At 43.2% G+C, this 72,089-nt stretch overlaps 1 protein-coding gene and 1 non-coding gene across 2 annotated transcripts; both read right to left on the bottom strand.

The window, feature by feature from the left end:
* Window positions 1–670: 670 nt before the first annotated feature.
* Window positions 671–743, bottom strand: trnak-uuu (transfer RNA lysine (anticodon UUU)). The gene has a single exon. It is a non-coding gene; the product is annotated as a tRNA-Lys (tRNA).
* Window positions 744–15,166: 14,423 nt separating this feature from the next.
* On the bottom strand, window positions 15,167–43,677 carry mchr2a (melanin concentrating hormone receptor 2a). Its single transcript, XM_078400203.1, has 6 exons — window positions 43,283–43,677; window positions 37,956–38,169; window positions 34,832–35,041; window positions 26,084–26,278; window positions 21,424–21,543; window positions 15,167–17,003 (listed from the first exon to the last, which is right to left on the bottom strand). Exons 2-6 carry the CDS (start codon window positions 38,141–38,143, stop codon window positions 16,673–16,675), a joined length of 1,044 nt encoding a protein of 347 aa, XP_078256329.1. The 5' UTR covers window positions 38,144–38,169; window positions 43,283–43,677; the 3' UTR covers window positions 15,167–16,672.
* Between the last annotated feature and the right edge of the window lie 28,412 nt (window positions 43,678–72,089).

Here is a 72,089-nt window from a genome sequence, read left to right as displayed (position 1 = left end):
TTTCAAGTACCACAGAATGTTTTCTTTGTATTCTTTATTCAAAGATAAATATCCACAAGCCTGTCCAAAGACCTCTTGCAAGCCATTGTCGTGTCTTCCTCCACCACTACCCCTGACAGCACTTTCCAGGCATCCACCACTGTCTATGTAAAAGACATGTCCCACACATCTCCTTTAAACTTTGCCCTTTTTATCTTAACGTTGTGCCGTCTAATCTTTAATATTTCCATCCTGGGAGAAAGGTTCGGACTGTCTACCCTATCATATATTTATATACTTCTACCAAATCTCCCCTCAGCCCCCAACATTCCAGAGAAAAAAAAATCCAATCCAAGTTTGTCCGACCTCTCCTTTTTGCTAATACTATCTAATCCAGGCAGCTTTCTTGTAAACATCTGCCGCACCCATACCAAAGACTCTACATCCTTTCTGTCATGGTACACCCAGATCTGCAAACAATAATCCAAATGTAGCCTAACCAAAGGCATATAAAGCTGCAACACGACTGCCTGACTCTTGCACTCAGTACCCTGACTGATGAAGGCAAACATACCATAGGCCTTTTTTATCAATCTATCTACTTGTGTAGCCACTTTCGCAGAGCTATGGACTCAGATCCCAAGATCCCTCTGTACATCAATGATGTGTGTTTGATGTAGCAAAAGGTCAACGCCCGAACAGGGACTTGAACCCTGGACCCTCAGATTAAAAGTCTGATGCTCTACCGACTGAGCTATCCGGGCCCTTGTAGTATCCAGTTTTAATATCCTCCTCAAAGTTCATTTTGCAGGACATGCTCATCATATCTGTGTGTGATATTCAGTTAAAGGCCTTCTCTTACTCAAGGGGACTAGGTTTCTCCCTCGCTATTCCACAGCCCATCAAATCCCTTAGACCCAACTGCAACTTGGAGTAGTGTGTGCATTTCTGGTCTCCCCATTACAGGAAGAATGTGGAGGCAGTGGAAAGGGTGCAAAGGAAGTTTGCCAGAATTATGCCTAGATTAGAGGGTATTAGCTGGTCAGACTTGGATTGTTTTCTCTGAAATGCCAGAGGTTGTGGGGAAATCTGATAGAAGTATGTACAATTATGAGCGGCAGATATATGTTAGACATTCAAAACTTTTTTTCCCCAGGATGGAAAAATCAAATACTAGAAGGCATAATTTTAAGGTGAGAGGGGCAAAGTTTAAAGGAGAAATGTGAAGCAAGTAATTTAAACAGACGATGGTGCGTGCCAGGAGCATGCTGCCAGGGCTTGTTGTTGAAGCAGCTACGATTGTGGCATTAAAGAGACTTGAGGATAGGCATAGGGAATGGAGGGACATGGATTGTGTGCAAGTGTATAAGAATTGGTCTTGGCATCAAGGTTAAGGGGAGAAATGGTATTGAGAGGGAAAGATAGATCAGTCATGATTGAATGGCAGAGTAGACACCATAGGCTGAATAGCCTCCTATGACTTATGAATATCATAATCATTAGCATAATTATAATCATAATCATAATCATACTTTATTAGCCAAGTATGTTTTGCAACATATGAGGAATTTCATTTGCCATACAGTCGAAACAATAAAAAGCAACAGAACACACAAAATACATTTTAACATGAACATCCACCACAGTGACCCTCCACATTCCCCACTGTGATGGAAGACGAAAAAAAGTTCAATCTCTCCCTTTTTTGTCCTCCAGCGGTTGGGGGCCTCTCACCTTCCATTGACAGGATGATCTTACTCCCGTAGCCGGCGGCAGGCATTCCTCATCGGGGTGATCAAGCTCCTGCATCAGGGGGGGATTCTCAGCTCCCCCGCACTGAGCGATCGGACCCGGGTCGGGACTTGTCGAACATCGTGTGGTTTTTGGAGCCTCCCGACGTCGGTCTCAACCCGAGACTGCGAGCTCCTTGGTGTTAAAGTTCCCGCTTTAATCAGTACCCTGTTCCTGCCTTCTCCCCATATCCCCTGACTCCGTTATCATTAAGAGCTCTATCTAACTCTCTCTTGAAAGCATCCAGAAAATTGGCCTCCACTGCCTTCTGAGGCAGAGAATTCCACAGCTTCACAACTCTCTGAGTGAAACAGTTCTTCCTCATCTCCGTTCCAAATGGCCTTCCCCTTTATTCTTAAACTGTGGCCCCTGGTTCAGGACTCCCCCAACATCGGGAACATGTTTCCTGCCTCTAGCGTGTCTAATCCCTTAATAATCTTACATGTTTCAATTAGATCCCCTCTTATCCTAAATTCCAGAGTATACAAGCCCAGTCGCTCCAGTCTTTCAACATGCGACAGTCCCGCCATTCCGGGAATTAACCTCGTGAACCCACGCTGCACTCCTTCAATAGCAAGAATGTCCTTCCTCAAGTTCGGAGACTAAAACTGCACACAGTACTCCAGGTGCGGTCTCAATAGGGCATGTACAACTGCAGAAGGACCTCTTTGCTCCTATACTCAACTCCCCTTGTTGTGAAGGCCAACATTCCATTGGCTTTTTCACTGCCTGCTGTACCTGCATGCTTCCTTTCAGTGACTGATGCACTAGGACACCCAGATCTCATTGTACTTCCCCTTTTCCTAACTTGACACCATTCGGATAATAATCTGCCTTCCTGTTCTTACCACCAAAGTGGATAACCTCACATTTATCCACATTAAACTGCATCTGCCATGCATCCGCCCACTCACACAACCTGTCCAAGTCACCCTGCAACCTCATAGCATCTTCCTCACAGTTCACACTACCACCTAGCTTTGTGTCATCTGCAAATTTGCTAATGTTACTTTTAATCCCTTCATCCAATGTATATTGTAAATAGCTGTGTCCCAGCACCGAGCCTTGCGGTACCCCACTAGTCACTGCCTGCAAGAAGTGATCTGAAACCAAATGATGACAATAAACACAGTCCAGGAATACATGCTGAGTGACACTCTAAGCTTGATGCATCCATTACAAAGGCTTTGTGGAGAAGAACAAGTGTAATGGGTGCTGTCTCCACTGGACACTGAGCAACTCTGGGCTGTGTGTAATCTTATCACTAACAAATGGGGACTGCAAAAATGATGACATTTTCCATATTATAAGCATCATAGGAAAATATATGTTTGGTTAGAGTATACGAAGAATTGTGTGCAGTTCTGGTCACCATGCTATTGGAGGGATAGAAACATAGAAACATAGAAAATAGGTGCAGGAGTAGGCCATTCAGCCCTTCGAGCCTGCACCGCCATTCAATATGATCATGGCTGATCATCCAGCTCAGTAACCTGTACCTGCCTTCTCTCCATACCCCCTGATCCCTTTAGCCACAAGGGCCACATCTAACTCCCTCTTAAATATAGCCAATGAACTGGCCTCAAGTACCTTCTGTGGCAGAGAATTCCACAGACTCACCATTCTCTGTGTGAAGAAATGTTTTCTCATCTCGGTCCTAAAAGACTTCCCCCTCATCCTTAAGCTGTGATCCCTAGTTCTGGACTTCCCCAACATCGGGAACAATCTTCCCGCATCTAGTCTCTCCAACCCCTTAAGAATGTTATATGTTTCTATAAGATCCCCCCTCAGTCTTCTAAAGTGATTAAGCTAGAAAGGGTGCAGAAAAGATTAACGTATCTGATCTAACTGGCAGACTTGAGTTATAAGGGAAGATTGGACATATTGGGACTGATTTCCCTGGAGCAAAGGGGACTGAGGGGTAACCTTACAGAGGTTTATAAAACTATGATAGGCATCATTACTGCAGATAGTCACAGTCATTTTCCCAGGGTAGGGGAGTGTAAAACTAGAGGGCATAGGATTAAGGTGAGAAGGGAACATTTTAAAGATCAGGCGATGCGAGCATTTCACACAAAGGGTGTAGCTACATGAAACAAGCTGCTAAAGGAAGCGTTAGAGGCAGGTACTATTGAAAAGTTTTAAAAATATTTAAATGCGGGTGAAGGTGACTATCACAGTTCGGCAACTTGGCCTGTATGGGCGAGTTGGGCTGGAGGCCTATTTCTGTGCTAGGTACCATGAATGAAGGCAATGCCATATCCCATTTGTATATTCTATATTTTATGAAGTAAGTATATATTTAGAGAAAGCACATTTTTTGATCATCTGCTTGGCTGGCATAAAGTAGTGTAAGAAAATAACTGCAGATGCTGGTACAAATCGAAGGTATTTATTTCACAAAATGCTGGAGTAACTCAGCAGGTCAGGCAGCATCTCAGGAGAGAAGGAATGTGTGATGTTTCGGGTCGAGACCCTTCTTCAGACTGATGTCAGGGGGGCGGGACAAAGGAAGGATATATGTGGAGACAGGAAGATAGAGGGAGAACTGGGAAGGGGGAGAGGAAGAGAGGGACAGAGGAACTATCTAAAGTTGGAGAAGTCAATGTTCATACCGCTGGGCTGCAAGCTGCCCAAGCGAAATATGAGGTGCTGTTCCTCCAATTTCCGGTGGGCCTCACTGTGGCTGGCATAAGTCATCACCCCAAACTTTTCCAATACCATTGCTTTCTGTCACTTGCTTGAGATGTATTCCTCTATATTGCAAGGAGAATCCATACAAATGTAGGTTGGAGAACACATGGGTAATACATAGGGAATACATGGGGAATACATGGCTCCAGTAAGTCTGACAGTTAGACATAGAATCAACTATTTGGTGCATCTTAGTGTTTTGAACAGGGGATTTCCCTTTAATTCAGACAAATGAATCTCTGTTTAAGGCACCCCTGTAGCGACCATAGAGAATGGTCCAGGTCGTCGAACCCTCAGATTGGCCAGCGAGGTCACGTGTGAACGCAACCATGGGGATTGGTCCAGGGAGCGACATCGCTGATTGGCCAGCGTGGTCATGTGCGCTTTTGGCGCCCGAAATGTTCAGTTCGGCGAAGTCTTCGAAGAAGACAGTAAGTTTTTGATGGTTGTCCTTTACCTTGTTGTTTAACTCTGTATTCGAATATTGCGGCTGCAATAAACTTCTTCTACAACCAACACGTTTTCGGACTCACCATATTGGTGACCCCGACGTGATCTGGACGATCACCGACTATGCAGGGACACGACGCCTCGTTGTTGATTGCCGCGCCTGGCACACCGGAGTTAAGCGCGGTGAGCGTTCACCTTCCGTTGTTTTGGACACATTCACCGCAATCTTGGTTTATCCACACCGAAGCTCAATTTCATATAAAGAAGATATCGGACGACTCCACGATGTATTACTACCTCGTCAGCGCTCTATCACCGGAGACGACCACACGCGTGATGCGGTTCATCGTTAATCCGCCTGCGGAAAACAAGTACGAGGCCATGAAGAAAGTGTTACTGCGAACCTTCGGGTTTAATAGGCATGATTGCGCTGCAAGACTTCTGCACCTACCGGATCTCGGAGATCGACGGCCTTCCGTTCTCATGTCCGAAATGATGATGCTAGTCGGTGAGCATACAGATTGCCTTATGTTCGAACAGGCATTCCGAGAGAAGCTTCCTGAGGATGTCTGACTGCTGCTCACGGATTGTTCTTTTAAGGACCCCGAAGCATATGCAGCGAAAGCGGACGCGCTCATAGCGGCTAAAAACAAGGCAAGCGGTTCGATCAACAAGGTCTCGACATCAGTGACCACGCCACAGCGACATCAAGATGGCGCCGCGTCTCCCGCCAATTCTCCGAAAGCCCGCCAAAAAGATCCGCACAAGCGCGGCTGGTGCTATTATCACCTACGATGGGGTAGCGAATCCCGCAACTGCCGCTCACCTTGTACCTTCGCGGGAAATGCCTCGGCCGATCGTACATAGGGGCAGTTACGATTGGCCAGAACCGACGCCTCTACGTCCATGATCGATTCACGGACACAGAATTTTTGGTGGACACGGGAGCCATCGTCAGTATAGTGCCGCCGACCGACCTCGAAACCAGAACGGGTAAGACAGGTCCCACCCTCATCGCGGTTAATGGCAGCCCCATTCGCACTTTCGGTATACGGAAGATGTCCCTTGTGTTAGGCCTCCGCACGTACGAATGGCCATTCATCATAGCCGACGTCAGACAAGCGATCCTGGGCGCAGATTTTTTCTGGGCTTTTTCACTGGTCCCTGATGTCCGCGGTAATGACCTCCGACCCTCCGCCGGAGAGGAGCCCGTCGCTCCGACAATCGCCTCCCCGCCCAGCCCTACTGTCCAGGCCGTCGTCGCGGCCCCTGACTCGTATGCTGAGATCCTGGCGGAGTTTCCAGAGCTGCTCATCCAACGTTTTGACACGCCTTCAGCCAAGCACGGCGTGGTCCATCACATCCGCACTGAAGGCCCTCCCGTTTTCGCTCGGGCCAGGAGACTACCGCCAGACAAACTGGTGGTGGCACGGGCGGAATTTAGGAAGATGGAGGAAATGGGAATTGTCCGTCAGTCTGACAGCCCGTGGGCCTCGCCGTTGCATATGGTCTCCAAGGCATCTGGGGGATGGAGACCATGTGGCGATTATCGGCGTCTCAATGCTGTCACCACGGCTGATCGCTACCCCATACCGCACCTACAGGACTTTTCGTCTGGGCTGGAAGGAGCGGTGGTGTTCTCCAAAATCGATTTGGTGCGAGGATACCACCAGATTCCGGTGCGACCGGAGGACATACAGAAAACTGCAACGATTACTCCGTTCGGGTTGTTTGAATGGCTGCGTATGCCTTTCGGTTTAAAGAACGCGGCATAGGCTTTCCAACGACTGATGGACCGTGTGGGCCGGGGTTTACCCTTTTTGTTTATTTATTTAGATGACATCCTGGTCGCCAGCCCCTCAGTGCAGGAACACCAGGTCCACTTGTGGACTGTGTTCCAGCGGCTCCAAGACCACGGGCTCATTATCCAACCCTCCAAGTGTCAATTCGGCCTCCCTTCTCTTGATTTTCTAGGGCACAGAATCACCCCTGCCGGCGCCTCCCCTTTGCCCGAGAAGGTGGAGGCTATCCGGGCATTTCCCAGGCCCACCACAGTAAAAGGACTACAGGAGTTCGTAGGCATGGTTAATTTCTACCATAGGTTCGTTCCGGCAGCTGCGCGGGTCATGCGCCCGCTTTTCCAGTGCCTTGCGGGAAAACCGGTAGAGTTGATATGGTCCCCGACCGCAGAGTCGGCTTTTACAGCAGCTAAGGCAGCTTTGGCAGACGCCACCATGTTGGTCCACCCGAGCCCCTCTGCCCCCACGGCCCTGACGGTTGACGCCTCTGACGTGGCGGTGGGCGGGGTCTTGGAGCAGCAGGTCGGTGGCCGTTGGCAGCCTTTGGCGTTTTTCAGCCGGCAACTAAATTCGGCTGAGCTGAAGTATAGCGCATTTGACCGAGAGCTTCTGGCCCTCTATTTAGCTGTTCGTCATTTCAGGTACTTCCTTGAGGGCCGCCCATTTGTGGCCTTTACGGACCACAAACCATTAACATTTGCATTTTTCAAATTGTCTGACCCATGGTCGGCCCGCCAGCAGCGGCACCTGACTGCTATCTCCGAATTTACCACCGATGTCCGTCATGTCGCGGGTAAGCTTAATGCCGTTGCTGACGCCCTGTCTAGACCTGCTTTTTCCCCTATTTCGGCGGTGGACTGCGAGGTGGATCCCCAGGAGCTTGCGGAGGCACAGCTTCTAGCGGATACCGCTTCGGCATACCAGTCCACCACTTCGGGATTGAAGTTGGCTCAGGTAGCCTGCGGGTCGGAAGGCACAAAAGTCTGGTGCGATGTTTCTCTTCCCCGTCCCAGGCCGGTAGTACCGCCCTCCCTTCAGCGCTGGGTTTTCGATGCCATTCATGGGCTGGCGCACCCGTCCATCCGCTCCACCTCTGCTTTGGTAGCAGCTCGGTTTGTCTGGCATGGCCTACGGAAACAGGTAGCGGGTTGGGCGCGTTCCTGCGTTCCCTGTCAGACCGCTAAAGTCCAGCGCCATGTCCAGCCCCCCGTGCAGGATTTCGAGGTCCCAGCAGTTCGTTTTTTCCACATCCACGTGGATTTAGTCGGGCCTTTGCCTTCCTCCCGGGGCTACACCCACCTCCTCACGGTGGTGGATCGGTTCACCCGGTGGCCAGAGGCTTTCCCATTGTCTGATATTTCGTCAGCGTCTTGTGCCAGGACTTTGGCCCTCCATTGGGTAGCTCGTTTCGGGGTCCCGGCAGTTATTACCACTGACAGAGGGCCGCAGTTCACTTCGTCCCTCTGGGCCGCGCTCGCAGAACTGTACGGTTCCAAGTTACAACCCACTACTGCATATCACCCCCAGGCAAATGGACTTGTAGAAAGGTTCCACCGTCAACTTAAGGCGTCCCTCAGTGCAAGGCTTGAAGGCCCGGACTGGGTAGACCAGCTCCCCTGGGTTCTTTTGGGCATCCGGACTGCTCCTAAGCTAGATCTCGGTGCGTCGTCCGCGGAGCTAGTATATGGCTCGACACTTCGAGTACCCAGAGATTTGTTTCCGGACCCTTCAGACCAGCTGCCTACAGTCCCATCAGTGTTAGCATCTCTCCGGGAACGAGTGGGCTCCCTGGCTCCAGTTCCGACTTCACGTCATGGGTGTCCCATGGTACATGAACCGCCTTCCCTGAAGGACTGCGAGTTTGTTTTTCTGCGAAAAGATTCCCATCGCGCCCCGTTGCAGAGGGTCTATCAAGGGCCGTTCCGGGTTTTGCGTAAGGGAACGGCTACCTTCACCTTAGACATGTGCGGCAAGAGTGAGCTCGTCTCGGTGTCCCGGCTCAAACCTGCACACTTGGATCCGGATCAACCGGTCCTGGTCGGTCAAACCCCTAGGAGAGGCCGACCTCCGTTAGTTCCGCTCAGTCCAGGACCCCCCGTTCCGGCAGTTCCTCCAGGACCCCCCGTTCCGGCAGTTCCTCCAGGACCCCCCGTTCCGGCAGTTCCTCCAAGTCCGGAACCCCCAGCTCCTGTGGTTCAGGCTGTCCCTCTCCGTACTCGTTATGGTCGCGAAATCCGGCTCCCTGCTAGGTTCCGTACCTCGGGTTCTGGGGGGGGTCCTGTAGCGACCATAGAGAATGGTCCAGGTCGTCGAACCCTCAGATTGGCCAGCGAGGTCACGTGTGAACGCGACCATGGGGATTGGTCCAGGGAGCGACATCGCTGATTGGCCAGCGTGGTCATGTGCGCTTTTGGCGCCCGAAATGTTCAGTTCGGCGAAGTCTTCGAAGAAGACAGTAAGTTTTTGATGGTTGTCCTTTACCTTGTTGTTTAACTCTGTATTCGAATATTGCGGCTGCAATAAACTTCTTCTACAACCAACAAGTTTTCGGACTCGCCATGCCCAAATATATATGTCATTAAATGTAGTCTTCCTTCAATTCTGCTGTTCATTTTTGAAGTATTTTTGATATTAATACAAAGATTTAACTGCACATCGTACAAAATAAATTATCTTGCTTCTGCTTTCAAAGTCAAGTCAAAGTCAAAGTCAACCTTATTGTCAATTTTTAGTTAGTTTACACAGACAGAAAATCGAAATACCGTTTCCCACAATCCCGAGGAATAAAGTGCATTAAATTAAGTTAAAATTAAAAAGGCACAGCAAACAACAATCAATATATACAGTTTAATAAAATATAGTCACTTCAATGAAAATAAATTGTGCTTTCATTGTGCTTTAACTGAAATGAAATATGTCGCCACTAGAGGATACTACACATCATTGCCTCAGTGTTATTTTTAGTTTTCAGCAGTGTTCGTGAGCAACATAGAGTTTCGATTAACTTCCACTGTTTGCTGGTCTCTGAGACATGGCACACTTTCCTTTCATTGGCCCTGTGATTAAGTACTGGAGTTAGGCCGGGACTCTTTTCCAGGGAACAAATTCGGCTAAGTTGTAACTTTATGGAAGTTTATAAAATTATGATAGGCATGGATAGGATAAATAGTCACAGTTATTTTCCCAGTCTAAGACTGGAGGGCATAGATTTAAAGTGTGGGTATATGAAGAGCTGCCAGAGGAGGTGATAACAAGCCAGAGCAGCTCAGCAGGTCAGGCAGCATCTCAGGAGAATATGGTTAGACAACGTTTCGGGTGGGGGCCCTTCATCAGCTTGGATCTGAAGAAGGGTCCCGACTTGAAACATCACCCGGTGCTGTGCAGCAGCTGTGGCTCACCTGCAGTCCGTTTGTCTTTTTTTTTTTTTTTGGTCTTAATTGTAAGTGTTGGATGTGATGTAGTCTTTTTTGTGGTTGTGTACTATGTGTGTGGGGGGGAGGGAAACTATAAAAAGTGTCTCTTCCGAACGGAGACCCGACCTTTTTTCTGGGTCGTGTCTCCGTTCACGCTGCGGCCTTCCATCGGCCAAACACCTGGAGCTGGCGGCCTCCAGCTGGGACCACCTGGGGCTCTGGTTCGCAGAGCCCGCGGACTGTACTCACCACCTGCGGAGCTGGCTGCCTTCGGAGGCTGTGGTGGCGCTGCGAGTGCAGCTGCGACTCGCCTTCGGAGGCTTCGGCCGTGGGCCCGGTGAACATCTGAAGCTCGCAGGTACCTGGGTGGGGGCCGACTTTGGGAGCTCTGGCAGCGGCAGCGGCAGCTTGTTCGTCCGCCCCGAATTGCGAGGCTTGGGTCGGCCCGCTGCAGACCTTTCACCGTCCGGCGTGACCTGGGATAGGCCGCGGGATTTTCCACCGCCTGGCGGGGGCTTCAATGTCGGGAGCCCCGACCGCCCCAACGTGACAATTTCGACTGCCTGACGGCAGGGAAGAGAGAAGACATTCTGGCCTTCCATCACAGTGAGGAGGTGACTGGAGGAGACTCACTGTGATGGATGTTTTTTTGATTTATGTTGGTTTTTGTGATTGTGTGTTTTATTGCTTTCTTTTTTATTGCCTCTCATTGTTGACTGTGGGTGACGTAATGTCATGTAAAAACATGTTTTTGGATGACAATAAAGGTACTTTATACTTATACTTATATATTCATGTTCTCATGAGATGCTTCCTGACATGCTGAGCTATTCCAGCACACCGTGTCTTCTTTTGTAATCTGCAATCTGCAATTCCTTGTTTCTACATTTCACTGCCAGAGGAGATGGTGGAGGCAGATGCAAAGTTTAAAAGAAACATTCGCACAGGTACATGATAGAAAATATTTGGAGGGATATGGGCCAAATAAGATTAGCTTAGATAAACATGTTGGTTGATATGGACAATGAAGGCCCATTTCGGTGCTGTATAACTACAAATCTATTGATCTATCCTGCTGCACCACAATCCCACTCCACCAATATCTTCTAATTCATGTATCCAAAAAATGTGTAATGTTGAAAGTCATGGAGTCACTGACAGGGTAGTGGTTTTATTCCAAATGATAAGATTGTGAATAGCTTTTTACATGCATTTTTGCTTGGGTTCTCACTTTTAAAAGCACGTTTTCTGGAAATGGAAGTCTCGAGATGAATTTTACTTTGCAGTTATATCCTCCATAAATATTTAGATTTAGCATTGATTAACCCGATTTTGCATTTATATACTCAACCAGATAGAGAAACCTCATTAGAAACTAAGAGTGTAGTTCAAATTTTCTTTCCCCTGTGGCTGATCCATCCACTATGCAATTGACAAGGGGACTGGAAAGGTTGACTGAGCCAGGGATTTGGTTCCCCTTCAGTCCATGCTACAGTCAATCCACAGATTTACTGTTGTCTTTGAGGGAGAGTGCTATAAATGAGGGGCAGAAATGTCCTTGAGTGCACAGACCAGAAGCACGAGGGTGGTGGGGAAGCCACAATACAGAGGACATTGTAATACCATTGTGACTCTAACCCCCCACTTTTAAGAGCAGGTAGATGTCAACAGCATGGCAGGCGTCTGAGGCTGGTGAAGCAGTGGTGGCAGATGGATGGTGCAGAGAAAGGACCACAGCAGGGCAGAATCTGAACATGATAAAATCCATCGGTTTATTGTTGATCAAAATGAAACCATGGCACCAAGATGGAGAAGTATTGGCAGAAGCAGGTGGTTTGGTGGACAACTGCAGCAGCATGCATTTGACCTTAATGACCTTAATTTGACCAAAAACATTGCCCGTCTCCGTCCATCCCTCTCCTCCACAGCTGCAGAAACCCTCATCCACGCCTTCATCACCTCCCGTCTGGACTACTGCAACAGCCTCCTCTATGGCGCACCCTCAAAAATCATCAATAAACTTCAATACATTCAAAACTCCGCTGCCCGTCTACTCACACACACCTCGATCCGTGACCATATCACCCCCGTCCTTTATAAACTCCACTGGCTCCCCATCCCCCAGAGAATCCAGTACAAAATCCTCCTCATAACCTACAAAACCCTCCATAACCTGGCCCCATCCTACCTGACCGACCTCCTCCACAGGCACACTCCCACCTGCACCCTCCGCTCTGCCGCTGCCAATCTCCTATCCCCCCACATCCGGACTAAACTCAGATCCTGGGGGGACAGGGCTTTCTCCATCGCTGCTCCCACCCTATGGAACTCACTACCCCAAACCGTTAGAGACTCCCCCACACTCACCACATTCAAAACATCGCTGAAGTCTCACCTGTTCAGTACTGCCTTCAACCACTGAAGGTCACCTCACCTTCTGTCTCCTTTCTCTGTTCATTTATTTATTTACTTATTTATCTATTTATTCATTTACCTATGTTCTCAAAATCTCTGTAAAGCGTCTTTGAGTATATGAAAAGCGCTATATAAATAAAATGCATTATTATTATTATTATTAATGAAATGGTTTGTGCCTCCAGTGAGCTTGAAATTGCAAATATCTTCAATTACTTAAACTCTCCGCTCCCCAAGGTGAGGTAGATGTGCCGGCCAAGCATTTGCTGACCACTCTTACAGACAACACAGAAACAGAGTCAGCACCACGGGCCAAAGCCATCACTGTAAGTGGGACCCCTGCCTCCCCAGCAACTGTTCCAGCTGCTACGGTCAGGCAAGCGCCTCCGCTGTCACGCTGTGAAAACGGAGAGGATGAGACGGAATTTCTTCCCACAGGCCATCAGGACTGTTAACTTTTATAACTCCAGGGACTAAATTTTGTCTTCTCTGTATTAACTTTATTTATATGCTGTAACTGTAATTCTTTTTTGTGCACAATCCGCAGGCATTGCCACTTTCATTTCACTGCACATCGTGTATGTGCATGTGACAAATAAACGACTTGACTTGATGTAGAGGATGAAATGCCAGGAGTATTTAGGAAGATATTTGTGCAGGAGTGTGACTGCCTCCCACTCTATTCAGCCCCATTTATTAATGATTGTTTACATTTTCAAGACAATCAGTTTGTTATAACTTTTCTAAAAAAATAGCTAAGCAACAGTTCAAGGATTTGATGTATGAGACATTAAACATTTCCTTAGTTAGTAAAAATTCTGATTTTCATTGTGAGGAAAAACATATTCATTTTATCTTCTGGCAGCCGCAAGTTAAACTTCTGCAACTATTGTGCTTGTGTACCCTGTACTTGTGGCTCATTAGCAGCCAAAGGCATCTCCTACTAATTACTTCCTTGCCGCCCTGTTCATTGCTACTTCCTTGTTATCCAGTGTCGTGTGGCAACTCAGCAGCTTATCCTCACCAAAGTCGTCTGCATTCACCATATTCATCCTGACCATAGCTGGTGTCAAAGCCTACTTCAGGTGCAAAGCGGCACAATCCATAGCATTCAACCACGGTCATTGAAACCCTTGCGGGTGAGTATTGGGAACATTTCACTGACCACTGACAACTGGAATTGTTACTTCAACAAATATATTGTCCTCACTACCATTTGCAGTATTCATACATCTGCACTATTCCATCTCTACGAGATGAACTATTGATTCTGTGGCAGAATGCCATCGGCTGATAGCTTTCCTCGAGGAATTAGCTCAAATGTTGCAGATAATGCTGTAAAACCACAATACATGACATGACCAAAAACGTTGATGAGGGCAGAGGTGCAGATGTTGTATATATGGACTCAGCAAAGCATTTGACAAGGTTCCGCATGGCAGGCTGCTCTGGAAGGTTAGATTGCATGGGATCCAAGGAGAGATAGCTGAATGGATAGAAAATTGGCTTCATGGAAGGAAGCAGAGGGTGATGGTGGAAGGTTGCTTCTCGGACTATAGGCCTGCGACTAGTGGTGTGCCTCGGTGCTGGGCCTGTTACAATTTGTCATCTATATCAATGATTTGGATGAGAACATACAAGGCAAGATTAGCAAGTTTGCAGATGATACAAAGGTGGATGGTTTTGCAGATAGTGAAGATGGGTGTGAAAAATTGCAGCAGGATCTTGATCGATTGCCCAGGTGGGCTGAGGAATGGTTGATGAATTTAATGCAGAAAAATGTGAGGTGTTGCATTTTGGGAAGTCTAACATGGACAGGACCTATGCAGTGAATGGTAGGGCTCTGGGTAGTTGTAGAGCAGAGGGATCTAGGCCGCATTTAGAGTATTGTGTCCAGTTTCATTAGCAGAGAGGGCAAAAATCCAAGGGCACAGATTTAAACTGATTAGTGAAAGATGAAAGGATAACAAACAGAAATATATTTTCATGAGGAAATAGTTGTAACCTAAGGGCACTGCTTGAATGTATCGTGAATGCAGATTCAACTGTAACTTTAAGAAGTGAATTAAGAGATATAACAGCAATATGGGGAAAGGTTTGACAACAGTACTGATTGATTGTTCTGCAAGAACCAGCACAACCTGAATAGCCAGATGGCCTCTTTGTGCACTACAGTGATTCCATGGTTGTCTGAAATAGATGTTGTACCATGATGGTACAATATTAATCAGAAGCATATACTGTATGCCTTGTGAATAAGACAATCTTTCTTCTGTGGCCTTGGAAGAAATTGACATAATCAGTGCCCAATGCAATGCCTTTCACCATATGTCCCGATGCATGCCTGAGTTTAAAGCCCCTCAAAATAAGGACTCAGTTTGAAAGAAGTCATGGCGGTTATGAAGTCTGCCATATGAAAGGAATGAAAATCATATGGGAGGAAATGATAAGTGACTAAAAACAGGGATTATCAGTGAAAACACCTCGGAGCTAGAAAAACACCACCGTAATTGTAGAATAAGCAGTCTGAGAATCATGTGATTAGAGAATGACGGGTAGAAATAATAGGCCAAACAGAATGACAAAACATAAACACAATTTAATTAGAATGAGGAAGAGTGGCATAAGCAATACATTCATGAGGCAGGTTAAAAAAACACACATCCGAAATTTTTATTTTTGTTTTGCTCACATACAAATGTTATAGGACTTCAATTAACAGGATAAAATAACGTTAAATGATTAACATAATGTTACACTTTGAACTAAAGGCAGGAATGACAAACAGCGTTTTTATCATGTACATGAACTTTTCTTTACACATACAACTATTACGTGCAATTTCGACATCTTTTTGTAACATTTTCGAACACCAGATAATAAACAAGTTATTAGAATAATTCACATCAAATTTTTGCCAAACTATTGCTCCCTAATTATATCATCTACTTCCATTAAATTATTTATCTAATACTTCAATTCAATTAGTTGCAAAAACGGTAAAAGAGAAAAGTGAAGTACTTGTTAAGGAAGCATATTGTACAAAGACTAGAAATGGTGTCATTTTTTTCCAAACCAATGATAAATTTGATACTGTTGTGCTGCTGAAAGTAGGAATTTCATTGCTCTATATTGGGACATATGAAAATAAAGCACTCTTGACTCTTGAAACTATACATTTAAACAATATGTCTTTAACTGCACTTAATATCAACTATTTGAAGCTGTTTATTACAGGGACAGAAATACTTGCAGAGGAATTTGTTGCAATTTACATTTGAAAGGGCTAAAATGAATGGATAGGTATATGGTGAAATATGAAACAGCAACAGTTTAGAGTTATATCTATTTTGAAACTACAAGAACAACTTCTGTCATTTTAACTGAATGCTATTTTTATAGAATCCAAGGATGACAAGGATGATGATGATCAAAAACATTTTCCAACTGATGGTGTGGAAGAGTTGCACTTCAGGGCTCTGACTGTTATTGTTCAGGCAATGGATATTGCCCTGCACCACAGAAGTCTCAATTGTAGGGATACAATCTTTATTGGTTATGGGGACAAGATCCGATTTATAATTTTAGACTCAAATTTCCTTGAAATAGTAGTTCTTGCTATATTTTGAGAGAGAGAGAGATGATTCTCTCTTAGTTGACTTGAGACTTTTATGCTACAGAGATGACAATAAACTACTAGTCAGTTCAATTCCATTGATTCAAAACACACTTTACACCTGACTGATTTTGCCCTGCTTATCGGAAGTAGGCGGAATGGTCAACGTTAAAATTCAATGCAGAACTCTTAAATATTTATAATCAGAAAATAACTTGATGGTGATTTAAAGATTGAGTTCTGTGTTACTATTTTTACCTCATTGGTAATACTCCATAGCAGTCTTTTTTTTTTGCTTACATAGAGAAAATATGTCCCAGTGAGACTGTAAGAAACGGGAGCAGGAATTGAGCTTTTGCACCAGCAGCCTGCACCATTCAAAGAATCCAATTTGATCGGAACCTGGCTTTGACTTTTTTTCTTCCTGTCTGATCCCCATAATCCTCAATTCATTTACAAGCCAAACATGATTAACGTCAGCCTTGAGTATATTTAATGACTCAAGTTGAGAATATTTACACCGAATCACTTGACTTTACTGTGCTTTTCATGTTAATAATTTCTCGTTCAGTTACTTTCATTTGAATCTTTGTGCAGTGAGTCAGCCTCTTCCGGAAGTTGCCACTGAGTAACATGTAGAGAAATGGGTTAATGCTGCTGCTGGCATAGCTGAGGCAGATGGAGATATAATAGACGATGAAATATGTTGTGGTCGGCTGAGTGACTTTGAGATTCACCAGTTGAATCACCTGGTATGGCGTCGAACTAACCACAAAAACACCCACCAAAACCAGGACCATTTTGGTTAGTCGTTTGAGCCGTGCGCTGGGGATGGTTACATCATATCTAAATGGTAAAGAGATAAAATAAATGTATTTAAGTGCACCCATTTTACTTCCTTTACCTGTGTCAGGGCAAGGTTATTCAGGTTTTTTCTAATGGTGAGATTAGTCATATCTTGCTGTCTCAGTCACCCCAGCTGGACTTGAAGAACTTCAATCAATTCCAGAGCCAGCACCATGACTGAATAATTCAATATTATGTGATCATGATCGAACAAGGCTGTGTGACACTGTGGCTTGGTTACACTATGTTACACTGTCGGCAAATTCAGGATTAGGTTACAATTCGATGGAAAATCACTCCTATATCAGTAGGGTTAATCAGTCTGTTGAATTTATTTTCTACTTCAGTAGTATTGTGGTTTCCTGTAAATGTTTAATATGGATGCATTTTCCCTTGTGTTTTCTTTCAATTTCATGACTGCCTATCATAATCTATTCTTGATATGTTCATTTCCCTGTACAAAATTCATTAAATTATTGTTATTTAACTAGAAATGTTTGGGGTACGAGGAGGGGAAAGAAGAAAGGAAGGGAAGAAGTCTTGCAAGATTAATAATTCTTGGCCATCAAATGTAATTCTCTACTGTCTGACCCACACTCCCCTCATCTCCCAGTGCCAATCGCAGCATAATAAGGCATCTGGCCTTTTCCAATCATTACTCAATAACAAGGTAAACAATCATCAGACAGAGAGCACTCTAATGTATGATACGTCTTGTCAACTATGTTTTTCTTTAAAGCTGTTGTGGCGGGCCGAGCCACTTTGGTTTCGAACCTTCGTTTGTCGGGCTCAAACTCTCGCGTGGACTGGGCGTGATCTGGGCCGACCGATCACAGAGTCTGGGGGGCGGGCCATCATGTGTGGGCGGAGAATAAAACCATTGCTGTCAGAATTTGAACTCAGGCATGTGCGCGTGAGCGACGGGGCTGTTTCGGTTAATGATTAACCGGAGTGTTTACACAACACGTGGACCTCTACAGTGGTGACCCCGACGATCCAAAATGGCCTATTTTGGATTGTATCATGTCTGCAGCCGACAACCCAGACCAGCAGAACACAGGTTAGATCAAACTGCCCGCTTCTGGACATCACAGCCCCAAGTGTGGTTCGAATAGGCTGAAGCCCAGTTCCACATCCGCCAGATCATCACCGATTCCACCAAATCCTACTACGTGGTCAGTGCACTGGACCAGGACACCACCGGTGCCTAATCAATTACCTTCGCCAGCCACCAGCCGACGGCAAGTATGTGGGCCTCAAAACGCTCCTCATACGCACTTTCGGTCTCAGCCGCCGCGACATGGCAGCCAGACTCCGGCACATTGATGGCCTAGGCGACCGCAAGCCACCCATGCTTATGGATGAAATGCTCGCCTTGATGGATGGATACAAGTCCTGCCTCCTGTTCGAACAGGTTTTCCTCGAGCAGACGCCCGAGGACATTCGCCTGCTCCTCGCCGATGACGATTTCACCGACCCCCGACGGCTGGCAGCCCATGTGACATGCTATGGCAGGTGAAACAGCAGGGTGGCGCCACCATCAGCCGGGTGGCGGCTGTGCCTCGGCAAGTCAAGTGGCCGGTCCCAGCCTCCACCACAGGTGCGACAGTGAAGCCGGCTACGAGCGACGCCGGCAAGGGTGAGCGGTGCTACTACCACCAAAGGTGGGGTTCTGCAGCCCGCTGATGCTGACCACCCTGCACGCATCTGGGAAAACACTTCGCCCAGTCTCCAGTAGTGGCTCTTGTGGCTGGCCAGATGCATTGCCTCCTCTACACTTGGGATCGTCATTCGGGGCGGCGTTTTCTTGTGGACGTGGGAGCAGAGGCCAGTGTTTTGCCGCCATCGGGTGCCGACTCATTCCGGAAAGAGGGGGCCTTCTCTGGCCGCTGCCAATGGCAGCAACATCAAGATGTACGGGGTCCGCATGATCCCGCTCAACTTCAACTCCTGTCACTTCACGTGGCCCTTTACTATCGCCGACATCTCCCAACCGCTGCTGGGCACTCATTTCCTCTGGGTGCACTCCCTGCTGGTCTATGTGAAGGGACAACGCCTCGTCAATTCTGAGACGTTCGAATCGATTGTCTTGCGCCACGCCGAATTGACTGCACCACATCTCGGCTCGGTGACCTTCTCCGACAACGAGTACGCCAGGATGTTGGCCGATTTCGCCGACATCATAACCCCCCCAATTCACAACGGCCAGTCCCAAGCATGGCGTGAAGCACCATATCCCCACCACCGGACTGCCACTCCATGCACGTGCACGCAGGCTGCTCCATGACAAGCTCCAACTGGCCAAAGATGAGTTCCGCAAGATGGAGGAAATGGGCATAGTGCGCTGCTCGGACAGCCCGTGGGCATCCCCGCTTTACATGGTCACCAGTGTCTAGGGACTGGAGACCCTGTGGGGACTACCACCGTCCCAACCACGTCACAACGGCTGATCGGTACCCTGTCCCTCACATCCAGGACTTCACAGCCAATCTGGACGGCACCAAGGTTTTTTCCACAATCGACCTGGTACGTGGCTACCAACCCGCAAGCAAACGGCCTTGTGGAGCATTTTCACCGGCACCTGAAGGCATCCCCAAAGGCATGACTCACGGGCCCGGATTGGATGGACGTGTTGCCGTGGGTCCTGCTGGGCATACGCACTGCCCCAAAGGAGGACCGAGGCAACTTCCTCGGCCGAGCTGGTGTACGGCGCCCCGCTTACGGTCCCAGGGGCTTCATCCCGGCGGCACGTGGACATCAGGAACTGCCCACGACCATGCTGACGCGCCTCGGTGAGGTGGGCACGCTCTCTCCAGTCCCAAGTTCACGCCACGGACTCACCACCACGTACGTCCCACCCGCCCTCCAGGACTACCAGTAGGTCTTTCTTTGCCGCGATTTCCACCGTACGCCACTGTAAAGGCCTTACGAGGGACCCTTCAAGGGACTACAACATGGCGCCACGACTATTGTCATCAGCATAGGGGGCAGGCACGAGACTGTCTCCGTGGACCGTCTTAAGCCGGCACGCTTGGATATTGACCGACCAGGTGCAGGTGGCACAACCCCGCCGCAGAGGGCGTCGACCGTCACGACCGCGCCCGCCCTCAACTCTGCCAGCTGCGACCCCGGACACAGGAGACACATTTCAGGCCGCGATCAGGCCGCCTCACTCGTCAGCCAGACCACCTCCATTACTCCGGTTCTGCGGGGGGGGGGGGGGGGGGTCATGTGGCGGGCCGAGCCACTTTGGTATCGTTTGTCGGGCTCGAACTCTCACGTGGACGGGGAGTGATCTGGGCCGATCAATCACGGAGTCCGGGTTTGGGCCGTCGTGTGTGGGCAGAGAATAAAGCAATTGCCGTTAGAATCTGAACTCGGGCACGCGCGCGTGAGCACTCGTGAGCGGGTATATCGGTTAATGATTAAACGGAGTGTTTACACAACGCGTGGACCTCTACACTGTAGAATTTATGGAAGAATCTGAGGGGGATGGGGACAGGTCAAAATAGTTCAAGACATGGGACTGGAGCTCCAGTTTGGATCAATCTACCGGAGGCTTGTGCATTAGAAGGTTGTGTGGCCTTGTATTTGTGGCTAGGAGAGAAATGTGTTGAGTCTATAAATAATATTCAGCTGGGGCTTCAGCTGTGTTAAAAGTGGGTCCCTCCAAGAGTGAACCAGCACTTGAAATTATTCAGATTAATGCAGTAACAAAATGTGGATGTCACATAAATACTGACACCAATGAGGGTAGTTGGAAGATAGAAATAACCATATCACAGTGCACAAAAAACAAGCCAAAAAAGACAATATTTTATAAACATTGTTTCTTTGGGATGCCACTTCTATGCAATCAATACTGGCACTATTCCAATCTATGCACTAGTTGCGACATTTAGAGATACCTTTTTCCCTGCGAAATGTGAACGCTGTTTCCGCGCTGTATTTCTAAATCTAAAAAAATCTAAATCTAAATCTAAATCTAAAAAGATGCCCAAGATGAACAAGAGGTCTGGTACATTGTTTTGTAGATAGATTCAAATTACTCTGCTGCAACCACATAGCCTTAAGTTCAGTTAGTTACATTAATCTACAATTTAAACAAAACTAGTATATTCAATGGTGATCATGAATATCACTGGACTGTCATCAAAATAATAAGCATGGAAATCCATCCCTTCTCAGTTCCACCTACATGTGACTCCAGTCTAGCAGCAAACTGATTGACTCATAACTGGCCTCTGAAGTGGCATAACAGGCCACATAGTTCACGAGCAACTAGCATTAGATGCTAACAATACCATCATTCTTGGAGCAAAATAAAAACTTAGCTCATCAACAAACATACAAAAGATGTTGAAGAAAATAACACCCGTTGATCATTTTATTTATTCTGTCTCTTACATGGATAAGTTACCTTCCATTTCTCTTGTTTTCCTGGTAGATGCCCCAAGTGTAACATAGAATCAATATATAGCAGATCAGTATCAGCGGTAAAGGAACAAAGAAAGAAGTTATGGTGTGATACAATGTATACCTGTGATAAAACCAGAGAGATAACATATTAGTTTTGCTTAGTTATTAATCAGTGCTTATCCAAAGTTATCAGTGATTGCTAATATCATTGTTTTCCTTTGAAGTTGCTTCGTTTGTTGGCAACTGTGTCTAATGAAGGATGACATATGAAGATAGGATTTGGTAGCAGGAACAGGTCCATCTGCCAACAAGTCTATCGTGTCATTCAGTAAGATTATGGATGATTCGATTGGAATCTCAACTCCACATTCCTGACTAACTCTTAACCTTTCATGTCCTGCCTTATACAGTCTATCCACCACTGTCTTTAAAATATTGAAAAACTCTACTGCCACCAAATTTAAAAAATATCAGTTCAGTTTAGTTTATTGTCTCATATACAGTGAAAAGCCTTTGTGCTTATGCAAAAAGATTTATGAACCTGAGAGAAAAAATAAATCACTTCTCTCTTAAATAGTCAACCCCATATTTTTAACGTTCATTTTTTAACCAATGACCAAAATGGCTTTATTTATTTGGTGACGAGTCAAAACAGTGGCATGTTAATGAATTAACCAAACTTTGATTTGATTTTACTCCTTGAGCCAAAATCAAGCTTTGACAGAAAAACCTATCAAAAACTGCCCAAGATAAGTGTCTGTACCTATATATTTACATAGAGTGGTGCTGCATAAGAACACAAGCAATAGCATTTACTCATGTGCAGTCCCTTAGTACAGTTTTACAAAAATTGTCTCACTGACTAAGAAGGAATTTGTATTGGAACTTGAAGACTGTGCTCATGATATTAAATTGTTGACTATCTAATTTCTGTGGGGGAATTTGAAAGTTTTTGTGAAATTGCATTCAACACTTGGTTTGCCAGGAAGTGGAAAAAAACAATGCTGTGATGTTAAAAATGGAATGTAATTGGAGTGAGCAAGGCTGGGAACGCTATTAAAATTCTCTAGCAACAGGGAGAACTGGTATGTGTTGGGTGCAGTGTACCCATTCCATTGCCAGGAAGGCATTGAAATTTATTTTCATGGACGACTCATCACACCCGTTAGCGAGAGCACCTGGTGTAAGGGTGGCACGGTGGCGCAGCGGTAAAGTTGCTGCCTTACAGTGCCAGAGACCCGGGTTCGATCCTAATCACAGGTGCTGTCCGTACATAGTTTATACATTCACCCGTGACCTGCCTGCGTTTTCTCCGGGTGCTCCGGCTTCCTCCCATACTCTAAAGATGTACAGGTGCGTAGGTTAAATATAAGAAAATAACTGCAGATGCTGGTACAAATCGAAGGTATTTATTCACAAAATACTGGAGTAACTCAGCAGGTCAGGCAGCATCTCAGGAGAGAAGGAATGGGTGACGTTTCGGGTCGAGACGCTTCTTCAGACTGATGTCAGGGGGGCGGGACAAAGGAAGGATATAGGTGGAGACAGGTGCATAGGTTAATTGGTTTCTGTGAATGGTATACTGTCCCTAGTGTGTGTAGGAGAGTGTTAGTGTGTGAGGATCGTTGGTCAGCATGGACTCAGTGGGACGAAGTGCTGTATCTCTAAACTAAAGTAAACTATCTCTAAATAAGATTTGCAGTAATTTATTTATATTTTTCTCAACAAATTCTAACTCCTCTCTGAAAATAAAATAAATTTCTCTGGATTTAAATAGGATCTAGTGTTAACCCGACTTCATCTCTATTTGGCATGTTGTTCTGGCTGCAAAGATGTTGGTAAACCAATAACACATTGATCACATTTTAAAATGTGGGCACTGAAAATAAAAGGAATTTACAACAGGATGCATTGGACAAATTTGATTGAAGATAAAATATAAATTAATGGAAGGCTGCAAATATGACTTCTGAAGATTATCAAACTTTGAAATAGTGAGCATTCCGTTCAAAGATAACTTAATACTTTAAGGACAAGACTTTTTGCTTGGTAAGGATAGAAATTGTTATTTCTTTAATTAATATATTCACATTGAAATCCTGCAAACATTTCCTACTGAATAAATTAAAAATATGCATTACCTTATTTGCTTAGAGAGGCTAGAGGATGAGATTTCTTAAATAAAGGTAACTTTAGTTTCAGGTAACTACTCCCCCATTTCGTCTACTCAGTTCCCCCAATTCCAACTCCCCCCTCCCCTGTTCACACCTTTCTTTCCATTCCCATCATCACCCAGTTCCTTTCCCTGTCACCATCTGCTTTTCTCACATCCCTCCCTACTTTCCAGGTCACCCATTTTCTTTCCCTCCAAACCCCTGATCCCTTCCACCAACCCCCTTCCCTCCCATCCTTCCTTCCTTCATTGGTGAAAGCACACCATCATCTCTACTTCCTGAGAAGGCTTAGGATGTCTGGCATATCCTCAACAGCCCTCATCAACTTCTACAGATATGCCTTAGAAAGCATTTTATCAGGATGCATCACAGCTTGGTTTGGGAACCGCTCCATCCAAGACCGCGAGAAATTGCAGCATGTTGTGGACGTAACCCAGACCATCATGCAAATTAACCTCCCTTCCGTTGACTCTATTTTACACTTCATACTGCCTCAGTAATGCAACCAGCATAATCAAGGACCAATCTCACCCTCGTCACCCTCTATGCTCCCCTCCCCCACCAGGCAAGCAGTAAAGAAGGTTGAAAACACATACTTCCAGATTCAAGGACAGTTTCTTCCCAACTGTTATCAGGCAAATGAACAGTTCTCTCTGAAGAAGGGTCTCGACCCGAAAATTCACCCATTCCTTCTCTCCCGAGATGCTGCCTGACCCGCTGAGTTACTCCAGCATTTTGTGTCTACCTTTGAGCACTTCTCTCACCAGCCAGTGTGGTCCTGATCTCCCATCTACTTAATTGATCTTTGAACTATTTTTAATCGGACTATATAGGACTTTATCTTGCACTAAATGTTGTACCCTTTATCCTTTGCTTGTGCTGTGTGGGCGGCTTGACTGTAATCATGTATAGTCTTTTCTTTGACTGGATAGCACACAACAAAAGTTTTTCACTGTACCCTGGCCTACATGACAATAATAAATTCAACTAAATTGCCTTCCTTCCTTCAGTTTTATATTTTACCTTTTCTTTCTCCATCCTCATCAGATTCCACAAACTGCCCCTTTTTGTCTTCGCCATTTATCATCTCCACCCATCTCCCTTCAAGCTGAATCATCAACCCCTCCTCAGTTCAATTCACCTAACACTTGCTAATTCTTGTTCCACCCTTCCCCTCACCTCTCTAACAGCCACATCTCCTCTACTCCATTAGTCCGATAACCCAAAATATTATCTGTCCACAGATTTGCCTGGTCCTTCAGCAGTTTGCTTTTTACAGCAGTTGAAACAAACGGAAAATATTTCTTTAATGAGAAGCTAGATAATTGTGAGGAGGAGAAAGAAAAAGAGTTGTAGCAAGGAACTGCAGATGCTGGTTTACACCGAAGATAGACACAAAACGCTGGAGTAGCTCAGAGGGACGGGCAGCATCTCTGGACAGATGGGAAAGGTGATGTAGTGAAAAGGGATCTAGGAGTGCAGGTGCATGGTTCCTTGAAGGTCGAGTCGCAGGTCGATAAGGTGGTCATAAAGGCTTTTGGCACATTGGCCTTCATCAGTCAGAGTATTGAGTATATAAGTTGGGAGGTCATGTTGCAGTTGTATAAGATGTTGGTGAGACTGCATTTAGAATATTGTGTTCAGTTCTGGGCACCATGTTATAGGAAAGATATTGTCAAGCTTGAAAGGGTTCAGGAAAAATTTACGAGGATGTTGCCAGGACTAGAGGATGTGAGCTATAGGGGGAGGTTAAGTAGGCTGGGTCTCTATTCCTTGGAGCGTAGGAGGATGAGGGGTGATCTTATAGACGTGTACAAAATCTTGAGAGGAGTAGATCAGGTAGGTGCACAGAGTCTCTTGCCCAGAGCAGGGGAATGGAGGACCAGAGGACATAGGTTCAAGGTGAAGGGGAAAAGATTTAGTAGGAATCCGAGGGGTATGAACCAAGCTGCCAGAGGAGGTAGTTGAGGCTGGGAATATCCCATCATTTAAGAAGCAGTTCGACAGGTACATGGATACGACAGGTTTGGAGGGATCTGGACCAGGCGCAGACAGGTAGGACTCGTGTAGCTGGGACATGTTGGCCGGTATGGGCAAGTTGGGTCGAAGGGCCTGTTTCCACACTGTATCACTCTATGGTAAGGTCAGATAAAATAGGATGGGGCGAGATTCATTTTGAGCACAAACGGTAGAGTAGGGTGTAAGGCTGAATGGCTTTCATCTCTACTACAATGCATAGTCCCATTCTCCCATTCTTTCCTTATAGTCTGTTAATTATTTTCCCTCATATGCCTTTCTGCTTCCCTTTTGAAGGCTCTGATTGACTTGGTTCCCACCACCCTCACCAGCTGTGTTCACTTCAAAAATAATAGATACTTTTGGATGGAGTGTTATTAGATTTAAGTGAAAATTCTATAGTGATTGAAAAAATGTACATCAACGATTTTGAGCAAAGTACTTAGGCACCTTATTTTAAAATACACTTACCAAAGTATGTCCTGGGGTGAAGTCAGATCGAAAGCACAGCTTTCCAAGCCATCCTTAAATTTAATGACTTTTGCATGCATCCAGACTGGAAGAACCAATACAAGTGAAATAGCCCAAAGGCTCAGATTGATTTTAATGGTTTTTGACCTGGTTCTGAAACTTGTCAGATGAAATGGATGAACAAGAGCCAGGTACCTATGGATGAGATTTTCAAAAATCAATTTATTAACACAGTAATATCTATTAATTTACTCTGAATCTGAGTACGTGATTTATATAAAATCTTAAGGTTCAGATATTTCTTCCTGACTCTATGGAAGTTATGGTGCTGGTAAACACTGGATAAAGGTTATAGTAAAGTTACAGTGAAATGGAATGGGATTGGGGTAAAAAAAAAATCACACAGGGCAGTTGTATGCTTGTTTTGCAGTGTGTCTGGACTGGTTCTTTGAAATATCTATTCAAGTAGATCCATTCACCCCCTCCTTCTCCATGATCCGATGAAATATTTACCAGTTCCCTTTTGAATGTCACCATTAAATCTGTTTCATTATTCGTTCACACAGTGCAATTCGGATAATAACTCAGCAGTTACAAATAAACGTAGCCTTACCTTCATCCTGGTTTATCATTACTTCGTCAATCTTAATAAATTCACAATTTTATCTCCAGGAATCACTGAATAACTCTTCTTTGTCAATTGTAACCATGGGAGGCTCAGCCTCTGTTAGATTGGTGGAAGGACTCAACATTGCTGTGAGATACTAATAACCGGAATCACACACATATTATAAATAGATTTATATGATGACATTCACAATTTCAGGATATTCCAAAGTAACTTACACTTTAAGTGTTACACGGAGGACAAATTGGCAGGCAAATCATACACAGCAAGGTACTAACAATGGCATTAAATAATGATTAAACAATGCATTTTAGTTACGATGGTTCATTATTAAATATAGGCCTGAATATTGTATAGTTCGCTTTCCTGGACCTTGCATCTGAAAGAAACCAGCTCAAACAATGCAACATAATTAAGAATTAATAAGAGTGAAGGTGTTGGCAAACTCGACTGGAACAGTCAACCCAGAGAGAAATAAAGGATGTGCAACTTGTCCAGATGTTGAGTTCAATGCCAGTTTTCGAGTTGATGATAAAGCTGAATAGAATTCTGGAAGGAGAATGTAAGATTCGGAACAGCGAAAACCCAGTTTGGAATTTTGTTGTTTAAACTTACTTCAGGATTGGAATTCTCTTTTGTTTCTTGTAGCTTGTCACGTATACTTGATAATAATCAGTGTTGACAGTGAGGAAAAAAATCTTAGTGACCATAGAAATACTTGGTGTTAATAATAAAATAATAAGAGGAGCTGGTACTTTTATTTTTCATGAGCAGGGAAAAGTGGCATATCATCAGAGAACCCCCCACACCCACCCACCCACCCAACCTCCTCCCCACAAAAAGGTCTGAACTTTTGTTCAGATTGGATAGCTGACATCCAAAAGAGAAAACTGGTTAAAGTGTAAGCAATCATCTAACTCTGTAAATACAATAGAAAATAGGACCCTCCAAGAGTATTTGTGGGAAATCTTGGCAAATGTTATGCATGGTTTTTTCAAAGCATATTGCTTGGTTTTCTGATATTATTTTATCAGATGACATTGACCTCTGCAGGAAGTGGAAACACTGAAAATAGGCTCCCTGATGTAAATGTATACTTGGAGCCTTTCTCTGTCCTTCAATTGCTCATTGAACTGTGTCGCACTGCAGCACATTGTGCTCTTACATTAGATTTTCAAACCCCAGGATTGCTTTCACTCTTTAAATATTGAATTGAACCTGTTAACATTTTTCCCCAATGTATCAAACAGCACCATTGTATGTGCACTTCTACTTTTTTTCCCCCCACAAAGCTATTGGCAAGCACAAACCTTTAAATAATATATGTACATAGCAGTCTGATCCTGTATTAATTATCTTCTTTGGACCACTTATCTTAGGTCAATGCCAGAAAGCCGCATTTTCAAGAAGCTGACATTTTAAATTTTAATCAATTGAAGAACAAATCAATAGTTTGTGAACTGAATATATCATTGAAACAGATTAACAGACCATGAATAAATTGTCTATGAGTGGAAGAGTGGGATCTGTATGTACATCTGTGGTCTTCAATTATAGTTCAGGATTTGCAGTTGAAGCTGTTTGCCTCCACTGCTCGACAACATTGGAGTAAGTACATATCTAGTTTAATGTGGAAATTCAGAAGCTGCTGCCAATGCTACTCCACACCTTCATAGATAGTTTTTTTTGCATTCTTTATGGCTGCAATTTACACAGGATCAGAAATGTGGTGTAAACTTTTACATTGGAGAGTGATTTTGTTGAAATGTCGTACAGGAAGGAGATTGAGAACCTTGTAACTTGGTGCCAAGACAACAACCTTTCCCTCAATGTCAGTAAGACAAAGGAGATTGTGATCGATCTCAGGAAGAGATGCGGTACACGTACTCCGGTATACATTGATGGTGCCAAAGTAGAGACTTAGTGCCAACCAAGATGCCCCACCTAAGCTAGTACCATTTGCCCGTGTTTAGCAGAAACCCCGTTTTTATCCATCTTATCTTTTCTATCCATGTACTTGTCCAAACGCCTTTTAAATGTACACCTTGATAAGTCTGCCATCGGCCTCCTCCGTTCTATTAAAACATATCATTTAAAACATGCAAATCAAAAGCGAACGTGGCCATTTGGCCCCGCAGTCCATTCTGCCTTTCTAGTAATTGCATAGCTGATCTGACTTTGCATATTTGGCTCACCGTGATAATCTTTGATCCACCAGGCTTAACAAATATCTATCTTGTCTGCTTTATCTATATATCTATATACTACTCATCTTGTATGTATGTATACTTGTATGTATGTTCCCGAAATACAGCCAAAACGGTACACGATAGTGCAACAATTTTAGGCGCACCTTACTCACCAATCGCCTGCGGTGTGCAGTATCAAGTTTTGTTATATTTTAAAAGAAATTCACTTTATAAACTTTAATAAACTTTATACTGTGAATGGGACAAGTTTCAACATGGCAGTCGCGCCTGAAAAGTGCGCTCCCACTTGCCGGGCCCGGTATCTGCCCGGGGGAAGTTGGGGGAGGGTTGCCTGACCTGGCGGCGGTGCGCCCAGAAGGAATGAAGAAATGGAATTTGAAATAACAACATCTCAGGATCTCCGAGAAAGAATGTTCCCAAAATACAGGCAAAATGGTACACGATAGCGCCACAATTGTTGGGGCACACCATTCGCCTGCGGTGTGCAGTATTAAGTTTCATTCAAATTGTTGCGCTATCGTGTACCATTTTGGCTGTATTTCGGGAACATATTATTTTTAACCAATGACACCCTAATTCTGGAATCTCCCATGAGGAGTGTGAAAACGCACAGTTCCAGATTCAGGGACAGTTTCTTCCCAGCTGTTATCAGGCAACTGAATCATCCTACTACAACTAGAGAGCAGTCGTGAACTACTATCTACCTTATTGATGACCCTCGGACTATCTTTGATCAGGCTTTACTGGCTTTATCTTGCACTAAATGTGATTCCCTTGTCATGTATCTGTACACTGTGAATGACTCGATTGTAATCATGTATTGTCTTTCCGCTGACTAGTTAGCATGCAACAAAAGCTTTTCACAAGTGACAATAAACTAAACTGAACTGAGAAAACTCTCTCCAAATCTATCCTGTCAAGACCACTCAAGACCTTATATATTTCAGTTAAGTTCCCTCACACTCTTCATGTAGAAGGCATAAGCCTAGCCTGCCAAATCTTTCCTCATAAAATAACCCAAGTACTCCAAGGACCAGACCAGTTAACCTTCTCTGAACTACTTCCAATATATTCCATCCTTCTGTAAATAAGCAGGCACAATACCCCAGATATGGTCTTGCCAACAACCTGTAAAACTGGCATAAGTTCCCTACATCTGTATTCCATTCACTCGGTTATAAATGGCTGTGCTACCTGCATTCTTACCTTTTTCGAGCCATGCACAAGGACACCTTGCAAATCAGAGCTGCTCCCAGCCTCTCACCAATTTCACATTTTCCTAAAGTACATTCCAGATCTTTGCCCACTCACTTAAACTATCTATTTCTCCTTATAACAATGATATTCAATCAGCATAATTTACTTTACTACCTGTTTTATGTCTTCAGGAGCTTTAGCAAGCATACCATCACTGCCTTTCGTCAGAGAGTTATGTAGCATGGGAATAGGCCCTTCGGCCCAATTTGTCCATGCCGACCAAGATGCTTCATGTACACTGGTACCATTTGTTCATGTTGACCCATATCTCCTACAACCTTTCTTATCCATGTACCTGCCTAAATGCCTTTTAAATGTTGTTATAGTAGCTGCCTCTACAACTTCCTATGACAGCATGATTGACATACCTACTGTGAAAAATTTGCCCCTCAGTTCCTATTAAATGCTTCCACTCTCATCTTAAACCTATGCCCCCTAGTATTTGGTTCCTTAACTTGGGAAAAAGATTGTGTTCATTCACTCTACCTGTTCCCCTCATGATTGTGTACACCTCTGTAAGATCATCCCTTAGATGCCTGCGCTCCAATGAATAAAGTCCTAGCCTGCCCAGTGGGAAGCCTGAGTACGAGAGGAAATGTGAGAGGAAATTAGAACCGTAAAGCGGATCCCAGCTGGATCTCAAGGGCTTCAATAGGAAAGAGGATGATGTGATTGAACACTTATTTGGGCATACGATTGTGTGGAAGATTAAGCATTTTGAAAGTGGATGTCGGACGGGGAGTTGAAGTTGGGGAGAAGGCAGGAGAATGGGGTCAGGAGGGAGAGATAGATCAGCCATGATTGAATGGCAGAGTAGAAATGATGGGCCGAATGGCCTAATTCTACTCCTATCACTTATGACCGAATGACCTAATGGATAAGATTTTTCCATTAATTCATCAGAAGACGTTGGGTTTGTAGATTTTAGGGCTGGTTTAAAAGAAAAGGATGTTGGGGGCAGGGATTGAACATTTGTTTTAATATAGTATTCAGCAGGGAGGATGACAATAAATGTGAAAATGGAAAATGCTGGAAAGACTGACTAGGTCATGCAGCATACGTGGAGAGAGAAACAGATTAATGCTTCAGGGCAATGATAGGGAGTCATGGAGTCATAGAAGTAATCTTTCAGATCACCAGTAGTTGTCTGATCTGCTGTGTCCAAGTTTTCAGAATCTCCAGTATTATGTTTTTTCAATAGTGGCAAGATTTAGGCAGATAAGGACAATTGAAATGGGCGGTCTGGCAGATCTAGCAGTTCAATTTAATGTGAAAAGCCAACTGCTGCATTTTATGAAGAAGGATGAGGAAAATGATTGAAGACTAAATGTGACGGTTTTTGAGAGGCTTTGAGAACAGATAGATCCCATGAATCACTAAGCTATGAAATTAGTGAAAACTTAAGTGTATGGGATATTTGACTTTATTAATAGAAGTAAAGAGGGTGGTCAATAAGTGGAATGAGCTGCCAGAGGAAGTAGTTGATGCAGGTACTGTAACAACATTTACAATATATTTGGGCAGGTCATAAGGTACTAAGTGATAGGAGTAGAATTGGACCATTCGGCCCATCAAGTCTACTCTGTCATTCAATTATGGCTGATCTAAATCTCCCTCCTAACCCCGTTCTCCTGTTTTCTCCCCGTAACCTCTGACACCAGTACTAATCAAGAATCTATCTAACTCTGCTTTAAAAATATCCACTGACTTGGCCTCCACAGTCTTCTGTGGCAAAGAATTCCGCAGATTCACCACCCTCTGACTAAAGAAATGTCTCCTCATCTTCCTAAAAGAACGCCCTTTCATTCTGAGTCTATGACCTTTAGTCCTAGACTCTCCCACTAGTGGAAACATCCTCTCCACATCCACTCTATCCAAGCCTTTCACTATTCTGAACATTTCAATGAGGTCTCCCCTCATTCTTCTAAACTCCAGCGAGCACAGGCCCAGTGCCAACAAACGCTCATCATAGGTTAACCTACTCATTCCTGGGATCATTCTTGTAAACCTCCTCTGGACTGTCTCCAGAGCCAGCACATCCTTCCTCAGATATGGTGCCCAAAATTGCTCACAATATTCTAAATGCTGCCTAAGCAGCGCCTTATAGAGCCTCAGCATTACTTTCCTTGAATAGGAAAGGTTTAGAATATGGGCCAAATGCGGGCCAGGTGGGGTTGTGCAGATGTGGCATCTTGATTGGCATGGGCAAGTAGGACAGAAGGGCCTGTTTCCATGTTGTATGACTCTATGACTTTTCATGATATTAAAGAAAGTAGGACACTAAATATTAAGTGGCACTTCATTTCGCTAATAGTTTTGGAGTAGACATTAAGTGATGTTAAAGATATGTGCAATAAATGTACAATGATAGCTATGAGGTACTTTATTCTGCCCATGAACTGGGCAAACCAAATGGGACGTCTTGGTTGGCATGGATAAGTTGGGCCAAAGGGCCTGTTTCCATGCTGTATGACTCATGACTCTAATATAAAAACAAGCAAATGCAGGTAACCTTCCTAAAATACTAGTCAGCAGGGAGTGCACACAATTTTAAATCTGCTACTTTTATCAGGACCAAGCTTTTGTTGGAAGTGTACATGCTTGGTGGATCCCATAACCCATTAATTAATGGCTCTCTCTCCCTCCACATAAAAATGAACACAGAGACATGTACATGCCTGCAAAGGACGAGTAAATGCAGAGTGATGACTTCAGAGAAGATTTAAGATGCCAGTGATGAGGGATTTCAATTAAGTACAAAGAGAGGATAGACACAAAAAGCTGGAGTAACTCAACGGGACAGGCAGCATCTCTGGAGAGAAGGAATGGGTGACACTTCGGGCCGAGACCCTTCTTCAGACTGGTTCGGGATAAGGGAAACGAGAGATAGACAATGTGTAGGGAAGGAACTGCAGATACTGATTTAAACGGAAGACAGACACAAAATTTTGGCAGCCATATGGCAGCATGCAAAATGCATTTGAAGTATCTGCCTCAGAGATTTTTTACTGCATCTTACGCTGACACTTACGCCATGATAATAATTATTGACATAGGGCTTATGATTTGGAGAAAACGGTTGATGAATTAGTCACAACCCCATAACAACTTACATGTGTTGAACTGACATACTGTTGGCTTTAACAGAGAATGAAAATGCATTTGTAGATTTATTATGACATCATTTCTTGGCACCCTATTTAAGATGAGATGCTTGAACGGTCTATTTTATTTTGCTTGGTGCCACATGTGACAGTAATCTACTCCCTCTGCAAATCAGCTGTACCTCCTCCAAACTGGATTGTAAGCATCTTAAAGCATCCCATTATTTGTCTCTTACATTAAAGTGATTTGAGGAAAATTATGAAGTTATGGTATGAAGAAATTATAGAAAAACAACAAAAAATATAGAAGTAAAATTTATATTTGACAATAACCGGGAAGTAATGGCATAAATCGATTACTGAACCATTGTATCTTAAAGCAGGAATTCTGAATTAAACCAGTCTCTCTTAAACCTTGAATTTTGCATTTCTTAGGATATTCTTCTGATAACAGCATGGAAACAGGTCCTTTGGCATAACTCACCCATGCCAACCACGATGCCTCATCTAAGTAGTTCCATTTCCCACATTTTGCCACATCCCTCTAAATCTTTCCAATCCATGTGTTTAAATGTGTTTTTTGTACCTGCCTGAACTATCTCCCTGGCAGCTCATTTAATATAACCACCACCCTCTGAGTGAAAAGGTTGTTCCTTGGGTTCCTGTTAAATCTTTCTCCTCTCACTTTAAGTCTATGTCCTCTGGTTCTTGATACATCTACCCTGAATAAAAAACTCTGTGCATTCACCCTATCAATTCCCCTCATGACTTTATACTCCTCTATATGATCATTCCTTAGATAAGGGATAATGGATCCTGCACTCCAAGGAATAAAGCCCTAGTTTACCCAATCTCTCCCAATAGTTCAAGGCCTTGAGTCTTATAAGACAATAACTGCAGATGCTGGTACAAATCAAAGGTGTTTATTCACAAAATGCTGGAGTAACTCAGCAGGCCAGGCAGCATCTCAGGAGAGAAGGAATGGGTGATGTTTTGGGTCGAGACCCTTCTTCAGACTGAGCCTTGAGCCTTGGTAACATCGTTGATATAGATTAGTATTGTATTTGCATTGTGAGGGCTACTATACTAACTGATAAAATGCAATATATTGCCGATGTTGTATATCTAAAAAAAAATGCTCAAAATACTATGCTGGTTAGGCAAAATTTGTAGAGAGACAAAGTTATAACATTTCAAGTCACCAATCTTTAGGTTATCAACTCAAAATGTTCATTTTGTTTCTGTATTCACAATCCCTAACCAACCTGCTAAATATATCTGTCTTTCTCAATCCATTAACTTAAATAGCGGGAAAATTAGTTATAATTTTCCATTGCAGTTATAAATTGAAAGTGGCATTTTCATTCTTGGAATTGATTCACGCCCCTCTTTGAAAAGCCTCCAAGAACACAAACCAACTGAGTTCCCAGCGTACATTTGTGTGTGACTGAGAAACATGTTGTGTGGGAATAAATATAGATACAGGTTGGTTACTCCTTTAAATCATTTTTAACATTTGTTACATTAACAATATTCTGCTCATGCTTACCTGTCTAAGCTCATAGCTGTCATAATTGCACAACAGGCAAACTGGTTGCAACTGTCCAGTGATGCGGTAATAGTGCAGAGAGTACTGCCAAGCACCCATTCTCCTCCTCGTGCCCACTGATGGATTAGGAATGGCATTACAAGAACATGAACCAAATCTGCCATTGCCAAGTTACAAATATAAATGTCAGGTATCGTCCTCCTCACAGACCTGAAAGAAATGTCACAAATTTAATCTGCATTGTGTCATAACTATTACATTGCTTTTTTTTCTCAGCAGAGGAATTGTTGTTCAGTTCAAATAATGGGTCCATAATATCGCATCATTTTTTTACTACAGTATATATTCAGTTAATCTGTTAACAACCTCTGTTAATTAGTTAACAATCTCTGTCTGATATTTACTTCGATATCAATTCCTTACATCAAGAGTTAATTAACTGCATTATTCCTACTCAATGTTAAATGTAAAGTATGGTTAGTAACTTTCTGACACTATGTTCGAAAGTTCATAAGTAATAGGAGCAGAATTCAGCCATTCGGCCCATCAAGTCCACTCCGCCATTCAATCATGGCTGATCTATCTCTCCCTCTCAACCCCAATTCTCTTGCCATCTTCCCATAGTTGACACCCGTACTAATCAAGAATCGTATTCTGAGGCTATGGCCTCAGGTCCTAGACTCTCCCACTAGTGCAAACATCCTCTCCACATCCACATTTTTGAGGAGGTGACTTGGTATTGGTCGAGCTCCAGTTTTGTTCATTTTTTAAAAAAAAACATTTTGAGTGATTGGAATGTGCTTCCAGTGTTGGTGGATGAGGCAAATATGATAGTGACATTTAAGAGTCAGTTTGGCAAATGGATTTGCAGGGATACAGAAGGATATGGATTATGTACATGGTCTTGGCATCATGTTCGGCACAGATATTGTGGGCCAAGGGGCCTTATTCTTGTGTTGTGCTGTTCTAAGTTCTATGTTCTTATGGTTGGCTGTTCCGCACCCAGCTGCTGAGGCAGTGCAAGGGTGTCTTTGATATCAGAGAACAAGAAATTATCCCAACATACTTCAGAGAAGTGTAATTAAATACAAAACTTATTAGGTTTCAATGGGAAATATTAGTAGATGATTAGAAATATTCTCAAGTGTCAAGGCAAGGAATTGCATCAGTTCATTTAGAATGAGTCTAGGTATGAATACCAAATGTTATCGAGTTTAGTTTATTGTCACGTGTACCGAGGTACAGTAAAAAGCTTTAGTTTGTTGTCTTTGCTTATGGTGAAGTAAATGGGGATGTACATGAGGGCAAAATTGAAAGATTGCAAAATTCGCAGAAGTAGTTGCATGCCATTGTTGCCATTAAATTGGTAATAAAGCTTTTAAACATAGAATTCATGTGGTTGCTTGTAACTTCACTTCCTTATGAAATTTGGAAACTCACTTTGTAAATAGGCAGAAGACTACATTTGCCAAGATTTACATTGCATTTTATTCATTGATCTAAAAATGGAAAGGTAGTGAAATATGATAGTTTAATACAGGGTTTTAATAACCTATATATGGCTTTCCGACACAAGGCATTTTTGTGTAGTGGCTCATAATGTGCAAAACAAAATAGGCCAAACAAGTGGCGTTGCTTCCTGACAGAAATGATAGATGTCTAATACATCTATAGTGAGCAAGTGCATGGTAGACCAGTAGAGGTGGGAGATAGTGGCCTTGTGTTCATCATTGGGTTCATAATCTGTCATCAGGCTGAAGAAGGATCCCGACCCAAAATGTCGTCTGTCCATTTCCCTCCACTGATGCTGCCTGACCCGCTGAGTTACTCCAGCACTTTGTTTTTTGCTCAAGTGCATAACAAATACAGTTTAACATGGATAGATGTGAGGTACTAAAAACAGGAAAATTGATTATTATCTGAATGGTGATAGATCAGGGAAAAAGACCAGGATGTCTTTTGATACCAATTGTGTTCATGTGCAGTAACAGTCAGCGAGAAAAGAAAATGATATGACACAAAATACTGGAGTAACTCAGCGGGACAGGCAGCATATCTGGAGAGAAGGAATAAGTGATGTTTTGGGTCAAGACCCTTCTTCAGACTGAGAGTCAGAGGAAAGGGAAACGTGAGATATAGACTGTGATGTAGAGATATAGAACAAATGAATGAAACATAAGCGAAAAAGTAATGATGATACAGGAACCAGGCAGTGAAGGTCAAGTCATTCAATATATTCAAGGAGAAAGGCGTTTCCTGATCGGGAGAAGATGGGAACTGTGTACTAAGTAGATCATTAGCTATAATGATGCTGAATGGAGGCAGGTTCCTAAGGACCAAATGGCTTACTCCTGTGCCTGATTTCTTTGGTTTTATTTTTCATATCCTTTCAAAGGCTGAACATGCATCTGATTTTGAAAAACACAGAAAATTCTGCAGATACCAAGCCAGTCAGGCAGCATCTGTGAAGAGAGTGAAACGGGGTTTTCGATTCACCAACCTTTTCAATAAATCATGTTTTACAGCCACATTAACTCCATTGTATTCATTTACAGCAGAATAGGAACATTTAAAAAATAACATCAACACCAGGTTCCCGTGTTTATTATAGTTTAGTTTAGAGATACAGTGAGGAAACAGGCCCTTCGGCCCACCGAGTGCATGCCGACCAATGATCACCCGTACACTAGTTCTATCCTGCACACTAGGGACAATTTACAGAAGCCAATTAGCCTACAAACCTGCACGTCTTTGGAGTGTGGGAGGAAACCGGTGCACCCAGGGAAAACCCACATGGTCACAGGGAGAACGTACAAACTCCGTACAGACAGAACCCGTAGTCAGGATTGAACCAGGGTATCTGGCGCTGTAAGGCAGCAACTCTACCGCTGCGCCACCGTGCCACCCTGTTGATGCCTGCCCACATGTTGACCTGACATGTGCAAAGCAAAAATACTACCAAGCTCAAAATGACATCTAAACTTAAACTTTCATTGATTTAACATTTTTTATGAGTTTCCATAAAATAACTCAATTAATTGGTGGGCCGAAAAGGCCTGTTTCCGGCTGTATATATATGATATGATATGATAATCTTCGATTGCTTTCAGATTTGTTTTTTTACCTGATAATAGTAAACAAGATTAAAATATTTCCAACCAATCCTGTTGAACAAATAATGCCAACGCAAGAAGGAAGAAGGATGGTTTCCAAAATGTCTATCATTTGACTATCATAAACGATGTTTATGGACTTGTTTAACCATTCAGATCCATTATACCAAGCCCAGCACAATGTTTGGGTTCGATTCATTGTTTATACAGCTCAAATTCTTTGTTCTGTAAGAAGTAATAAATGGTATTAGTGCTTGATCCAAAGAAGAACATTAGACATCCCACAAAGGAATCGTGAGTTCAGCCAATCCCTACGTTGTCAGGCGATATTGCTATAAATACTGCTTACCTGTTATGGTATTCTTGTTGACTTTCAGTCCACCAATGTCTCCCAATTAAATTGTTTTATTTTGTATTCATATCCTTCAATTATCTCACTGCTTCCTCACCTCTTGTTTCCCAAATTTACCAGTTCTTTATTAATTCTCTTCCACCTTCGCACTCTGATTAACAGATGGTGTCCAAATTCTTCCCATTTTAAATTCGCCCTCCAGGTCAAATTCACTCCCGAACTGTTCAATTTGCACATCTTTTTGGATCCTCTTTAAAACCTCTTACATTCATCTCACTCATATAGGGTTGTTTTAGCTCAAAATTTAGTTCCATTTTCGCTTCTGTAAAATATTTAACAAGTTTTCACTTAATTGAAGGTGCTATCTCATAATGAATGGTTGTATTAAGTTTACTTCTCAGCCCCCTTCTTTAATCCTTGTACACCCACGGCTGTGCAGCCATGTACATATCTAATTCAATTTTCTAATTTGCAGACGACACCACCAGTGTGGGCCGGATATCAAATAATGATGAGACGGAGTTCAGGAAGGAGATCAAGAACCTTGTGTCCTGGTGTCGAGGCAACACCTTTCTCTCAATGTCAGCAAGACAAAAGACAATAGACAATAGACAATAGGTGCAGGAGTAGGCCATTCGGCCCTTCGTGCCAGCACCACCATTCAATGTGATCATGGCTGATCATTCACAATCAGTACCCCGTTCCTGCATTCTCCCCATACCCCCTGACTCCACTATCTTTAAGAGATAGTGATCGACTTCAGGAAGCGAAGTGGTACACATACCCCAGTTCGCATTGATGGTGGTGATGTAGAGATGGTTGAAAACTTCAAATTCCAAGGAGTCACTATCAACAACAACTTCTGGACCAGCCATATTGAAGCAATGGCCAATAAAGCACACCAATGCCTCTACTTCCTTAGAAGGGTTAGGAAGTTCAGCATGTCCCCTACAACTCTCACCAATCTCTGCAGATGCACCATACAAAGCATTTTATCAGGATGCGTCACAGCTTGATTTGGGAACAGCTTCATCCAAGACCGCAAGATATTGCAGCGAATTGTGGATGCAGCCCAGACCATCACGCAAACCAACCTCCCTTGACTCCATTCAGAAAGGCCAGCAACATAATCAAGGATGAGTCACAACCTGGCCACTCCCTCTTCTCCCCTCTCCCATCAGGCAAAAGGTGAAAACGCACACCTCCAAACTCAGGAATAGTTTCTTCCTAGCTGTTATCAGGCTACTGAATCATCCTACCACAACCAGAGAGCAGTGCTGAACTACTATCTACCTCTTTGGTGACCCTCAGACTCTCCTTGATCGGACTTTGTTGGCTTTATCTGGTACTAAATGTTATTCTTTTATCATGTATCTGTACATTGTAAATGGCTCGATTGTAATCATGCATTGTCTCTCTGCTGACTGGATGGCACGCAACAAAAGCTTTTCACTGCACCTGTGACAATAAACTAAACTGAACTGAAAATTATTTATGTTAATAAAACATGGATATTTACATCAGAGCTTGTTCTCATTGTGTCATTTCTTATTTAGTTGAATCCGTCAGTGGGACTGTTATTGCTGAGATGTTTCCTGAGTGACACCTTAGTCCTGGGAATAAGCATGTTAATTAATTTACCATGCTTTACTAATTAATTGAAGATAACTTGTTGCCATAATAAATTTAAGTGCTTGTATGGATTATATAGATAAAATATAAAGTAATGGCATATCGAATTCAAAAAGCGAAATTAAATTAATTTGCCAAATAATATGATGATCACAGTGAAACCTTATAAGGTCCAACCTGGAAAGTTTAATCAGACAAAATTATTTTGTAAATATAAAGCCTTGTTAAAACTTTGAGTAGTCAAAAAATAAGATTTCCAGTGGCTACAATTTGTCAAAAAAAACAATAAAAACAAAGCTTGGTCATATTGATCACAATTTTATTTGGAGAAAAGTCAACATAGTTCACCATCTGCAGTGTTTAGCACCCAAACGCATTTTACCTGGGTAATTTCTAAATGTACTTTTGCCAATCAGTTCTTGTTAATACGACTGTCTGCAATTTCCAATTAGCTTTAATTAATAGATTTGCTTGAGATTAGAAACTCATAAAGATAGAAGCTCATCAATTTAGATTAAGTGTGAATATGTCGAAAACGTGACCTGCATAACAACTCTATCTTCTTCGGCTTCATGCAAATGTGAATTAACCTATTGTAACGCACAATGTTGACCCTCAGTAATTAATTAACTGCTTCGCCTTCTACACTATAATTCCAACCAAATTCAATGATGCCAAGATACTTTATTGTCACGTATACCTAGGTACTGTGAAATTCTTTGTTTTTGCATGCAATCTGGTAAAATAATACAGCAGACTTTACCTAGGCAGTAGACAGTGTTGCCATGCTTTTGGCACTGACAAAGTCTCCAATCTCCTGAACCCAGGAATCAACAGCCCCCTCTGCCACTGGTTATTGACTTCCTAACCCATGGACTACCATCAGCAAGAAGAGGTGACAATACATCCTCCATGATAATTCTCAATAACCGTGCCATACAAGGATGTATTCTCAGCCCCTTACTATGCTCCCTATACTCACAGAAATATACAACCAAATTTTGCTTTAACTCCATTATCAAGTTTGTAGATGACAACACTGTAGGGGGACAGATCTTGAAAAATGACAAGAGTACAGGAAGGAGATAGAGAGCTAGGTAACATGATGCTAAGACAAAACCCTGTCCTTCAATGTCAGCAGGATGAATGAGCTGATTGTGTAGGAAGGAACTGCAGATGCTGGTTTAAACCGTAAATAGACACTAAATGCTGGAGTAACTCAGTGGGACAGACAGCACCTCTGGAGAGAAGGAATGGGTGACGTTTCAGGTCAAGACCCTTCTTCAGACTGGTTATGGATACAGGAAATGAGAGATAGTTGGAGATTTGCAAATGGAACATAAAAATTGTTGGTTCATTTCAACTTGCTGAGTTGACTGAAGTCTGAAGAAGGGTCTCGACTCAAAACATCGCCCATTCAATCTCTCCAGAGATGCTGCCTGTCCTGCTGAGTTACTCCAGTTTTTTGTGTCTTTCTGAATGAGGTAATTATTGACTTCTGGAAGGAAGGTGGAGTGCACTCTGCAATGAGCATCAATGCTGCCAAAGTGGAGATGGCTGTGACCTTCAAGTTCCTATATGTATATATCAGCAACAACTGGTCTCAACATGAAATATTTCCCACCCTTTTTTTCTCCAGAGATGCTGCCTGACCCATTGCACTAATCCAGCATTTTGTGTCTTTCCTGTACAAATGTGGGTGTTGGGTGAAAATAGGTTCCTGCCCTGGCTGAGTGGTTTCCCCAAACTGAAATGCATGAATTGAAGACCGGGGTCATTCAGTCAGAACGGCTACTCCGTATTGTACTCGAAGGCCGGTGTGGTCCCTCGATCAATATCCCAAACGAGCAGGAGAATTGGGAGTGAGTGGGACGCGAGTTACAATGGAACTAGCCTGACTCTGGGCTTCGGCGACATTCGGCGGGTCTGCAAAGAAAACCCAACTTTTTATTCAATTCTCTGTTACAGTCGGGTTTTTTTAAAATCCTCATAAACATTTACTCAACTGAGTTATAAATGAATACAAGAAACTGAAGATGCTACAATATTGAGCTAAAAAACAAAGTGCCGGAGGGAAACTAACTCAGCGTCTTCAATGTTTTCAAGAGAGTTAGATTTAGTTCTTAGTGCTAACGGTATCAAGGGGTATGGGGAGAAAGCAGGAACGGGGTACTGCTTTTGGATGATCAGCCATGGTCATATTGAATAGCGGTGCTGGCCCGAATAGGCTACACCTGCACCTATTTTCTACGTTTCTATGTCTGTGAAGGGAGATGGACGGACAATGTTTCAAGTCGGGACCCTCCTTCAGACTGAAAGAGGAAGGGTCCCGACCCGAAACGTCACCTATGCATTTTCCTCCACAGATGAACATCAGTCCGACCCAAAAGGTTACCCATTCCTTCTCTCCAGAGATGCTGCCAGTCCTGCTGAGTGACTGACTCCAGCATCTGTCTGACCCGCTGAGTTCCTCCAGCATTTCGTTTTTAGCTCATTTACTCAACTGAGTTCCCCGGTCATTTTCTTTCTGTCCACTTTTTGTTGTTGTTATTTTTAGGGAATTAGAAATGTCTAATACAGAAAATTACACCACACTGTGTTACCCTCTTGACTGATGTTTATGAAATACTTTGCGATTCACTGTGGCACAACAGCGGCGCGAATATGTAATCAATCGGTGGCTCATTCTTTAAAACAAAACAAAAAAACATTGACCCGCAGATAGACACAAAAAGCTGGAGGAACTCCGCGGGTCAGACAGCATCTCTGGAGAGAAGGAATAGATGACGTTTCAGGTCGAGACCCTCCTTCAGACAGTCACCTTATTCATTTTCTGCACAGATGCTGCCTGTCCCGCTGAGTTACTCCAGCCTTTTGTGTCTATCTTTGGTTTAAACCAGCATCTGCAGCTCCTTCCGACAAATATTGACCCGCGTTCACTGATAGAGAACTATGACATGGTCTGTTGATTCTCTGGCCGGCTCCTATTTCCTTCAGCACAGCATATTATCCAAATGCCTGAGTATCTGCCTCGCGTGTACTACCTGTTTATATTATATGTACTACCTGTTTGTTGGTCAGTAAGCGTAAGGCTGAATTGCTGGTGCAACAGGAGGACACACGGTGACCGCTAAGAGATTTCAGGTTTACACCTCAATCATAACCAAAATGTTCAGAGCAAGTAAAATGATTTAAATAAAGTAAGTAAAAACATCATCAGAGAAACAATCTCACACCTATCTGCAATTATATATCACAGCAAGGTCTCACGAAAGGCTGGAATTACAGAATAAAATATGTTTTATACTCAACCCCGGTCATTTTCTTCCTTAATGGTCTTCATTCACTCCTTACCTTTTTTGATGCCAATGAAGAAAGCTCGTTCCCCTCACTCAGCCTGTTGTTTTTTGTTTCCTCTCGGCTTCCATGTCGGTTCGATACGTGGGGATGGGCAGAGATGGTTTCCAGCAGGAAGATCACACGACTGCTGCCCTTAGAGCGACAAAGGTATCTGCAACCTTGGAGAGTCTCTGCAACCTCGGAGGGTCTCTGCAACCTCGGAGGGTCTCTGCAACCTTGGAGAGTCTCTGCAACCTTGGAGAGTCTCTGCAGCTTTGCCTCCCCGCGCGGCACCTGAAGAGATGGGAGGATGAGAGCGAATTGGGCTTCACCCTTACTTTATTGGTGGGGGGTGGAGGGGGTGAGATTGATGGCACGGTGCCAGGAATAGCAGAGATCGACTGACACCTTGCCCATCGTGCACAACGAGCTTGCAGACGTCAGTCAAGTGCAGCGAGCGGCGAGGTCGCTCTGAAACAGTTCTCCCTTTGCACCTGCTCCTTGACTTTGTACATGCCATTTCCAGCCATTGGAAATGAATGATGTGGTTTTTTTTAAACTGCTGCGTTTCGCTACCACCTTGTTTAAGAAACTACATTCAGTCATTTGTAAGAAATTAACTGCAGATGCTGGTACAAATCGAAGGTATTTATTCACAAAATGCTGGAGTAACTCAGCAGGTCAGGCAGCATCTCAGGAGAGAAGGAATGGGTGACGTTTCGGGTCGAGACCCTTCGTCAGATTTGTTCAGGTTTCAAACGTGGGCTCATGTGTTAATAGTAGAGATGAAAGGAGATGAGGAGGAATTTCTTTAGTCAGTGGGTGGTGAATCTGTGAAATTCATTGCCGCAGACGGTTGTGAGGGCCAAGTCAATGGACATTTTTTAGGGAGGAAATGGAAGAGGAGGGGGGGGGGAGGGAGGGAGGAAGGGGTGAGGGGAGAGGGAAGGAAGTGGTTGAGGAAGACTGAGCCACTGGGACAGACCAGACACCACCGGCGTCACTATGTGGTCAAGACTGGACTGCCGTAAAGAAGCCCTCGACAGCTAGCGCCTCTACCTGAGGCTAAGACTGAGTGAACGGGGCAAGCCTGAGATGCTCGAACCTCTTCCTGCCCACAGACAGAGAGGGACTGTGCCCACAGAGAGAGAGAGAGAGAGAGAGAGGCGAAGACTGGCTGCCAGGATAACCCAGAGACCATCAGCGTTGCCTCCAAAGCAAAAGCTGAGCCGCCAGGTAGAAATATTGTACCGTCAGTACCTCCTCTTGAGGCAAGGATGAACTGCAGGAAGATGCCTAAGATTGTCACGCCTCCTCCTTTGAAGACCAGCACTTAGCTGCTGGGACAACGCTGAGATTGCAAGCATCATCGCACATGTGCCCTGATGGTGAGGGACATCACTCCTAGCAAGTCCTGGACTTTCTCACTGCTGTAAATAAAATATATCAAGTGAGTTCACCCCACTGTGAGTGACGGTGTGATGACTGTCGAACCCAGCGTTGTCCCTGATGCCACATCACATATTACCTGTCAGGCATTGTCTTCCAGCTTTCTTAACCTCCCTCTCCCCACCACAATCAGTCTGCAGAAGGGTCCTGACCCGAAACGTTACCTATCCATGTTCTCCAGAGATGCTGTTGAGTCATGGGTGTCATAAGTTCACAAACGATAGGAGTAGAATTAGTCTGCTCCGCCATTCAATCATGGCTGATCTCTGCCTCCTAATCCCATTTTACTGCCTTCTCCCCATAACCCTTGACACCCATTTTGATCAAGAATGTGTCTATCTCTGCCTAAAATATCCACTGACTTGACCTCCACAGCCCTCCGTAGCAGAGTTCCACAGATTAACTACCCTCTGACTAAAGAAGCGCCTCCTTACTTCCTTTCTAAAAGAGCACTCTTTAATTCTGAGGCCATAACCTCTGGTCCTCGCGTCCCCCACCAGTGGAAACATCCTTTCCACATCTACTCTCCCTATGCCTTTCATTATTCTGTACGTTTCAATGAGGTCCCCCCCTCATCCTTCTAAACTTCAGCGGGTAGAAGCCCAGTGCTGTTAAACACTTATCATGTGCTAACCCACTCAATCCTGGAATCATTCTTGTAAAACTTATCTGGACCCTCTGCAGAACCAGCACATCCTTCCTCAGATATGGGGCCCAACTTTGCTCACTGTACTCAATTGGTTTTAAGTACATTTCGGCTTTAGTTATATTTTTTAAGTCCTGCAAATCAAACACTATTATATTTTATTATATTATGCCCATTTTGACAATCAACTTCGAAGGGAGGGGATTCACCATGGAGCACAAAGAAGTTTAATTGTGAAGTTAATTGTGAAGTTGCTTAGTCTAGCAAGATGTAGCATAAAGGCTAAGTTACCGGGATAGCAATCAGAGTTCTGAACCATCGATCCGGGCACGACTTTAAAGTGGACCATGAAATACGAAAAAAGATGACAACATAATTCATAATTGGTTTGCATGGCCTTCAGTGGTAATCACCGAATCTACTTAAGAGTAGTGTGAAATTTAATATTTGGTGGCCATTCTGCTATTTTCTTCCTCTCACTCGAGGCATCAATGGGACTAAATAAAACATCTGCATCTGCAAAGGCACATTAAACTGTAAACACTCTTGCTAACCATCCCAGCCTTGGGCCGAAGGGCCTGTTTCTGCACTGTATCTCTAAACTCTGGTCTAAAGTCAAATAAAGAGGAAACCAGCTGCAATTCAGATAATCCTTTAATAACAACCAACCATTGAATATGAAAACTTCAAGAAATTCAAGTGGGAAATTTTACATTTCAGCTCACAGAAAATTCATTGGTCCCATCAGATTTGTTTCACAAAGACGGGATTTATTCCAACACAGCCACAAGTTGTAATTATGAAGTAATGCCTGACCTAGATAGTAATAATTGCAATAATCCTTGCATCTGCTTTTCACTGGAAGTGGTTTAATAACAGGCCATCACACACCCTATTATTTTCTCTTCTATGTTACTTAAATCAAAGGAAAATAAATTTCCAGATACAAATACATGTTATGGTTTAAATATTTTATTAATCAATATTTACGCTTTTACATTTTACCTTATGTAATTTCCATGGGGAAATGTAGTTTAAAAAAAAATCATTATCACTGAAGGCTGATTCATTGTTGTACATTTCCAAAACACTTCCAAATAGTAAGAGATATTTCTCTAAAAGGTTCATATATCAAAAGTTTTGACATGCACTCATCTTTAGCCTTTCTGTCAATGCTTTCACGGTGAATTCAGGAACAGTTTGATTCCACCTGTAATCAGGCAACTGAACAATTCCCTCATCAGCGAGAGGGTGGTCCTGACCTTCCATCTACCTCATTCAAACCCTTTGAACTATCTAATCGGACTTTATCAGACTTCATTGTTATATCTTGCGCAAAATGGTGTACCCATTATCATTTACTTGTGCTTTATGGATGGCTCAATTGTATTTAGGTATCGTCTTTCCTTTGACTGATAGCACGCAAACAAAAGAATAGTTGGTCACATGCTACAATTTCTTTTGGTTAATGATTAGAGATAAAAATAATTTTACTTGAATTCTGTGGATGCTGAAGTAGGTGCTGAGGACAGTGACCTGCAGATTCTTACACATTGTGGAGGTGGAAAACTATGGGTAGTTTGGAAGTTGATGCATTCCTCCTTCCTGTTATGCTGGGCTTCTGTGTGCTTCTTAAAAAATCATGTTGAGGTTCTTGATGCAATCCTCAACAATCCTCCATTTTCTGTGGTTATGGGCCAAGAATACACGGAATTATTAGGGATGTTACATTTTTTTAAAGAAGATTTAAAGAAAATCCTTGAATGATTTCATCTATTCACCTGGAAAACTCTTGCAGTGATGGAATGCAATATTGTATTAGCCACAGATATAACCAAGCCCCTTCCAAATCACAGCCTCTCTCTTCTCCAGGTTGCAGGCACTCTCTTCACCCACTCTCCCAAATGTAGTCACTTGACAATTCTTACATGATCTTGGAGACACAAGAGGCTGCAGATGCTCAAGGAATCAAAGAGAATCTGCTGGACCTTCTCAACAATCCCTTCTATAGATGTTATTCAACTCATTGAGTCCCTCCATCAGATTGTTTGCTAATTGTGATCTTTCTCTTTCTTCTCCATTGAGGGCTCTCTTTTCATTGCTATTGGGCTCTACTTTAGTCCTTCCTCATGCTGCTATGTTTTTTCCTGCTTATTTATTCAGTTGTCTTGCGAGACATTGCAATAAACAGTGTTAATCAAGGAAAATGTAGCAGCATGTCCCAGGCAATGCAAGGTCTTGAAATGTTATCTCCTTTCACACTTTCTGCCTTTCTAAAAACAAACCTAAAAAGACTTTTTTTTAAAGTAATGTATCAAAATACATGAATCAAGTAAAAACATAGATTGATATTGTAAGATTTGAGAAGTTTTCCCTCATTCTGCAAACAACAAAAAAACAAAGAGCTGCAGTTTGGACATTTTATACGGGACTGGGGCTGATAGCGGAGAAAGGCTGTGGTCAGTTTTTTTTAGGGATGTCACAATCCGAGGGTCCCAAGATGTCCGTGGGTCCCAAGATGGCCGTGGGACCTCGTGACCAGCCACAGAAGCAAAAACCCCACAGCCCAGTCTCTAGGTTTCTGCAAAGCCACGGCCAGAACAATAGATGGATATTGGCCGTGCAGAAACCCCCGAAACCAGGTCGAAGTCCAGACACTGGGGCGCTGACATCAGCATGCTTCACAATGCCCCAAGCCGACCTACACAGTTAATCTCGTTAAGGGGGCACAATAGCCCATAGAAACCTACCTGGCCGGTGATGGTAAACCAGTTAAACCCATCACCTCTTAACGAGAAACAGATTAACAGACCATCTAGCCATCACCGGTACTCCCGGACATAACGCAGAACAAAGAGAAAACTCGAAACCTATCTTTGAAACAAAGAGATCCCGAGATCTGGTGGGAGATAGGATGGGTCAGGATTAGTATAACTGGCCACGATTTTTGGGTTTTGAAAAAAAGAGAGAAAACACACGCAAGACACACACGGGAACTGAAGCACAGCATGGCAGTCAGAAGGAAGAAGAAGAAGTCTCACGGCAGAAGTCAGAGGACGCAACGAACGGCAGGAAACTCATGGGACAACAGGAGCACAAGGACAAGGACAGGAACACAGGAACACAGGCAGCGTAGTCAGGTTGCGCTGAGCAGAGACGATCGCGAACGAGAACGACCCCTGGGCAAGGTGAAGCCCGGGACCACTTGAAAGACCGAGACGACCGCCGACGACCCTTCCACAGCTACCTAATCGGAGGAAACAGCACGAACAGCCAGTAACCCCAGTAATAGCCCCATAGTGAGCATGTACCCCGATCCTGCACATCCTGGACATAGTTTAGTGTAGAGGGGAGGGTGGTTTTAATTAACGTGTGTGTAAGTGTATATGTGTTGGCCAATTTTACGATGTGTCGTACGTTCCCCATCTTACAGTCAAGTATATGTCTTATAGAACATTGCGTTTAAGATTCAGAGACAAAGTATTCATGTAATTGTGCATATGTCTAATAGAACTGTGTAATAGAACTGTGTCAAAGTATTCATGTAATTGTGCATATGTCTAATAGAACTGTGTCAAAGTATTCGTGTAGTTATGCATATGTCTAATAGAACTGTGTAATAGAACTGTGTCAAAGTATTCGTGTAGTTATGCATATGTCTAATAGAACTGTGTCAAAGCATTCATGTACCATAGTCCCAAGCGCTCAATAAAGCCTTTTTCCGTTTAAACCCTGGTCTTCAAATCTGGTCTGGTTGAATTTTTCTGCACTATCAACGCTCCTGCATCTAAGTCCAGTGTCTAGAACCGTAGGGGGTGAGTGGGTCGAACCACTCACGGGGAACCAGTGTGCGCGGCCTGGTCGAGGGACCGGAGCAAGGCACAGGGACCTTAGGTCGGGCGAAAGCTCGGCGCAGAAACCCCTTACAATATTTATAAAAAAGCAAAAAGATTCCTGCTCAGTCTAATATTTTGAATGTGATCATATTGTTTACAGAGTACTATGTTTACATATTCTGTTGTGCTGCAGCAAGTAAGAATTTCATTGTTCTATCTGGGACACATGACAATAAAACACTCTTGACTCTTGACTCCCTTGACTCTTTCTGGATTCTTCCTTGATTCTTCCATGGTTTTCAGAAGAAGTAATTATTTTTTGAACCAGTTGTTTTGCATTTGAAGTGCATTGTCTCTGGTGTTTCTCATTATCTGATTTTTTGCTGCACACTCAAGTTGATTCTCTTATGGGGAAGTACAAAATGAAATAGAATAATTTGTACCAGAGAATTTGATTGAAACACTTCACCCACATCAACTTTTTAATAACCATGTACCCAAAGGGATGATATTGCAGAAATGCAAATGTTTTGCACTACTTTGCTGTACTTTCAGTTCAGTTCAGTTTAGTTTATTGTCATGTGTGCTGAGGTACAGTGAAAAGCTTTACGGGCCTGTCCCACTTTAGGCGATTTTTTTGGCGACTGCTGGCGACTGTTAAATTCGTAGCAGATCGCCGAACTTTTCTTTTACCCGACGACAATGACCACGACAATGCCGAGTCAGATCGAGATTACAGCGTCTTTGGAAACATCACGAAATTCCCACGCTGTCAATGCTTCTCCAGCGTCCTAATTTTCGCTGATATCACTGACAAGTCGGTAAGCACTTGAGAGTTTTGAACTATAACATCTTGTATGGGCTACTTAAAAACCAAGCATCACTGTAACAAGGCATAAACTGGATTTACTTCCAGTTTACTAATACCTGTATTAAAAAAAATAATGTTGTGAAAAGTGTGTGGGCATTCTTTGAAAATGTATGGGAGATGCATATCTGGTTTCTGGGTTGCATATCTGCATTGGGAGCCCACTTTAAATGTAATGGCTGATGGCCATAAACATCGCGAAATTCCCACGCTTACCTGACCGTCAAACTGTCGCCTCCAATCTACCTGTCAAATGTCCTGACGGTAAATAAATTGGTTAAACACAAGCATTTTATGGTATTTTGAAATGACTTTACTTACTTTAATATAATGTGCTTCTAAATGCATCTAAGAGAAGCTAGCAAACCTGGGGACAGCAGGCGACAGCGGCCGCAATAAGCAACGATACTTGGTGACAAACCAGCTGTCACCGAGAAATTTCACTCCGGATGAGTTCTCAGCGACGCACTGAGATCCACTACGATTCTTGGAAGACTCCTCACGATAATGCCCGTGACACCCGACGAACTGTCGGCGACAGCCTAGTCACCAGCAGTCACCTTAAAATCGGCTAAAGTGGGACAGGCCCTTTAGTTGCGTGTTATCCAGTCAGCGGAAAGACAATACATGATTACAATTGAGCCATTCACAGTGTGCAGATGCAAGATAATGGAATCATAGTTAAAGTAAAAAATGTTGCTGTAGGAGTAGACATTTAAAAGAGTGGAGTGATTGTAACGTGTGTGCAGATCTGCTTCTGTGACTAGCACACAAATAGTCGCCTGGGTTGGGTGCCATGATCCCTCTCCCACAAATGGGTAGATGTCAATTTTTCATGAAAGTATAAAGCAACGCTGCATTGTGTGGGATTCTGTTTAATATCCACCAATCTAATGCAGTTTGTTTGTTTTATAATTCCATCTTCTTGATGTCACATGCAGAAAACCTGTGTATAGATTGGTAGTAATTGGTAATAACAATTACAGTCCAGTTCAAGTTTTACCATGATTATTTCTTTTATTTCACAAAATGCTGGAGTAACTCAGCAGGTCAGGCAGCATCTCAGGAGAGAAAACATGGGTGACGTTTCGGGTCGAGACCCTTCTTCAGAATGATGTCAGGGGGGCAGGACAAAGGCACTCTCATGGGCCCTAGCTATGCCTGCCTCTTTGTCGGGTACGCCGAACAATCCCTGTTCTGGACATACACTGGCCCCATCCCCGAACTCTACCTCCGCTATATCGACGACTGCATTGGTGCTACCTCTTGTACCCATGCAGAACTCACTGACTTCATACACTTCACTTCCAATTTCCATCCTGCTCTTAAATATACTTGGACTATCTCCGACATCTCCCTCCCATTTCTGGACCTCACCATCTCCATCACAGGAGACAGACAAGTGATGACTGACATCTACTATAAACCCACTGACTCGCACAGCTATCTGGACTACACTTCTTCCCAACCTGTCTCCTGCAAAAAGTCTATCCCCTACTCCCAATTCCTCCGTCTACGCCGCATCTGCGCCCGGGATGAGGTGTTTCACACTAGGGCATCAGAGATGTCCTCATTCTTCAGGAAACGGGGCTTCCCCTCTTCCATTATAGATGAGGCTCTCACTAGGGTCTCTTCTACAACCCACAGCTCCGCTCTTGCTCCCCCTCCCCATTCGTAACAAGGATAGAATCCCCCTCATTCTCACCTTCCACCCCATCAACCAGCATATCCAACAAATCATCCTCCAACATTTCCGTCACCTCCAACGGGAACCCACTACTGGCCACATCTTCCCATTCCCTCCCCTTTCAGCGTTCCGCAGAGACCGTTCCCTCCATAACTCCCTGGTCCACTCGTCCCTTCCGACCCAAACCACCCCATCCCCGGGCACTTTCCCCTGCAACTGCAGGAGATGCAACACCTGTCCCTTTACCTCCCCCCTCAACTCCATCCAAGGACCCAAACAGTCTTTCCAGGTGAGACAGATATTCACCTGCACCTCCTCCGACCTCATCTATTGTATCCGCTGCTTTAGATATCAACTTCTTTACATCGGCGAAACCAAACGCAGGCTCGGCGATCGTTTCGCTCAACACCTTCGCTCAGTCTGCCTTAACCAACCTGATCTCCCGGTGGCTGAGCACTTCAACTCCCCCTTCCACTCCCAGTCTGACCTTTCTGTCATGGGCCTCCTCCAGTGCCATAGTGAGGCCCACCGGAAATTGGAGGAACAGCACCTCATATTTCGCCTGGGCAGCTTGCAGCCCAGCAGTATGAACATTGACTTCTCCAATTTTAGATAGTTCCTCTGTCGCTCTCTTCCCCTCCCCCTTCCTAGTTATCCCTCGATCTTCCTGTCTGACATAAACATCCACCACAGCAGCTCCACCACATTCCGCACTGTGATAGAAGGCAATAAAGTCTTGTCTTCTATCCTTCTTTCCTCCCGCAGTCGGGGGGGTCGAACCATCCACAGCCGGTGATCGAGCTCCCACGTCGGGGCGGTCTAATCTCCCGCCTCGGGACAGTCGAAACTCCTGCGGCTTGGAGTTCCCGAAATTAGTCCCTAACCAGGGACCATGAGATCCACGATGTTAATGTCTGCAGCTCCCGCAGGTTGGAACACCAAAGGCCGACCCCTGGCAAAGGGATCGCCCGCTCCAAGATGTTAAAGTCTGCAGGCTCCGCAGTTTTGGAGTTCCAGAAGTCAATCCAATGATGTTAAGCCGCCAACTCCACAATGTTAAGCCGCAGTGCAGATCGAGATACGACACTGAAAAAGTCGCATATCCATCGAGGAAAGAGATTTAAAAAGTTTCTCCCACCACCCCCCACAAATACAAAAACTAAAGATAAGCTAAAACATACATTTTACAACAAACTAAAAACACAAAGAATGAAAAAGAAGACGGAGACAGACCGTTGGCGAGGCGGCCATTGAGTGGCGTCTCCTGGTGATAATACAAATAACTCTAGAAATTCAAGAGGTTTGATGGAAAACTGTGGGCAATAACATCCAAAAGCTATTCATTAAGAAACACAGCATGGCAATACAAAGCCAAACAACTAATAACTATCATGGAACAGAGTTAAATGATTTCAGTACATAAACTAAAGCACTGCAGTGGAAGATATTGTAAAATGATCTTCACCATTTTTCGTTAAAGCAGGAATTGAACATTTTGTTAGGAGGTGGCAATATAAACAAATCCTTAATGGGCAGAAATTGATAGTTGTCTGTTAATTATGAATGACTGGTACTATCTTGGCTGCACCATTGGACTTGTCCCCTGATAATTGTAGCTACTGTGGAACATAATACTGGGAGAGATCACTCGCAGTATTAAACTTATACTAAACTCTCTGGATGAAGATGAGTTAATCCTCGGGTGAAATAGCAAATGTTTTTTTCACAATTTGTTTTCAAGCAGGTGTTTTATGGACTGTTCTTTGCCGTTTTGTTGGAAGATAATGGTGCAACCACCCCGCAAAAGCTTCTGAAGGTCACCTCCAGCTGACCAATGATTTCATAATGCCCTTTTCTTCTCAGCAGAGCACTGGCTTTCGATGGCATTGTACTGACAATAACTGAATAATTCAGTTTTGACTTGCATTTGAAGTACCGAGCTCTAAGGTGTTTTAGAACACAAAGTCCTGGAGTAACTCAGCTGGTCAGGCAGCTTCCGCTGAGTTACTCCAGCACTTTGAGTTCTACGCAAGATTCCAGCATCTGCAGTCTCCTATGCCTTTAAGCACTATGATGTTATTGCTTTAACATTTTACAAAAAACTGGAAAGCCGTGAAGATCATAGAAGAGAGACTGCCAACTATTTTCACAGCAAAATGATTTAATAAAAGAGAAAGGTATTGCTGGAATTTTGCTTGACTTTTACTTAAACCTCTTGGGGAGAGAATTTCAAAGATTTACTCCACCAGGACCTGAAATGTTGATTGTTCATTTTCCTCCTTGATTTGTTTGGTTTGATGAATTCTTCCAGCACTTCGTTTTTTTTTGCTCTAGATCCTTGCAACTGCAGTCTCTTGTGCCTTCAAAGATTGATTGCATATAGGGTGAAGACATTTCTTCTTATTCCAGTTCAAAGAAGCCCATCATCTTGTTCCGAGACTGATTCTAGATAGTCCAGCCAAGAATATCAACAACGTTAAGAATTGTGTACATTTTAATCCATTCACCTCTGTTAGTTGAGTTTGTTGTCAAGTGTACCGAGGTACAGTGAAAAGATTTTTGGTTGCTTGCTATCCAGTAAGCGCAAAGACTAAACATGATTACAATGTTTACACATTCTTTCAACCAAAATAATACGGGCCAAACTCTTCTAATGCAACAAGCATTCTGTCCCAGGAATAATCTAGTGAACTCTCACTGCAAATATATCCTTCATAGATAGGGAAACCAATATTCCAGTTGCCGTATCATGGTCTGTAACTAATTGAAGCAATCAAATCCTCTTGCAATAAAGGCCAGTGTACAAATTACTTTTGTAATTGCTTGTTCTGGCTGCATATGAACTCTCTGTGATTCCAGTTCAAATTCTCCCAAGACCCTCTGAAACTTTCAATCTGTTGCAATTTAAAACAATTTTTTATTTCTTCTCTATGAAGGTGGGAGGCCTCACATTTTGTCACATTATATTTCACCTGTCATGCCCTTTCCCTTCCCATTTATTTAATCTCTCAATATCCCCTGGAAGTCTCTCTGCCTCACAGCTCACATTCCCATACATCTTTGTAATATTAGTAAACTTCGATTATAGAGTCGATCCCCTCAACAAAATTGCTGAAATTGATTGTGATCAATTTACTCATTCTTTCAAACAAAATAATACGGGCCAAACTCTTCTTATGCAGCAAACATTCTGTCCCGGAATAATTTGTCTCAGGATTAATCTGGTGAACTCTCACTGCACTCCCTAGATCAAAGAGTAAGGCACCTGCACGGAAAATCGAATATAGAATAGTACAGCACGGGAACAGGTCTATCAGCTCTCAATGTCTGTGCTGAACACGAAGCCAGATTAAACTAGTCCCCTCTGCCTGCACATGATCAATATCCCTCCATTCCATTCATATCCACGTGCCTATCTAAATGCCTCTCAAATGCAACTATCATATCTGCCCCCACCATCACTGCACCTTGGCAACATTTTCCAGGCACCCACCACTCTCTGTGTAAAACAATAGACAATAGACAATAGACAATAGGTGCCGGAGGAGGCCATTTGGCCCTTCGAGCCAGCACCGCCATTCAATGTGATCCTGGCTGGTCATTCTCAATCAGTACCCCGTTCCTGTCTTCTCCCCATACCCCCTGACTCCACTATCCTTAAGAGCTCTATCTAGCTCTCTCTTGAATGCATTCAGAGAATTGGCCTCCACTGCCTTCTGAGGCAGAGAATTCCACAGATTCACAACTCTCTGACTGAAAAAGTTTTTCCTCATCTCAGTTCTAAATGGCCTACCCCTTATTCTTGTCATACACATTTCCTTTACATTTTTGTCATCTCTCCTCAAAGCACAGCCCAGCACAGAGGTGCAGCGCTAGAGTTACTGCATTACAGAGACCCGGGTTCAATCCTGACTACAGCTGCTGTCTGTACGGAGTTTACACTCCCTGTGACCGTGTGGGTTTTCTCCCATTGCGGGTACTGGCTAGAAGGAGAGGTTGGACCAATTTAGTTCCTCCTACACTCCAAAGACAGAGGTTTGTAGGTTAAGTGGCTTCAGTAAAAATGGTAAAATGTCCCTATTGTGTTGGAGAGTGCTGGTGTGCAGGGATCGCTGGTCAGTGCAGACGCCGTAAGCCGAAAGGCCTGTTTCTGCGTTGTATCTCTAAACTAAATTAAACAATGTCCTCCAGTCTTTGACATTTTCACCCTGGAGAAAAAGGTTCTGATTATTTACTCTATCTGTCTATGACTTGTATAATTTTGTATATTTCTGTTAGGTCAGCCTCAGCCTCTGATGCTCCAGAGAAAAAAAATCTACATTGGTAGCATGGTGGCGCAGCGATAGAGTTGCTGCCTTACAGTGCCAGAGACCAGGGTTCGATCCTGACTACCGGTGCCTGTCTGCATGGAGTTTGTATGTTGTCCCCTTGAACTGCGTGGGTTTTTGCCAGGATCACCGGTTTCCTCCCACACTCCAAAGATGTACAGTACTGTAGGCTAATTGACTTGGTATAATTGTAAATTGTCCCTGGTGTGTAGGATAGTGCCGGTGTATGGGGATCGCTGGTTGGCGTGGAGCCAGTGAGCAGAAGGACCCATTTCTGCGCTGTGTCTCTAAACCAAACTAAACTAAATTGGTCCAACCTCTCCTTCTAGCCAGTACCCACTCATTGAGGCGGCATTCTGGTAAACCTCTTCTGCACAATCTCCAAAGCCTCCCTTCCTTCCTGTAATGGGGCGACCAGAACTGAATGCAATATTTTAAATGCAGCCTAACTAAACTCTTACAAAGCTGCAACACAACTTCCTGACTCTTGTGCTCAATGCCTCAACCAATGAAGGCAAGCATACCATACACCTTCTGAAGAAGGGTCTCGACCCGAAACGTCACCCATTCCTTCTCTCCCGAGATGCTGCCTGACCTGCTGAGTTACTCCAGCATTTTGTGAATAAATCGATTTGTACCAGCATCTGCAGTTATTTTCTTATACCTTACACCTTCCTGGGAGGACATGGATAGGCGATGTTTTAGGTTGGAACACTTCTTCAGACTGATTAACCCTTCCATCACTAAAGAATGGTCCTGACCTGAAATATTGCATATCCATGACCTCCAGAGATGTTGCCTCACCCACTGAGTCACTCTAGTACTCTGGGTTTCAACACCAGATTCCAGCATCTGCAGGTCCCTGTGTCTCCATACACCTTCTTTACCATGCTGAGATTAACGATAATGGGTAGTACAGTGAGAGTGGAGGAGATTGAGGAAAGGCATTACGCGGCTTAACTGGGGAAAGGCATCATATTTCCTGACAGCAGCAAAAAAAGCTGGGCCTGGAGTAGCGGATGGCAACTGCTCCATATTACCGGTCTCGACCCGAAACATCACCCATTCCTTCTCTCCAGAGATGCTGCCTGTCCTACTGAATTACTCCAGCATTTTGTGTCTATCTTCCGTGTAAGCCAGCATGTGCAGTTCTTTCCTACACATGCCCCATGTCATTTGTTATCTCATTCATTCAGAAGGATTGGGGAGTGGGGAGCTGAAAGATGTTAATGTATGTGGTAGGGTGGGTGCTTGTGCTCATATAGCTGGTGAAATTATGTCTGACAGATTTGCTTCAATCATTTTTCCATCATGCAACAATATTAATTGCTACCATGCAGAAGTTAAATGCCCCTTTGAACAACATTTTAGTGTGAACAAGGCAAAGTGCTTCTGACCAGCCTAGTTATCATGAACTGGATCACCCCATTGTTCGGGACATCTTGACCACAAACCTAGAAGAGTGATATTTGAATGCAGATCAACTTGACAGAACAGAGGGCGAGGAATCCTTGCCGCAGTCTGATGCCTGCGTTACTTGTGGAGAGTTTTCAGTTCATGTTGAAATTCATGACTGGAAACACAAACGTTTTCCACGGACTTGCGCTCACAGGCATGGGTGGCATGGTGGCATAACGGTGGAGTTGCTGCCTTACAGCACCAGAGTCATGGGTTCAATCCTAACTATGGTTGGCGTCTGTACAGAGTTTGTACATTCTCCCTGTGACCGCCTGGGTTTTTTCTGGGTGCTCCGATTTCCTCCCACACTCCAAAGACGTGCAGCTTTGTAGGTTAATCGGCTTCGGTAAAAATTGTAAATTGTCCCTAGTGTTTAGGATTGTGTTAGTGTGTGTGTGATCGTTGGTCAGCAGGGACTCAATGGGCCGAAGGGCATGTTTCCACGCTGCATCTCTAAGTCTAAAGTGAATTCCAAAGACTAAAATTAATACTGATACTTAAATTGCTAGTGCTAAATCCTTGCTCTGGGGATTACATCACAATCTTGAATATCATGGTGTTTGGACATTTTTGAATTAACTGTTAATTAAGCAAATCAAAAAACCAAAGATGGACACAAAAAGCTGGAGTAACTCAGAGGGACAGGCAGCATCTCTGGAGAGAAGGAATGGGTGATGTTTCAGGTCGAGACCCTTCTTCAGACTGAGGAAGGGTCTCGACCCGAGACGTCACACATTCCTTCTCTCCAGAGATGCTGCCTGTCCCGCTGAGTTACTCAAGCTTTTTGTGTCTATCTTTGGTTTAAACCAGCATCTGCAGTTTTTTCTTACACAAATCAAACTACCAATTCCGACTACACTTTAGAATTGGCACAAAATCTGACGACTCGGAAAATAATTTGACTGTTCTGCACATGTGACAATAAAACACTGTTGAACTGTTGTAGCATTTTATCTTCTACCTGACCAGCACTTCTTGGCAATTTAATTATTATTTAGTATTTCCTGATCTCATTCATCAGACTGGAATATCATTTATCCTGGTGATTTATTTGCTTTTGAGCTCAATTAACTCAATTCATAGCTCACACCTCATTGATTTAATTTAAAACTAGACCAAGTGAACCCGTTGGGCCCAAACCTCTCCTGCATTGGTGCAGCACCCTCTCCTCCCCTCTCCCCCCTCTCCCCCCTTCCCCCTCCCCCCTCCCCCTTCACTTTAAAATGTGAATAACTTAAAAAATATGACACCTATTTCAATTAACCTTCTTCTATTAGCACCAAAGGGGAGGACAATGAGTAAGGTGGGCCTAAAATTGTCACAATATCGTGTACTGTTTTGGCTGTAGTTCAGGAACAAACAAACAAACAAACGAGTTTTAGTATATGGATATCATTGTTTAAAGAAATCAACTTGCTCATCTCCATCTGTTCGACACTTATCACCCCCCCAGCGTCTGCTGCTAAAACCACCCTCCCCACCCAATGAACCCCTTCTCACCTGTATTACTCGCTAGCTCTTGCCCCACCTCCTCACCTCTCCCCCCCCCCTCCCCCCACTCCCAACCCCACCTCTTTACACTGGTTACTTCCCCTCTATTCTTCTCAATGAAATGTCTTGACCTAAAATGTTGACTGAATATTTTCCTCACCAAATGCTGCCTGACCTGCTGCGTTCCTCCAGCTACTCTTCAATCTTTGCTACAGTTAACAAAGAATAATTTTTGGATTATGATTTTGTAGATTTTTTTCAAATCGTAATTGCTTCAACTATAATTTAGAACAACTTCACTGTGTATTTAATTAGCAAGTCTCAGTTCAATGAGCAAACATTATTCTGCTGACCTTAACAGTAATGTATATATTTTTTATTTTTGACACATTGCTATTCATATTGGAAAAAATATGGGTTTTCTACAATGAGCCAAGCATCAGCTATGCCAAGAGCAGAGTGCCAGTCAAATATAATGCCCCATCTGTTAATTTATGTCTTTGCCATATTAGTATTCTATAAACATAAAATTGTTTATGATCAGTAAACAGCTCTATAGATGTGTAGGTTTCTGTGTACATTGTTTGAATTACGTGCCACACAAAGACAATATGAGAGATCAGAACTCAAATAATTCAAGGCAGTATATCTCCTTTATTGGTCTATTAATGTGAATTCATTCATTTAAATAGCTTCACAAGCTGTCCATATAAAGACCTTTGCCAAATGACAGCAGTTGTCATGGTTGCAGAAGAGACAACTTTGCTTTGGACTAGGAGCTTCCAGGAAGCCAAAAGAAAAATTGGATTTTAGGTCTGCCGGGTACTTGCATAAATTGGATAAACTGGTATATCCTAACATCTGGGAATTTATATAAAGCGATTAGGTTATTTATAAACTGAAGAAGTCTGAAGAAGGGTCTCGACCCGAAACGTCACCCATTCTTTCTCTCCTGAGATGCTGCCTGGCCTGCTGAGTTACTCCAGCATTTTGTGAATAAATACCTTCGATTTGTAACAGCATCTGCAGTTATTTTCTTATACTACTTGTTGCTCCACTGCGATTTCTCCTCAAGGTATGTCCACTTTGAAGAAGTTCTCCTCCTCTCTTCAACGAGAGTTTAGCAACATGCTCTCTTGTTGCTCCCCCTCTGTGACATCATTCTGAAGAAGGGTCTCGATCCGAAACGTCACCCATTCCTTCTCTCCTGAGATGCTGCCTGACCTGCTGAGTTACTCCAGCATTTTGTGAATAAATACCTCAGGTTATTTATAAATGCATCCTTTACTGCAGTTCTGGAAACAAGACTTACAAACCATATGTACAATATTGCAAATTTTTTCATTCATTTTCCAAAGAGACTTAAAACAAAGCATCACTCTGCCAGAGATTGACAAGTTACAAGTTTATCAAAAGCAAAACCATGAATTCACGTTAAATAAATATTAATAGCAAGAAATAAACTTAGATGCTTCAGTGCATCAAAATCATAAATATCTGCAAAAAGGCAGCTACATTTCACTTTCATGTCCTTCAATCTGTGTCTAAAATGTTATAATAGATCAATTCTATAATTCTTAATTTTAGCTAAAGAAAGGAACCATACAATCTCAGGAGCGTGGACTCTCTGAGATGTCTACATACTTAATCAAAATCTGTATAAGAAGATTTAGACAAAAACATAAGAACATAGGATATAGATGCAGGAATAGACACCATTTGTCGTTCTGTTCCTTCTCCACCATTCATAAAGATCATGTCTGGTTTTCACCTCAAAGCCATTTTACTGCACTTTTCTTATTTCCCTTGATTCCATTAACAAAAAAAAGTGATTGATCTCGGCTTTGAATTAATTCAGTGATGGAATCTTAGACTTCCTAGGTAGAGAATTCTAAAAATGTCTTATTCTGAATTTTATCCTTGTTTTGGATTCATCAGCCCAGGAAAATACTTTCTCTTCAAGGAGATGAGGTGTAAGATCTCGATGAAAAGTTTACAAAGGTCAAGATAGTTTGCTCGGTTTTTGCGTTAAGATCTCGGAAAATAGTAGAGCAGAATTAAAGGGCTACATTACCTACAGTATTTCTGTAATTTCTAATATAAACAAAGCATGTAAATGTTAAACCAGAGTTCAAATCCTACCTACCAATGAAAGGTCATTATTCTGAAACATAAACCTCTCCACAGGCACTCGATGACTGGAGTATGACCAGATTTATTTTTGACTTTATAACAGATTTCTGGCATTTGATGTTTTTTTTAATTTATTTTGCAAATCCCACCATGACTAATTGAGGAACTTAAATTCAGTTAATATTCTGGAATTTACATAACTAGTTATTGGTATTGATGACAAACAAAACTACAAGTGCTTCTAGCGAGGGTTGAAACCAGACTTGCGGGGTGGTGGAGGTGGGACCCAAAGCAGCAGTGCGCAAATGAGAGCTGGAGGTTGATGCAGAAGTCAACAACAATAAGTTCAGTAGGCATAGACATGCAGGAGCGCAGCAACTGAAATAGTCACCAAATCTACACTTGGTCGTGTCGATGTACAGGAGGCCACATTGGAAACATTGGATACAGAGATGAGGTTAGAGGAGATGCATGCAAACCACTGTCTCACCAGGAAGGACTTCTGGGGTCCATGGATGGAGGTGAGGGAGGAGATATAAAGACAGGTGTTACATCTCCTGCAGTTGCAGTGGAAAGTACCTCTGAAGAGACTGGTTTGGGTGGTCCATTTCATTGAACACTTGCCCCTGGTCCACCAATGCCAACTGGATCTCCTTGTTACTAACCATTTTAACTCCACTTCCCATTCCCACACTGACCTCTCTGTCCTGGGCCTCCTCCATTATCAGAAGGAGGCTACGTGCAAACTGGAGGAACGGCACCTCACATTCCGCTTGGGTAGCTCACAAACCAAAGGTATGAACTTTGAATTCACCAATTTTAAGCAACTACAACCCCCTCCCTTCTTCCTCCACAACACCCCCCCCCTCCATTCTCTCCCATGCACCTCCCCTGTGCCCCACCTGGTCTTGCACCTATTTCTACCCTCCCCATCCCCTTCACGATTCACAACACTCCAGTTCATGTCTCACATTTCTGCCTTTTCATCATTGGCTTTTGTCCAACCGTCTGACTATCAAACCCTCCCTCACCTGTATCAACCTATTTCCTGCCAGGCTTTGACTTGGCGTTCTCTTTTATAGCTTTCTTCCCACCCCACCCCCACCCCCAAATCCCCACAATCAGTCTGAAGAAGGGTCCCAACCTGATCCATGTTCTCCAGAGATGCTGCTTGACTAGCTGAGTTCCTCCAGCACATAGTGTATTTTTCTCCTGAAAGAATGTTGGATGCAAAAGTAATTAAATTCAATACTAATTCAACTATTTGAGATAAAATATTTATAGAACTGCAGGGAAAAGCACTGGGTTGTGGCACAATGCTGAATGCCACTGTTTATACAATGCAATATTTTTCTGATACTAGGAATGTAAAGACTGCCGCAACTCATTAACTTGGAGGCTTCATTCAAACGTAAATTCTTCCTCTGGTAATGTAGACCTGGAAAATCTCAGCAGGGTGCTGGTGACTCAAAACAAAGCACAATTATGCATTCATCTGAGCAATTGCAAGGTATATTTTGGAAATGTTTCTGAAACGAGCTGGTTTCTTTGTTCAATTTTCACCAATAGTGCAAAATATTGCAGAATATATTGCATTTTTTTTCCACGTGCATCAAGTTTATAAGGTTAAACTGACGAAATTCCAGAATGAAGTCATCACCATCGGGAGTTCTCAAGAATAATGTTAATTAACAGGCCTTTAAAGAGACTCACAGAGAAGTAATGAATGTTTTAAGTTTTTGAATGTAGTTATATTTTCAATTGACCAAAAAAAACTTTCTACACTATCCAAATAAAACCAGCAAGTAGTTCTGTATGCATCATAAAATGTAACCTCCAATGTAGATCAGATGAACACAGATGAAACATGTATGTGCCCACTTCTGCTGTAATTGTGATGGACATAGATTAGGGAGCATGGTTGCCTGTTCCCACTTTATACTGTTTCTCACTACCATTTAAGCTGTCTTCCACATTTTACACTATCTGACTATTTTCCAAGGTCTGGGGAAAACAAGCAGCAAAGGATGGTAGAGGAAAGTGTAAATACATTTATAGGGAGATGAAGACCCCCCCCCACCTCCCCTGATTCCCCAAAGGAAATCTCTTGACACCATATTACTCAGCTCTCTATCTTCTTCTTGTACTTCGTTTCATCATTGTTCGAGATCTAGCTCATTAAACAGGTGTCATTTGCAGACTTTAGATGGAATTAGAGCAGAATGCTTCTGCACCGTCTTGAGTATATTGGGAGTACGGTAAAGGGCTTAGAATGCATCTTTATGGGGAACTGGTGTTGAGGATGTTCTGTCACCTGTCCTCAGTGATTGTAGTCTATGCATCAGGAAATCAACGATCCAGTTGCAGAGAAGAATGCCGACTCCTTGGTCCAAGAATTTGGAGATGAGTTTGGATGAGATTATGGTGTTGAAGGTGGACCTAGAATCTGACATAGGTGTCCTTGTTATCTATATCCAGCAATGAGTGCATCTCATTATCTATACTCATGCAATGAGGTGGATTGCAGTGTCTGGGAGGCTGGAGTTAATATGTGCCATGACCAGCTTCTTGAAACACGTCATGATTGTGCATGTCAGAGCCACGGAACGGTACTCTTTCAGGCACTACCTTATTTTCCTTTGGCACCAGGATGATAGTAGTCTTCTTAAAGTAGATGAGAACCTGAGAATGATGCAGGGAGAGATTAAAGATGTTCAATGAATAGAGTGGTAAATAAGTCAAAGAAATCTTTGCGAGAGTTCATTTTTGGCATATTTAATGTTTCAGCAGCAGATGGGTTGGAGTGGGTGTAGATGACTGTTGTGGACATAAATGGCAGGGTTCATTTATACCAAAAATGAGACAACATTTGCAAGTAGTCTGAGTCATCTTCAGATTGCTGCTTGAAAGAAGGATGGAGTTAATTGGTAAGGAACAGAATTTCTGACATGGCCTGAGATCAATAGTTCCTACTTTTCCAGTGCTTTAGTTTAGTGTAGTTTATTTTAGTTCATTGTCACATGTACCAAGGCACGGTGAAACGTTTTCTGTTGCATGCTAACCAGTCAGTGGAAAGACTGACTACAATGATTACAATTGAGCCATCCACAGTGTACAGATGCTCTATAAGGCACTGGTCTGGCCGTATTTGAAGTATTGTGAGCAATTTTGGGCATCATATCTGAGGAAGGATGTGCTGACCCTGGAGAGGGTCCAGAAGAGGCTTACAAGAATGATCCCAAGAATGAGTGGATTGACATACGATGAGCATTTGATGGCACTGGGCCTATACTCGCTGGAGGTTTGAAGAAAGAGGGGGACCTCATTGAAAAGTACAGAATAGTGAAAGTCTTGGATAGAGTGGATGTGGAGAGGATGTTTCCACTAGTGGAAGTGTCTAGGACTAGAGGTCATCGCCTCAGAATTAAATGACGTTCCTTTAGGAAGGAGATGAGAAGGCATTTCTTTAATCAGAGAGTGGTGAATCTGTAGAATTCCTTGCTGTGGAGGCCAAGAGATAGATAGATTCTTTATTGTTTAGGGTGTCAGGGGTAATGGGGAGAAGGCAAGAGAATGGGTTAGGAGGGAGATAGATCAGCCATGATTGAATGGCGGAGTAGACTTGATGGGCCGAATGGCCTAATTCTTCCCATGTCACATGACCTTATGACCTTATAAAGGAAATAATTGGAGGAAATTTCTGCATGGGATAAAGCAGTGTGATAAGTCAGAGGCTGATTTATCACTAATGTACAGATGCTTGGTAGTAACTTTGGAGAAATGGCTGAGCAATCTCCTCAGAAAAGTTTATCTTTTTAACTTTTAACGTAAAGAAGGGAGTGGAAGAAAATTTAAAAAAACTTCCCTCCAGTATATGTAGACTTTGAATATTTCTCGCTGTTTCAAAGCTTTTTGCCGATTATTTTTCTCAGAAACTTACATGGTAAGACTTCACACGAACTAATCATGAACCTATTATTGAAAGCACAGTGGTGGGGACGAGGAAATAATGACTGAATACCAAAGTGGAAAATGATCTATTCTTCTGGATTTTGCTAATGTCTTCAGTGCCTATTAAATGATTCATCCATGTTTTGTTCCTGCAGCTCCAGCATTACTTGAACATTATTTTCCTTCTAACAGGATGGTTCAGCTAAGACACGATCTATTTTCAAATGAAACCTTTTGTTTGATTTTTGTGTCATGAGTGTTATCACATGCACATGCTATTCTGTACTTTTATTTTCAGAAATAACTGTATGCATTTCTGGTCACCCCATTACAGGTAGGATTTGGGGGCTGTGGAAAGGGTGCAGAAAAAGATTTACCGGAATGCTGCCTAGATAAGGGGGTACAAACTTGGATTGTTTTCTGTAGAATGCCAGAGGTTGAGGGAAGATCTCATAGAATTATATTAAATGATTTAGATTTTAGATTTAGAGAGATACAGCGCGGAAACAGGCCCTTCGGCCCACCGAGTCCGCGCCGCCCAGCGATCCCCGCACATTATAACACTATCCTACACACACTAGGGACAATTTTTTTTTTTTTTTTACCCAGCCAATTAACCTACATACCTGTATGTCTTTGGAGTGTGGGAGGAAACCGAACATCTCGGAGAAAACCCACGCAGGTCACGGGGAGAATGTACAAACTCCGTACAGACGGCGCCCGTAGTCAGGATCGAACCTGAGTCTCAGGCGCTGCATTCGCTGTAAGGCAGCAACTCTACCGCTGCGCCACCGTGCCGTCGCCATGATGTGAGGCTTAGATACGGGTAGACAGTCAGAAGCTTTTTCTCAGAGTTGAAATGTCAAAGACATTGCTTTAAGTTGAGAGTGCAACGTTCAAAGGAGATGTGCGAGGTAGGTTTTTCACACAGAGGGCGATTGATGCCTGGAACCCGCTGCCAGGGGTATTGGTAGAGGCAGAGGCAGATACAATAGTGGTATTTAAGAGGTGTTTAGATAGCCACACAGAAATTCCGGGAATGGAGAGATATGGATCATGTGCAGGCAGATGAGATTAGTTTATCTTGGAATTATGTTCAGCTCATACGTTGCAAACTGGAGAGCTTACTCCAGTGCTATATTTTCCTATATTCTATGTCCTGTAAAAGGATTACATTTAAATTGCTGCAACTTTTTTCACAAAGGCATAAGTGAAATTTAATGGATTTAAAATTTCGGTGAGTTTCGATCGGGTATATGTGAAAAATTGTCTTTGCAACTTGGGGACTCAGGAAAGAGGAGTTCCTGGTTCAACGAGGTGAACAGAGGTTCTGGGAGATTTGTTTCTGCAGAAGTTGTTGGAGCTGGGAAGATAAGAAACCATTGATTTTTCAAGGACAAAGTGATAAATGTTTGAAGCAGAAAATGTGACAGCGTTTTAGCAAAGGAAGAATAGATCAGCAATAGACCATGACCAAGCTTATCATGCATTTCTGTGGTTGCGATTTTAAAACTGGCGAGTGTTTGTCAGAAAGTTGTGGATGGATGTGGAGTGGTGGATAAAATAAGGGGAGTCAAAGTGGAAGTGGGATGAACAGCACAGTGAGAGGTCCATACAGGGGGATAAAATTATATTATGTTAAATTAACATCACCCATTGAGAAGGTGAATCAACAATGCCTGAGGTATGCTCCATCTGCAGGCCATAATGTATCTGTGACTGTGCATCATGTCACTGGGCAGTATGAAATTGTTTTTATATAAAGGCCTTGAAGGTGAGAGTGAATGTGAGAGTATACCTGAAAGGTGTGCCCAAATGGAGTAACTTCATCAATGCAGAAAGTTGTGCCAGGGTCTGATCATCTGATGTCAATATATTCTTGACCAAATCCTTTGATGTGATATTTCAGTGACCAAACTGTTTCGGAGCGGCAGGTTTTAACACTGTCAATATAGTACCTGCCTCCTTTGGCAGTTTGTTTCATCTAGCCACCACCCTCTGTGCAGAAAAGGTGCCCCTCGGGTTCTTATTAAATCTTTCCCCTCTCACCTTAAGCCTATGACCTTTAATTTTTGATTCCCCTACTCTGAGTAAAAAACTTTGTGCAATCACTCTATCGATTCCCCTCATGATCTTCTAATCCTTCAGCCTTCTGCGCTCCAAGGAATAAAATCCTAGCCTGCCCAACCTTTCTCTATGGCCAGGCCCTCGAGTCTGGCAACATACTCAAAAACGTTTTCTGCACTCTTTACAGCTTAATGACATCCTTCCTATTGCAGCCTGACCAACATGTTGTACAACTGTTTTATAGCATCCCAATTTCTATACACAAGCCAGAAACCTCCAGGTATCATGAAACAAAGGAGAAGGCAGGTGATTTTTGAATAATATTTTACTTCAATAATGTTTTTGAATTATTTTATAGACTTTTCATTATCTATATTTTATTAATCATTTTTGATTTAAAAAAATATGGCTCACTTCAATTTTAATAGTTCTTCTAATGCCTATGTCTACTCTTTTGCTATCGACCTGGAATGTCACATCATATGATCACCTGATCCGAAATGCTTGATTAGATGAATGAGGGGGGACCTCATTGAAACTTACCAAATAGTGAAAGGTCTGGATAGAGATCATGTGGAGATGATGTTTCCACTAGTGGGAGAGTCTAGGACCATAGGCCATAGCCTCAGAATAAAAGAACGTACCTTTAGTAAGGAGATGAGGAGGAATTTCATTAGTCGGTGGGTGGTGAATCTGTGGAATTCGTTACCACAGAAGGCTGTCGAGGCCAAGTCAATTGTAATACTTAAGGTGGAGATTGACAGATTCTTGATTAATATGGGTGTCAGGGGTCATGGGGAGAAGGCAGGAGAATGGGGTTGAGAGGAAAACATACATCAGTCATGATTGAATGGCGGAGTAGACTTGACGGGCTGAATGGCCAAATTCTGCTCCTCTGACTGTCAATACAAACTTGCTCCTGAGGTCCATCAAAAGTTAAGTGTTGGTATGGAAGTTTGTGGGTTTAAAGAATCTAGGAAATTGCGATCTCCAGGAGAGAAGGAAGAACAGTATAAAATGAAACATTGTTACTCTTTCTCTATTTTATGTTCAAGTGTGACAAATATTTGTATTGACAGTTTTAAAAGGAAATAATATCACAATATGGATCAGATCATGTGTGAAATCATTCAATGCACAGATGGGAGCTTTGAACCACTTTGTGGTGGAATGGGACTGAGCAATAAAGTTACAATTCTCTTCACAGTTGGTGTAACTACCATTCTCGTTTTTTAAAGGAAATATTTTGTCTTATTGTTGAATGACACAAAACAAGTCTTTTTTTTCAAATTTGTGGCATGATACAAACTAATAGAATGCTTACAGTTTAATAATTTCTTGATTGGGAAATGATCAGCATTACTTTCAATGTTGATTGCGTAATTCAACTTGATAACACAAGTTATCAAGGTAACACAAGGATTCACAGAGTTATACAGCACAGGAATAGGCCTTGTGGCTTCCCCTGCCCATGTTGACCATCAATAACTCAACCACACTAATCCTATATACCGGCACTTGGTCCATATCTCTTTGTGCCTTGGCGATTCAAACACATCTATTCTGGAGTCAAAATGAAGAAGGGCGTGCCTTGTGCTTATTAGTATGCACTATAGCTAATCTGAAACGATTTATGCATTTCCAAAAATGAGCCTATAATAGCTCAATAATCTAAATGCAGCTGCCTGTTAAAAATGAAAGGTTTCTGCTACTTTTCTACCACATTTGGATACTTTGTGACCCTATTTCAGTTCTCTCCTGTATGATAATTCTTGACCAAGTTTTTGACATCTGCCCTAATATTTCCCTATGTGACTCATTTTTAAATTTACTTGAGAGTGTCCATGTGCGATTAGCATACTTCGCTACAGAAAAGGCACTATATAAATTCAAGTAATTATTGCTGCAATAATAAAGAATGTGTTCAAAGTGGATAGGTGAGTACTTTTATAAGTAGTCACCTTTATGTTTGGATACATTATCACATATCAAGGGCTCACATGGGTATATTTAAAGATCACAAACAGGTTATGTTCATATTAGAGGTAAGGTATTTAAGGCCGTCAACATTCTGCTTCCATAGAATTAAGTTTTATGATCTCAATTCGTCATTGTCATTAAAATTAATTACTTCTAGTTTTGGTCATGGTGACAATATTTTTTTAGTTTTTGTTGCGTACTATCCAGTCCATGAAATTCTACTTACTTCTTTACCTCTTTATCTTAATAAATAATTCTTTATTTCTATTTACCTTGATTATTGCACCCTATGATCTGAAACAGTTGAACTTCCAAAGGGAAGTATGCTTAAAATGCACCATCACGAGGTGTTAAATGTCAGATAAGAGTTAAAAACCAAACCAGACCTGGAAACATTGCAATATGGTAATGATCCTTGCACAGCTTTAGTTTTGTTAAAATAGTGCCATCTTGAGGAGTTTCTGCAACAGAAACACTTTTGAAGACTTGAATATTTTTTGACAATAGGAAGATGGAACCGATGTTGTCAGTGAATATTAATAAAAAATTGCAGATGCTGAAAATCTTGAATAAAAACCCACCCAGTGGAAGCATAGAAAGAAGGAGCTGCAGATGCTGGTTTATACTGAAGATAGACACAAAATGCTACAGTGGCCCAAAGGGTCAGGCAGCATGTCTGGATAGAAGTAATAGGTGATGTTCCAGGTCGGAACCCTCTTCAGACTCTGAATCTGAAGGGTTCCAACCCGAAATGTTACCTATTCCTTTTCTCCAGAGATGTTGCCTGACCCACTGTGTTACTCCAGCATTTTGTGTCTATCTTCAGAAGAATGGTCATTGATTTAAAACATTAACTCTGCCTCTCCCCAGTCAGAACAGAGATAGAGCCCCCATGGTCCTCACCTTTCACTCCTCTAGCTTTCACATCTAAAACATTATTGTCCAACCTGTCCAAGAGCTACATTGTAATTGCACCATCCGTCTCATCTTCTCCTCCCATTCCCTTTCTGCTTTCCACAGGGGCCACTCGCTCCATGACTCCCTGGTTCCTTCATCTGTCTTCACCCTCCCTCCCCCTCCCCAATCCTTTCTCTTGCAATCGAAGGAGATGCAATGCTTGGACCTACATCCTCCCTCATCAGTATCCAGATGCACACAGTCCTTCAAGGTCTACACCTCCTCCAACTTCATTGATTGTATTTGGTGCTCTCGATGAGGCCTCCTCTACATCAGTGAGACCAAACGCAGACCAGCCTGTTTACTATGGCCACCTGGAGCTCCTGGTTACCAGCTATTTCAATTGCCCTTCCCATTCCCCCACTGACATCCATCTTTGGCCTCCTCTATTGCCAGAAACAAACCTAGAGGACAGCACTTCATATTTGCCTTGGTAGTCAACAACGTGTGGGCAAGAACATTGAATTCTCTAATTACAGGGAACCTGCTCTCCCTCGGTCCCCAGACCTTCTCACACTTACCCTTTTTTTCCCCGTCAAATCCATGCATTTTCTCACCCTGCTTATTCCCACATACTCCATCAACCCATCACCTGCACACTACTCTCATCAGGTCCCCTCCTGCCACTGTTTACATCTAGCCATCCACTCCCCTTATATGGTCCATTACGCCACCTCCCTTACCCAGCAAATTCTTTTATCTACAACCACTTGCCACCCTCACCCATCACCTATCAGTCTAGGTCACTATTGTCACCCGTCTCTCCCCCATATGACTCTAACAACCAATCCATCCACGGGATCACCTGGATCCACCTTTACTTTAGACTTTAGACGTTAGAGATACAGTGTGGAAACAGGCCGTTCGGCCCACCATGTCCATGCCGACCAATAATCACCATGTGCACTAGCACTCTCCTACGCATTAGGGACTCTGGCGCTATAAGGCAGCAGCTCTACCCCTGTGCCACTGTACCGCCCACCTATTATGTGCCACTCTTTCAGTTCAGAGACAGGGTCTCAACCTGAAACATCGATTGTTCATTTCCCTCTACAGATGCTGTCTGACCTACTAATTTCCACTACAGTTTGTTTGCTGCAGTTTTTGCCTGACCACCTGAGTATTCTCAGTACTTTTTGCTTTTTTATTTGCTATTGTCATTGGCCTCAGAGACAGTGGTGAAGATTATAAATCTAGACTTTACATACGTTACACGTGGTGATTCCTGAAGACCATTCCTTATGGTTTTATGTTGCAGTTGATGGCGATGAATTAATTTCAGGCAAGGTCAGATTGGATGGTCAACCAATGCAACATTGGTCTGATGAATTCACAAAATGCTGGAGTAACTCAGCAGGTCAGGCAGCATCTCGGGAGAGAAGGAATGGGTGACGTTTCGGGTCGAGACCCTTCTTCAGTCCGAAGAAGGGTCTCGACCCGAAACGTCACCCATTCCTTCTCTCCCGAGATGCTGCCTGACCTGCTGAGTTACTCCAGCATTTTGTGAATAAATCGATTTGTACCAGCATCTGCAGTTATTTTCTTATACTATTGGTCTGATGAAGTTGTCCGGACCCGAAACGTTACCTGTCCATTTTCTCCAGAGATGCTGCCTGACCATCTGGGTTATTCCAGCATTTTGTGTCAATCGTTGGTCTAAAACAGCATCTGCAGTTTCTTTTTATTACAATGCAACATTAGGTCATCACTGGTACAAAGATGGGTTATGATGCTGGTACAATTTGCAGCCTTGGTACCATATAGATAATTCTGAAGGCCCTGATGCCTTGATGCATCATAATGTGATGAACTGACTCTTTACAATCAAGTTATTCAATGTCTTTCACATGTTTAATAATTGAACCAAATCTGTGGAATTAATTAACCTATGGTCCATTGAGCATTGTTTCTGGACTTTGTCTAAAATCACTACATTCCACCTGCTTGATGCCTGTTAACTTCTAAGGATTC

The sequence above is a fragment of the Rhinoraja longicauda genome, chromosome 5, assembly GCF_053455715.1.
Source record: "Rhinoraja longicauda isolate Sanriku21f chromosome 5, sRhiLon1.1, whole genome shotgun sequence".
Classification (NCBI taxonomy): domain Eukaryota; kingdom Metazoa; phylum Chordata; class Chondrichthyes; order Rajiformes; family Arhynchobatidae; genus Rhinoraja; species Rhinoraja longicauda.
The sequence above is the reverse complement of the archived record's forward strand: the minus strand, read 5'-3'. Positions and strand labels throughout refer to the sequence as shown.

Bases quoted from the DNA above. Each gene is read 5' to 3' on its own strand.
- mchr2a (XM_078400203.1), bottom strand. From the start codon at position 38,143: ATGAATCGAACCCAAACATTGTGCTGGGCTTGGTATAATGGATCTGAA. The intron at 21,544-26,083 runs GTAAGTGTATTT...GTTTTATCACAG, and splicing joins TCACCCCAGGACATACTTTG to GTATACATTGTATCACACCA. The intron at 17,004-21,423 runs GTAACTTATCCA...TTTACCATTTAG, and splicing joins GAAAACAAGAGAAATGGAAG to ATATGATGTAACCATCCCCA.